Source organism: Pagrus pagrus, assembly GCF_965226575.1.
Source record: "Pagrus pagrus genome assembly, contig: HAP1_SCAFFOLD_29, whole genome shotgun sequence".
NCBI classification, from domain to species: Eukaryota; Metazoa; Chordata; class Actinopteri; order Spariformes; family Sparidae; genus Pagrus; species Pagrus pagrus.
Window position 1 is genome coordinate 1,577 of NW_028175434.1, and position 72,089 is coordinate 73,665.

General features: G+C 42.7%; 1 protein-coding gene and 2 long non-coding RNA genes across 6 annotated transcripts; 2 read left to right on the plus strand and 1 right to left on the minus strand.

Moving 5' to 3' along the window:
- Nucleotides 1–10,044: 10,044 nt before the first annotated feature.
- On the minus strand, nucleotides 10,045–13,838 carry LOC311253660. The gene is made up of 3 exons (XR_014621771.1): nucleotides 13,767–13,838; nucleotides 12,184–12,327; nucleotides 10,045–10,202 (listed from the first exon to the last, which is right to left on the minus strand). It is a non-coding gene; the product is annotated as an uncharacterized lncRNA (long non-coding RNA).
- LOC311253657 (uncharacterized protein) lies at nucleotides 13,025–46,248 on the plus strand. 4 transcript variants are annotated; one of them, XM_084384162.1, is made up of 4 exons: nucleotides 41,690–42,213; nucleotides 43,363–43,508; nucleotides 43,631–44,685; nucleotides 45,048–46,248. In XM_084384162.1, the coding sequence occupies exons 3-4, from the start codon at nucleotides 44,590–44,592 to the stop codon at nucleotides 45,573–45,575; spliced, it is 624 nt and encodes a 207-aa protein (XP_084240288.1). In that variant the 5' UTR covers nucleotides 41,690–42,213; nucleotides 43,363–43,508; nucleotides 43,631–44,589; the 3' UTR covers nucleotides 45,576–46,248. The 4 variants fall into 4 exon arrangements, 3 of the variants coding, with proteins under 3 accessions (XP_084240287.1, XP_084240288.1, XP_084240286.1); XM_084384161.1 differs by lacking the exon at nucleotides 41,690–42,213 and adding an exon at nucleotides 13,025–13,037 and having other exon boundaries at nucleotides 43,363–44,685; XR_014621770.1 differs by having other exon boundaries at nucleotides 43,363–44,742.
- LOC311253661 lies at nucleotides 15,985–21,717 on the plus strand. The gene is made up of 6 exons (XR_014621772.1): nucleotides 15,985–16,177; nucleotides 16,496–16,594; nucleotides 18,332–18,357; nucleotides 18,918–19,595; nucleotides 19,892–19,984; nucleotides 20,759–21,717. It is a non-coding gene; the product is annotated as an uncharacterized lncRNA (long non-coding RNA).
- Nucleotides 46,249–72,089: the final 25,841 nt, after the last annotated feature.

Here is a 72,089-nt window from a genome sequence, read left to right on the forward strand (position 1 = left end):
TTTCAGCCTTCAGCGACTGTACAGTGCTAAAACAGCCTCCTATCGCTCTGAAACGCTCATTTTTGACATAAGCCACTTTTCACCTTTAATGAATGAAATTCCAGGTAAAAACTCCTTTGCCATGAAGAAGATCCAAATTCAACCAGTTCAGGCTAGTAAACCTGTTTGAAAGACCTTTTTTCAGTGAAATGCAGCTTAGTGCAAAAACAGGCTGCTCTCGCTCTGAAACGCTCATTTTTCACATAAGCCACTTTTCAGCCTTAGGCGACTGTACAGTGCAAAAACAGGCTGCTCTCGCTCTGAAACGCTCATTTTTCACATAAGCCACTTTTCAGCGCTAAAACAGCCTCCAATCGCTCTGAAACGCTCATTTTTGACATAAGCCACTTTTCACCTTTAATGAATGAAATTCCAGGTAAAACTCCTTTGCCATGAAGAAGATCCAAATTCAACCAGTTCAGGCTAGTAAACCTGTTTGAAAGACCTTTTTTCAGTGAAATGCAGCTTAGTGCAAAAACAGGCTGCTCTCGCTCTGAAACGCTCATTTTTCACATAAGCCACTTTTCAGCGCTAAAACAGCCTCCAATCGCTCTGAAACGCTCATTTTTGACATAAGCCACTTTTCACCTTTAATGAATGAAATTCCAGGTAAAAACTCCTTTGCCATGAAGAAGATCCAAATTCAACCAGTTCAGGCTAGTAAACCAGTTTGAAAGACATTTTTTCAGTGAAATGCAGCTTAGTGCAAAAACAGGCTGCTCTCGCTCTGAAACGCTCATTTTTCACATAAGCCACTTTTCAGCCTTAGGCGACTGTACAGTGCAAAAACAGGCTGCTCTCGCTCTGAAACGCTCATTTTTCACATAACCCACTTTTCAGCCTTAATGAATGAAATTCCAGGTAAAAACTCCTTTGCCATGAAGAAGATCCAAATTCAACCAATTCAGGCTAGTAAACCTGTTTGAAAGACCTTTTTTCAGTGAAATGCAGCTTAGTGCAAAAACAGGCTGCTCTCGCTCTGAAACGCTCATTTTTCACATAAGCCACTTTTCAGCGCTAAAACAGCCTCCAATCGCTCTGAAACGCTCATTTTTCACATAAGCCACTTTTCAGCCGTAGGCGACTGTACAGTGCAAAAACAGGCTGCTCTCGCTCTGAAACGCTCATTTTTCACATAACCCACTTTTCAGCCTTAATGAATTACATTCCAGGTAAAAACTCATTTGCCATGAAGAAGATCCAAATTCAACCAGTTCAGGCTAGTAAACCTGTTTGAAAGACCTTTTTTCAGTGAAATGCAGCTTAGTGCAAAAACAGGCTGCTCTCGCTCTGAAACGCTCATTTTTCACATAAGCCACTTTTCAGCGCTAAAACAGCCTCCAATCGCTCTGAAACGCTCATTTTTGACATAAGCCACTTTTCACCTTTAATGAATGAAATTCCAGGTAAAAACTCCTTTGCCATGAAGAAGATCCAAATTCAACCAGTTCAGGCTAGTAAACCTGTTTGAAAGACCTTTTTTCAGTGAAATGCAGCTTAGTGCAAAAACAGGCTGCTCTCGCTCTGAAACGCTCATTTTTCACATAACCCACTTTTCACCCTTAATGAATTAAATTCCAGGTAAAAACTCCTTTGCCATGAAGAAGATCCAAATTCAACCAGTTCAGGCTAGTAAACCTGTTTGAAAGACCTTTTTTCAGTGAAATGCAGCTTAGTGCAAAAACAGGCTGCTCTCGCTCTGAAACGCTCATTTTTCACATAACCCACTTTTCAGCGCTAAAACAGCCTCCAATCGCTCTGAAACGCTCATTTTTGACATAAGCCACTTTTCACCTTTAATGAATGAAATTCCAGGTAAAAACTCCTTTGCCATGAAGAAGATCCAAATTCAACCAGTTCAGGCTAGTAAACCTGTTTGAAAGACCTTTTTTCAGTGAAATGCAGCTTAGTGCAAAAACAGGCTGCTCTCGCTCTGAAACGCTCATTTTTCACATAAGCCACTTTTCAGCGCTAAAACAGCCTCCAATCGCTCTGAAACGCTCATTTTTGACATAAGCCACTTTTCACCTTTAATGAATGAAATTCCAGGTAAAAACTCCTTTGCCATGAAGAAGATCCAAATTCAACCAGTTCAGGCTAGTAAACCTGTTTGAAAGACCTTTTTTCAGTGAAATGCAGCTTAGTGCAAAAACAGGCTGCTCTCGCTCTGAAACGCTCATTTTTCACATAACCCACTTTTCAGCGCTAAAACAGCCTCCAATCGCTCTGAAACGCTCATTTTTCACATAAGCCACTTTTCAGCCTTAGGCGACTGTACAGTGCAAAAACAGGCTGCTCTCGCTCTGAAACGCTCATTTTTCACATAACCCACTTTTCAGCCTTAATGAATTACATTCCAGGTAAAAACTCATTTGCCATGAAGAAGATCCAAATTCAACCAGTTCAGGCTAGTAAACCTGTTTGAAAGACCTTTTTTCAGTGAAATGCAGCTTAGTGCAAAAACAGGCTGCTCTCGCTCTGAAACGCTCATTTTTCACATAAGCCACTTTTCAGCGCTAAAACAGCCTCCAATCGCTCTGAAACGCTCATTTTTGACATAAGCCACTTTTCACCTTTAATGAATGAAATTCCAGGTAAAAACTCCTTTGCCATGAAGAAGATCCAAATTCAACCAGTTCAGGCTAGTAAACCTGTTTGAAAGACCTTTTTTCAGTGAAATGCAGCTTAGTGCAAAAACAGGCTGCTCTCGCTCTGAAACGCTCATTTTTCACATAAGCCACTTTTCAGCGCTAAAACAGCCTCCAATCGCTCTGAAACGCTCATTTTTGACATAAGCCACTTTTCACCTTTAATGAATGAAATTCCAGGTAAAAACTCCTTTGCCATGAAGAAGATCCAAATTCAACCAGTTCAGGCTAGTAAACCTGTTTGAAAGACCTTTTTTCAGTGAAATGCAGCTTAGTGCAAAAACAGGCTGCTCTCGCTCTGAAACGCTCATTTTTCACATAAGCCACTTTTCAGCGCTAAAACAGCCTCCAATCGCTCTGAAACGCTCATTTTTGACATAAGCCACTTTTCACCTTTAATGAATGAAATTCCAGGTAAAAACTCCTTTGCCATGAAGAAGATCCAAATTCAACCAGTTCAGGCTAGTAAACCTGTTTGAAAGACCTTTTTTCAGTGAAATGCAGCTTAGTGCAAAAACAGGCTGCTCTCGCTCTGAAACGCTCATTTTTCACATAAGCCACTTTTCAGCGCTAAAACAGCCTCCAATCGCTCTGAAACGCTCATTTTTGACATAAGCCACTTTTCACCTTTAATGAATGAAATTCCAGGTAAAAACTCCTTTGCCATGAAGAAGATCCAAATTCAACCAGTTCAGGCTAGTAAACCTGTTTGAAAGACCTTTTTTCAGTGAAATGCAGCTTAGTGCAAAAACAGGCTGCTCTCGCTCTGAAACGCTCATTTTTCACATAAGCCACTTTTCAGCGCTAAAACAGCCTCCAATCGCTCTGAAACGCTCATTTTTCACATAAGCCACTTTTCACCTTTAATGAATGAAATTCCAGGTAAAAACTCCTTTGCCATGAAGAAGATCCAAATTCAACCAGTTCAGGCTAGTAAACCTGTTTGAAAGACCTTTTTTCAGTGAAATGCAGCTTAGTGCAAAAACAGGCTGCTCTCGCTCTGAAACGCTCATTTTTCACATAAGCCACTTTTCAGCGCTAAAACAGCCTCCAATCGCTCTGAAACGCTCATTTTTGACATAAGCCACTTTTCACCTTTAATGAATGAAATTCCAGGTAAAAACTCCTTTGCCATGAAGAAGATCCAAATTCAACCAGTTCAGGCTAGTAAACCTGTTTGAAAGACCTTTTTTCAGTGAAATGCAGCTTAGTGCAAAAACAGGCTGCTCTCGCTCTGAAACGCTCATTTTTCACATAAGCCACTTTTCAGCGCTAAAACAGCCTCCAATCGCTCTGAAACGCTCATTTTTGACATAAGCCACTTTTCACCTTTAATGAATGAAATTCCAGGTAAAAACTCCTTTGCCATGAAGAAGATCCAAATTCAACCAGTTCAGGCTAGTAAACCTGTTTGAAAGACCTTTTTTCAGTGAAATGCAGCTTAGTGCAAAAACAGGCTGCTCTCGCTCTGAAACGCTCATTTTTCACATAAGCCACTTTTCAGCGCTAAAACAGCCTCCAATCGCTCTGAAACGCTCATTTTTGACATAAGCCACTTTTCACCTTTAATGAATGAAATTCCAGGTAAAAACTCCTTTGCCATGAAGAAGATCCAAATTCAACCAGTTCAGGCTAGTAAACCTGTTTGAAAGACCTTTTTTCAGTGAAATGCAGCTTAGTGCAAAAACAGGCTGCTCTCGCTCTGAAACGCTCATTTTTCACATAAGCCACTTTTCAGCGCTAAAACAGCCTCCAATCGCTCTGAAACGCTCATTTTTCACATAAGCCACTTTTCACCTTTAATGAATGAAATTCCAGGTAAAAACTCCTTTGCCATGAAGAAGATCCAAATTCAACCAGTTCAGGCTAGTAAACCTGTTTGAAAGACCTTTTTTCAGTGAAATGCAGCTTAGTGCAAAAACAGGCTGCTCTCGCTCTGAAACGCTCATTTTTCACATAAGCCACTTTTCAGCGCTAAAACAGCCTCCAATCGCTCTGAAACGCTCATTTTTCACATAAGCCACTTTTCACCTTTAATGAATGAAATTCCAGGTAAAAACTCCTTTGCCATGAAGAAGATCCAAATTCAACCAGTTCCGGCTAGTAAACCTGTTTGAAAGACCTTTTTTCAGTGAAATGCAGCTTAGTGCAAAAACAGGCTGCTCTCGCTCTGAAACGCTCATTTTTCACATAAGCCACTTTTCAGCGCTAAAACAGCCTCCAATCGCTCTGAAACGCTCATTTTTGACATAAGCCACTTTTCACCTTTAATGAATGAAATTCCAGGTAAAAACTCCTTTGCCATGAAGAAGATCCAAATTCAACCAGTTCAGGCTAGTAAACCTGTTTGAAAGACCTTTTTTCAGTGAAATGCAGCTTAGTGCAAAAACAGGCTGCTCTCGCTCTGAAACGCTCATTTTTCACATAAGCCACTTTTCAGCGCTAAAACAGCCTCCAATCGCTCTGAAACGCTCATTTTTGACATAAGCCACTTTTCACCTTTAATGAATGAAATTCCAGGTAAAAACTCCTTTGCCATGAAGAAGATCCAAATTCAACCAGTTCAGGCTAGTAAACCTGTTTGAAAGACCTTTTTTCAGTGAAATGCAGCTTAGTGCAAAAACAGGCTGCTCTCGCTCTGAAACGCTCATTTTTCACATAACCCACTTTTCAGCGCTAAAACAGCCTCCAATCGCTCTGAAACGCTCATTTTTGACATAAGCCACTTTTCACCTTTAATGAATGAAATTCCAGGTAAAAACTCCTTTGCCATGAAGAAGATCCAAATTCAACCAGTTCAGGCTAGTAAACCTGTTTGAAAGACCTTTTTTCAGTGAAATGCAGCTTAGTGCAAAAACAGGCTGCTCTCGCTCTGAAACGCTCATTTTTCACATAAGCCACTTTTCAGCCTTAGGCGACTGTACAGTGCAAAAACAGGCTGCTCTCGCTCTGAAACGCTCATTTTTCACATAAGCCACTTTTCAGCGCTAAAACAGCCTCCAGTCGCTCTGAAACGCTCATTATTGACATAAGCCACTTTTCACCTTTAATGAATGAAATTCCAGGTAAAAACTCCTTTGCCATGAAGAAGATCCAAATTCAACCAGTTCAGGCTAGTAAACCTGTTTGAAAGACCTTTTTTCAGTGAAATGCAGCTTAGTGCAAAAACAGGCTGCTCTCGCTCTGAAACGCTCATTTTTCACATAAGCCACTTTTCAGCGCTAAAACAGCCTCCAATCGCTCTGAAACGCTCATTTTTCACATAACCCACTTTTCAGCCTTAATGAATTAAATTCCAGGTAAAAACTCATTTGCCATGAAGAAGATCAAAATTCAACCAGTTCAGGCTAGTAAACCTGTTTGAAAGACCTTTTTTCAGTGAAATGCAGCTTAGTGCAAAAACAGGCTGCTCTCGCTCTGAAACGCTCATTTTTCACATAAGCCACTTTTCAGCGCTAAAACAGCCTCCAATCGCTCTGAAACGCTCATTTTTCACATAACCCACTTTTCAGCCTTAATGAATTAAATTCCAGGTAAAAACTCATTTGCCATGAAGAAGATCCAAATTCAACCAGTTCAGGCTAGTAAACCTGTTTGAAAGACCTTTTTTCAGTGAAATGCAGCTTAGTGCAAAAACAGGCTGCTCTCGCTCTGAAACGCTCATTTTTCACATAAGCCACTTTTCAGCCTTCGGCGACTGTACAGTGCAAAAACAGGCTGCTCTCGCTCTGAAACGCTCATTTTTCACATAAGCCACTTTTCAGCGCTAAAACATCCTCCAATCGCTCTGAAACGCTCATTTTTGACATAAGCCACTTTTCACCTTTAATGAATGAAATTCCAGGTAAAAACTCCTTTGCCATGAAGAAGATCCAAATTCAACCAGTTCAGGCTAGTAAACCTGTTTGAAAGACCTTTTTTCAGTGAAATGCAGCTTAGTGCAAAAACAGGCTGCTCTCGCTCTGAAACGCTCATTTTTCAAATAAGCCACTTTTCAGCGCTAAAACAGCCTCCAATCGCTCTGAAACGCTCATTTTTCACATAACCCACTTTTCAGCCTTAATGAATTAAATTCCAGGAAAAAACTCATTTGCCATGAAGAAGATCCAAATTCAACCAGTTCAGGCTAGTAAACCTGTTTGAAAGACCTTTTTTCAGTGAAATGCAGCTTAGTGCAAAAACAGGCTGCTCTCGCTCTGAAACGCTCATTTTTCACATAAGCCACTTTTCAGCCTTAGGCGACTGTACAGTGCAAAAACAGGCTGCTCTCGCTCTGAAACGCTCATTTTTCACATAAGCCACTTTTCAGCGCTAAAACAGCCTCCAATCGCTCTGAAACGCTCATTTTTGACATAAGCCACTTTTCACCTTTAATGAATGAAATTCCAGGTAAAAACTCCTTTGCCATGAAGAAGATCCAAATTCAACCAGTTCAGGCTAGTAAACCTGTTTGAAAGACCTTTTTTCAGTGAAATGCAGCTTAGTGCAAAAACAGGCTGCTCTCGCTCTGAAACGCTCATTTTTCACATAAGCCACTTTTCAGCCTTCGGCGACTGTACAGTGCTAAAACAGCCTCCTATCGCTCTGAAACGCTCATTTTTGACATAAGCCACTTTTCACCTTTAATGAATGAAATTCCAGGTAAAAACTCCTTTGCCATGAAGAAGATCCAAATTCAACCAGTTCAGGCTAGTAAACCTGTTTGAAAGACCTTTTTTCAGTGAAATGCAGCTTAGTGCAAAAACAGGCTGCTCTCGCTCTGAAACGCTCATTTTTCACATAAGCCACTTTTCAGCCTTAGGCGACTGTACAGTGCAAAAACAGGCTGCTCTCGCTCTGAAACGCTCATTTTTCACATAACCCACTTTTCAGCCTTAATGAATGAAATTCCAGGTAAAAACTCGTTTGCCATGAAGAAGATCCAAATTCAACCAGTTCAGGCTAGTAAACCTGTTTGAAAGACCTTTTTTCAGTGAAATGCAGCTTAGTGCAAAAACAGGCTGCTCTCGCTCTGAAACGCTCATTTTTCACATAAGCCACTTTTCAGCGCTAAAACAGCCTCCAATCGCTCTGAAACGCTCATTTTTGACATAAGCCACTTTTCACCCTTAATGAATGAAATTCCAGGTAAAAACTCCTTTGCCATGAAGAAGATACAAATTCAACCAGTTCAGGCTAGTAAACCTGTTTGAAAGACCTTTTTTCAGTGAAATGCAGCTTAGGCGACTGTACAGTGCTAAAACAGCCTCCTATCGATCTGAAACGCTCATTTTTCACATAAGCCACTTTTCACCCTTAATGAATGAAATTCCAGGTAAAAACTCCTTTGCCATGAAGAAGATCCAAATTCAACCAGTTCAGGCTAGTAAACCTGTTTGAAAGACCTTTTTTCAGTGAAATGCAGCTTAGGCGACTGTACAGTGCTAAAACAGCCTCCTATTGCTCTGAAACGCTCATTTTTGACATAACCCACTTTTCAGCCTTAATGAATTAAATTCCAGGTAAAAACTCTTTTGCCATGAAGAAGATCCAAATTCAACCAGTTCAGGCTAGTAAACCTGTTTGAAAGACCTTTTTTCAGTGAAATGCAGCTTAGTGCAAAAACAGGCTGCTCTCGCTCTGAAACGCTCATTTTTCACATAAGCCACTTTTCAGCCTTAGGCGACTGTACAGTGCTAAAACAGCCTCCTATCGCTCTGAAACGCTTATTTTTGACATAAGCCACTTTTCACCCTTAATGAATGAAATTCCAGGTAAAAACTCCTTTGCCATGAAGAAGATCCAAATTCAACCAGTTCAGGCTAGAAAACCTGTTTGAAAGACCTTTTTTCAGTGAAATGCAGCTTAGGCGACTGTACAGTGCTAAAACAGGCTCCTCTCGCTCTGAAACGCTCATTTTTGACATAAGCCACTTTTCACCCTTAATGAATTAAATTCCAGGTAAAAACTCCTTTGCCATGAAGAAGATCCAAATTGTCAGGGTTCGATACTTTGAAACGCTGGTTTGGAAAGATGATGGCCCAGTCGGCAAACTTTAGTTTGGTGATTTTCTTTTTATTACACCAACAACCCAAAGACAAAAATACCCACAGGTGGCAAAGCAACAAAAAAAACGCAGGAATATTTACAATATGACAGAGTAAAAAAAATATTTACAAGGAACAGGCAGCAACTGTCATCCACATGCCACTCAGCCGAATCCTTCCTTCAAGTGAGCCGAGCTCTCTTTAAATACCCCCTTGGCCCCTCCCCCGGGCAAACCAATTAACAAAACACAGGGGTTAAGAAACATAAACTGGGAAACAACCCAGATAGCAAAATTCTTTTGGCCCATATCTGGCCCACACCTGACATGTTCATCCGGTCCACATACCGCATGGAATGATGTCACTTGGGAGGTCCGCTCCTGTTTGCCAAAAGTGGGCCACAACCAAGCCATCACAATGCCAGATGTCAACCAAAAACAGGCCAAATAAACCAGCAATCAACCGAATGTGGGCCACTGTACACTTTTATTCTGGCCCAAGTACGGCATGGGAAGATGGCACAAGGGTGGTCCACAGTTGTTTGCCAGAAGTGGGCCACAACCAAACCAACACAGTGCCAAATGTCAGCCGACACGCAATAAACCAGCACTCACCCAAATGTGGGCCACCACTGTACATTTTTATTCTGGCCCACATCCCACATGGAATGATGGCACATGAGTGGTCCACAGCTGTTTGCTAGAAGTGGGCCACAACCAAACCAACACAGTGCCAAATGTCAGCCATGACCAAATAAACCAGCACTCACCCAAATGTGGGCCACCACTGTACATTTTTATTCTGGCCCATATACCACTTGGAATGATGGCACAAATGTGGTCCACAGTTGTTTGCCAGAAGTGGGCCACAACCAAACCAACACAGTGCCAAGTGTCAGCCAAAAATAGACCAAATAAACCAGCACTCACCCAAATTTGGGCCACTATGCATTTTTATTCTGACCCACCTACCACATGGAATGACATGAGTGGTCCACACTTGTTTCTCACATATGACCCACAGCCTAGTCATAATGCTACATATTAACCAAGAGCTGAATACATCAGAACTGGTTTACAGTCTATGATCTTGTCTAGCCTGTACACATTGGAGTCACAACCAAACCATGACAAAGTTCTATGTCAAATATGAACACATCATATAAATAAACCAGAACTGGTCTGAATTTGTGGCTACTGTACATGTCATTATGGTACCTCCAGATACTGTGTTAAATGGTGGCAATGGTCCAGTCTTGTTGGTCTCAGTCAAAGATGAAGATACCTACTGAAGAATTGAAGAAAAAACCAGACACGAGAAACAACTTGTGAACAGTAGAGAACTATTTTATTTTTTTAACATGTGCCACAAACAACAACACAACACAAACAAAACAAACATGAAGATGAACATGAAAATTCTGACTGCGGAACACTGTTGCGGAACACGCTCACTCATGGCCCCACCATTGTCTCCTCTTCATCTGGCCCTTTAAGAAATGCACAAAAGAACATATTTTGTTGACTCAGTAAAGCAGTACTGTGGTTACTGTATATGGTTGCAGTGCAAAACACAAAACCTTATCAGGAGACCAAACAAAAAAGGCCCTGTAAAGTGATATAAAGTTATACAATATTGTGTTCATCAAACACTCTGACAAACTTCACATTTAACCTGAAGTTACAGTAATAAAACATAATGTATATTTGAGTTTGTCTTCATGTTAAAGGGGAATAGTGCACAGCCATTTGATTTTTTGCTATTTTGCTAACCTTTCCTCAGCATTTGTTGGTTCACTGAAGCCAGCCATAATGCAATTAATGGAGCATATCATATACATGTTGCAATGTGTGTATTTGTGTGGTTCTATCCTTTCATAAAAAGATAATGGATACAGGGTGTTTTGGTGTGTCATGATGCTGCCAGCACGAGAGCTGGGATACTGGGTCGGAGGGTCTGATCTTACAAGGTTGGTTTTCAGCCAAGTGACGCTAGGTGGAAGGCAGAGAGCCTCCATTCTCCCTGGAACAAGCCAGCAACATTACTCTGGAGCTGTTTCATTAAAGCATAAGTAAGCGGAATGTTTGTGTTAATATAAGTCTTATATAGTTATATCTTCCGACAGCAATCACTTATATAGAGTGTTTGGTCCGAAACACGGGTCTGTCAGTCACCCTGCTCTGCTGTAAGCCGAGGAGAAAACTTTCCTTGTATCCTACAACCTTTATCCAATGAGGAGAGAGAACGGCATAAAGGGGCGGTCCTCTCTGTGTGTGCAGCCAAGGGATGCACGCGCATGTGTTGACGTAGGGAAGAGGGCGGGGACTGCTAACTCCATCCGCTGACAGGAAGTTAGCCAAAACGACCGGATCGCTTACTTCTGCTTTAAGTAAAAAGTAGGTAAAAATCTTGAATATTTCCTCTTTAATGACTCTCCATGGGGACCCCCAAGATAGCTGTCAGTCTGGTGGTGCGTAATAGGTATCCACAAAACTGGACATTTACTGGACCAGAGGTCTGTGTGCTATGGCACGGTGCTCTGGCGGAACACTGGGGCCATACTCAGATCTAAAAGCCCTCACAAGAGGAGAGAGTTGGGATAAAAGTTGAGGTGAGGTCTCTCTGTCCTGGTTTATTCTTTATATATTATGCCAAGGTAAGTATTATATTCCATTGCAACATGGCTGAGGCTCTCAGTTGGAAGCAACTCCATCCTACATATTAAACCTATCACATATCAAGTCTGAGATGACAATGAGTCAGCTAGCCTCACTCACACAATCGCTGTGTAGTTACATCAGACCTGCCCACATGGTGGAGCTGAAGACCATGAATGCAGCAGTAAAGGGAAAAGTTTGAGGTTAGATAAGACCACATCTTAAGACTCAAAACTTCATCCACTCATGTTAACATTAGAAGTATGTTTTTGTGTTTGATAGGGGGTTCTTTCATTCCAGCTCAATTTAGCAGGGAGATGGCATGTAATATTAATATATTTAAAAATATATTTCAGCTGTTGCTTCATATTCATTAATTTATTTTGTAGATAGAATATTATACTAAAGTCAAATACAGTTTTCATTAAAGATGTGTTTCTAACTGAAATGTGATTTCCCTACTTTTCAGACCCATGTACTGGCTTTTAAGAAAGGCAATGGGTGACAATTCCAGTTACAGTTTACATTACTGTCCCACCACTGCCAAGTGAAATCTTTACATTTACAAGAAAATGGCTATGCTTGCTGCATGGTGGCTGAACAAGCTTCTAATTCCTAAGTGACCATAGCGGAAAAAATGGCAAAAATCACAACACTGCCTTTTTTAATTGTATTTGCTCATTTAGAATTGGGGAGATTTGTTCTGTACTTTGCGCTCGTTTTTTTTTTACATATGCTGACAGCTTCATCTTGATTTCTGCTGTAGAACAGTATCACACATATATTGCAAAATAGGTATTGTAGCTGACTTACGTGCGAGCTGTGTGGCACGCCTTTTCTCCTCTCTCTCTCTCCTCCCACCATCCCTGTCTCCAGCGAGATGAAGCCACCTTTTTATATAAGCCTCCACCTCCTGGTCTGTTGCAGTGGCCGTCAATTGATTGTTTCTGACCGTTCCTAAAAATTGAGAAAACTGTAAAGCTTTGGATAGATTGCACACAATGGTGAGAAATGGCTAACTGCATGACATGCTATATCCTGCCCATAGTTGGGCAGCAATGAATGTAGTTTGAAAACAGTCTAGCCATGACCAGCCAATTACTAAAATTGTAGGAGGAAAACTCTCGCCTTCAGCTGACGAACTGATTGCAGACTGGTGCATCTTAGAGCAGGGGGCAGATAAATAGCTGGAGAAGATGGTGAAGCACATAGTTTTAGATATTTTTATTATGGTGCAGGTTGCTGACATTTCGGCACAGAGTATGTCTTCTTCAAAGCAAACAGAGCAATTTAAGAATGGCAGCTTTAAACTGGTGCCTTATAAAATGTGATTGGGTGTATATGTTGTTGTATTATAAGTATTTTATAACGAGTATTAGACTATCAGCATTTTTAATTAATTGTATTACTTAAAGCTATGGTCTAAGGTCTGAAAGACGATGAGAAGCCGCCATTAGCAGCACCGTGGAGAGCTCCAGAGCTGGAGGGAGACTCGTCGCTCTGGGCGACCCAGCACAGGGTGCTGTATGTGGGGGAGAGGAGTAGGAAGACCGGGGCCTGTAGCTCCGCGGCGCCGTAGTTCGCAGAGCGACCCCGCTCAGGTTGCCGCTGCGGCTAGAAGCGGCTGTGTGTTGGGGAGAGGATCAGGGAGACTCGACGCGGCACCGGTACCAGTAATAACGGCAGCAACACATTCTGTGCTTCTGTACTGTGCTTCTCTGAATCCTAGTGGGGCTTTCAGCGGCATGTGTTTAAACATGTACCCTCTGACTGTTATAATCATATGGATGCTGTTATAATGTGTTGTGATTGAGATCCTGACCCACCAAACAGCCTGGAAAGTGACAAAGTTACGTTTTTCGTACAAAATTACATAATCACCATCAGTAAACAGGACGCTGTCTGACTATTTCACTCGCGGGGAGGGATGCTGTTTTCTGGAGGGAAAGTTCACTGCCACAGAGATTTATTTTTCTTGTCTCACACAGAGTCGTTGAACATGGGTCGGCATGTTCTCTGACCACTTTGCCACCACTTCTCAACTGCCTGCTCTGCATTATAGTCCTCAACCTCAGGGAAATGCAATGATATACGGAGGAGGGAATTGAGCATTTTGTTTGAGAGTGAGCGTTTGACATTTTTTTTTTCACTGTCCCGTAATTGTCCCGGACAAAATATAAGTGTGTCCCAGCAGGAATTTTTATGGTCCCCGCCGGGACATCGTTAATTTCGAGCCCTGCTGCCTGGTCATATTAACCTTGTATAAAAACTGAATGTTAACTAGCTAACATTTTTCGCAGCACTGGCAACCTGACAAAACAATGTGAAGTTCCAACAATAAGAGCTGAATGTTTCCCACAGAAATTCATTCATTTATTTTTCGTTCAGGGACTCACCTCACCGTGACTTCTCTCCTCGATCTCCGGCTCGCGCACTTTTTGCTCCCTTGCTCCCTTTCGTCAATTCGAATATGATGCATTCAAAAGACTCGTAATTTGGAAAACTCCAACTTAAAGCGGAAAAAAACATAACGGAAAGTAGAGTTTGAATAAAGATACGATCCTTACAGACTTAATAGCGTTGACTTAATAAAAAAAAAACAAAAAAAGAAAAACACTGTCACTGTGGGTGATATGTTCAGGTAAATGTAGGTCAATACATTTTCCAATGTCGACCTGCCAGTCATTTTCTATGTGACACAGAGAGCAGGTGGGAGCGGTTTCTGTTCACAAATGAACTGTCACTCTTGGCCTAGGCTATGCTCTTATTGGCACACTCGGTCAAGGAATGTACAGTATGTTGTGAATTTAATGAATTGAATTGAATTTATTTATTTAAAACAGGGACAATGCACAAAAAAACATTAATCTTGTAAGACAAGAAGAGATGCTTTGAGCCAGGTTATAGTTCCGCCTGTAGTCCCTGGGCAGGTAAAGTTAAAGCAGATACAGTATTAAAATCATTGAAATATGAGTGACATGATGACCATAATATTTTAAAAATAGACAGAATACACTAGTAAAAGCAGGGAACAAGAGCACCAAATCATGAAGTGCACAACAGCACATACTCTCTTACTCTTATCACACATTCAAACAGATAACAGTCCAACTATCCTCCTCTAATAACCACATTCATACACATATTAATAACCAGACACGTATACACACATGTAACTCAACAATGTGTGCAAACTCGCTTCCTCAGTAACCAGCGCTTTGACAAGCATGAGAACATGTAGGGATTTGTACATACACTGAAAAAAGGAACATGTTGGATTAACTTAATTCAATGGTGGACATTGGTTGCACACAGATGTTTTGCTTTGGCAGCAACTTAAACAATTGAGTTAAATTAACACAAGTTATTCATGTTCAATAAACCTGTATATTTTGTGTTGATACAGTGTGATTAAAACATGTTTTGATAAAGTAATTTGAGCTCTTGGAACATTTAAATCCTTCACAATTTCATCACTTCATTTCAACACTATTCAATAACTTTTACTCCAATACTATTTGGTAGCGTAAATACTACACGTTATTTTCATTTTACATGTTCGTATTATAGTCTAGCGTCAATTACACAATTTTACAATGGAGGCCTAAAAACAGATTGTTTGTATTGTTCTCTGAAGATGGTTGCCTGTACCACTAGTAACCTTTCAAAATAAAATGTCTAATTTCACTGCAGTGACAGTAGGTAAAGAATTGAACTGACATTACTGTTCTACTGTAATACAAATCAACAGTGAACAAGTAATGTCAGTTTTTCAGTGTTTTACCGACTCAGCCACAGAATGGAAATTAGACCTTTTCTTTTGAAAAGGCTACAGGCAACCATCTTCGAAGAGAACAATACAAACATTATGTTCAAGGTCTCTATTGTCAAGATTAAATTAAATAACAATTGTAACTGTAAACAATTCGATTCAACTATAGAACTGATTTGAAATGCAAAAACGTTAGTTGCCATTGCCATTTCAACAATCATTTATTTTAATGCCTAATACCTTTCTATTAACTCTCTTAATCATTGACATTACCCATTTTTACCCCAATTAAAAACAGAAAATGAACAGTTGCATGTCAAAGCCTTTATTCAAGAGCCATAGGATAAACAGCAATGACTGACCTCATTGTGACATCTTGGTTCAAAACAGAACAGTATCTTAGAAGTATTTAAAATTCCTTACTACAACTGAAACATCCCATGCTGTTGCTGATTGTTCACCTGGAAATTCAACCTCCAAAATGCAGGAGAGCAAGTGTGAGCTTTAATTGTCCTCCTACCTGGAGCTAACCGCCTCACGTGCACAACAACAGTGAGCTCTCCTTACTGGAACAGTTTTGTCTTTAAGCTTTGGGCTTTCCTCGAGAGTTGAGCCACATCCAACTCCATTACCACCTTTTGAATCACTTCAAAAGTATAGCGGAGCTGTGACGGATAGCTCATGTTCAAAGAGTAAAAAAGTCCAAACAGCACTGAAAAAAGTGAAACCACTGTGTCATTCCTTTAAAGTGTATTTTTAAATTGGTCTAATGAAAAATTGTGCGTTCATGTTTAAACCTGATAATTTCAGTTTGCTTCAAAGCAAATGTCACTACCTGTGGACAAAATTAAAAAAAACACTTCTACTCAAATGGTATTTTCACTTCAAACCAAACGTTTTCCTGTCACGTGACCATTTGACGTCACGTCAGACCGCTCTTTTCGACGTTGAAGTCCGCCATTGTTGTTTCCTCGCATCAAGTGCGGACGGCAAGAGTGGACTGTCTGTCCTGTGTGGAAAACTCGTTAAAACAAGGTAAGAATTCAAAACTGTGCTGTTTTAGTGCAACACGCGCTTTCCGTGTACATTTATGGTCAGTGGCAGAGTGAACAACTGACATTATCTTAAAGACTGGCTTTGAATTTTGTGCACTACGCACATGCTAGCTAAACGAGGTCGGTTGCAGAAACATTAGCAACAACTACGTAGTTCTCGTTGCCTGTGTTTAACAAGTGCGAAGTTAATGTTGTTAATATTATTGTGAAGTCGCGTTATGAAAGAATAAGCGTAAATTATTGTGATAAGGCTTGAATGAGGACAACTAGAAATGGGAGCCACTTTTTTTTTTCTCAGGTGGGCTGCAGTCAGGTCCACACTTCGCAGACACACGTAGTGCTGTATCTGCAGCCGAGTGAGAGGCGAAGACCGTGAAACTCCAGTCCGCGGTGTAGGGTAAGTTGTGATAATACTTGAATATGGTAAACTAGAAAAGGGAGTGGGTCTACCCGGCCACGTTTAGCAAGTATGCTACAGGATGGAAGGAAAAAAAAAAAAAAAAAAAAAAATCACGAAAATCACCCTCAATGTCGAAATGTTTTGTCAAACGCCACAAGCGATAAATCTAGGGACTTTAACTGGTGTCCTTGGAGACTTTTGTGGTGTTTGGAGACACTGACTTTAAAGCAGGTATTGCTCTGCAGCAGCTACATCACCAGACAGATTTCAGTGCAGTGCCCCAGAATTGATCTGCAGTGCCCCAGTAAAGATTTGACCAGTAAAAAAATTAACTTCAGAGTTTTAAGTCTACATAGCATAGGCTACGGAATGAGCACATAGCTACTTAATATAATTGCTACTCTATTCACTCCACATACACAATGTGCACATGGCTACTTAATATGGTAATTTATTCACGTGTAGCGACTTCTGAGTCAGAGAGAGAGAGAGAGAGAGAGAGAGGCACGCTGTGAAGCAGCTGCATGAGGTACTAACGTTAGCCGACAACAACTTGCTAAATATATTATTTTGATTTCGATTTGACTAAAACAGTATTACTCCTGATGGATATCAGAAAGTTATTCGCTCAGCAGGGATAAAGCAGCAAGGAGGAATGAGAGAGGTAAGTCCTAGCTAGCTAGGCAACATATCTGTGTCGATGCTAAGTTAGCTGACTGATTCCTTGTATCAAAACAACCGTATTAATTTGCTGTACAGATAATGACTTTTGTTAGATAAGGATGGGAAAACCAAAGTGGTGACAGCTGTCAGTCAGACCCTGGAGGGATTTCCAGTGAGTTTATGAAACAGTTGTAACTGTGGCATAATGTTGGTTCTGGTCAGCTGGTTCTGGTCAGGACCTCAGCATCAATGATAACTTTGAGTAAGCTTGTGTTAGTTGACAGATATGGCCTAGGGATACTATACAGTGGTTATCAAATGGTCTATCTTCAGGAAGACATTTTTTTTTTCTTAATCATCAAGTCGTGACCCAAATTTTTAAAACATTCAAATTTATTTCACAGAAAAATAGCGCAGTAATATGGACTTGTCTTGTTAGTCGGTTTGCCTTTGGCTAAAATACTCTTGTTTTGTCACTAGAAAAATGGCTAAAGCTAAAGCATCTGGTTTTGTTGCCACATTGCCATAAATGGAAATGGAAATAATATCAAAGAACCCAGAGATGTAGGGGTACTTTATTTTTTGTTTTACTTTTGTAAATGTTCAAGATGATTACTTCAATTTGCAGATGATTTGCAGATCGACATATTTGTGTGAGGCAGGATTCTCAAAAATGACTGCACTCAAAACAAAATACTGCAAACGTGCACAAATCGAGGATGATTTGAGGCTATGTTTGTCACACATTGAGCCAAGAATTGAGGATTGCAGGCTCAGGTCTCACATAACACCCCCCCCCTGATTGTTTATGAATGGGACATATTTGAAGCCATGTTTTTCCCCCCAAAAAATAAAATAGTGTGCAGAGTAAATAAATTGTGACCCAGTATCAAAGGATCCACAGAAGAGGAAGGGTTTATAATTACATTCTCTCATCTGTCAGTATAATCCAGTATAGTACAATACCAGAATGCCTAAGGTCTAATAAATTGGAGTCTGTAGTGACAATCATGGACAATACTAACTGTCCCAACAAAAAACTAAATGTGAAATCTTCCATTTCTGTTACAGGTTTGCTCCTGAAAAGATTGCAGTTGGTAAGTCCGTAAATGAACAACTGTGGAAATTATTTTAATGGATGTTTAAGTGACATTAGTGTCATTGACATTTTTTTATTTGTTATATTTCCCTAATTGCAAACAGAAATAACTTCAGTTTCATCAGACAATAACAATAAAAAGGAAAACAATTTAATACAGCTTTAAATAATGTTAAAAAGGGAAGTAAAAATGTTTAAGTTAAAAGATTGATTGCAGCTATTGTGGCAAGAAATAAATCATAGTTTTTTGTGTCTCATACACTATGGCCATGCACTTATGCCAGCTGTTGAATTAGCTATAGTGGTGTCTGCAGATTTTCAGGATGGTGTGATTAATTCATAAGATTTACATTTCAATACTAGTTTTAAAATACTCTGAATTAATATAATGAAATGAATAACTACTAGCTTTTAGGGGTGCTGCTTTCCTTCTTAGGAAGTAACTTGATAAACAACTGCTTTGTTAGATTAAATGCAAATGAACCATCTACCATGTGGCATTTTACTAATTGCATTAAGTGTTAAATGGGTAAGGTGGGTCTTCTTTTTCTTTTCTAGTCTTCCAATGAATGTGGAAATGCAAAGACTGTGGCGCCTGTGTCTCACGAAGATCTGAGCTTCTTAAACATTACAAGCTTGAGCACAGACATTATGGACGCCACCACTCCTACCCATGCATCCATTTAAACTGCCCATGTACCTGCAAAACTTGGAAGGCACTTTTGACCCACTTGTCAAGATCTCATCAGCCATCATCACAAACTGAAACTGACTTGACCACATTTAAATGTCTCTTATGCCACATCAATGAACGTTCAACTTTAACAGACTATTTTCAACATATAGCTCAGCATCTGAAAAACAGTGAAACAGTTGATTGTGTGTTTAAGGGTTGTTCGTACAGAACAAATATTTATGGTTCATTTAGAACTCACAGAAGCAGAAATCATAAGAATTACACAGTAAATGACTTAAAGCCTGAAATACTTGTGAAACAGGGGTCAAGCGGAGGTCTTTCAGTCGAAATCCATGACAGTGTCCAGATTGATATTGAGCCCTCAGACGTAAATAGAGAGGACCTGGATGATTCAAGTTTTGATGTAAATGATTTGGCTACTTCAACCACGATTCCTGGCCTCCTTGGACAAGCACCACAGCAAGCTGATTGAGATCATCAGGAACAAGGGAGGAGCTGTCAGGGAGAAGACCCGGGATGTGCTTAAAGTTCTTGATCAGGTGTATACTTACTGTAATACTGCAAAACTCACCTTACATCACATAAATAGTAACATTGTAAATAGAAGCAATTGTGTTATTGTCTCATATTGTCATCACATTTGATTGTGGAGTTGGATTACATGTTGTAAGAAGCACAATGTGCATCTTGACGTTTGCGCAAATCCATTTGTTTGATTACTGGACAATTACTGTAAGTCTAAGTTCCCATTGATGCATTTTCATGTTTGCATCTTCAGTCAAGTTGCACAGTTCAACAGTATGAATTTTTATTGTTTATGTTTGCACTTACCTAGAGCCTTGATGTAAGCCTAAGGAGAGAGTGTCTGCTGAAGTGCCTCATCCCTTACCTTGGGGAAGATGTACAAAAACTCATCAAGGAGTTTCTGGTAAGAAGTTTTGCATTATTCTATTAAGCTTTAGACAATCCTAACTGAAGTATCAACAAATATTAGTCAAAAAGGTGAGTTATAAGGTCCAAAAGCGCCATCTGCTGGTCAGCAAACAAGTGCTCTCAAAGTGCACATCTGCTCCCAGTAACCCGTTACGCAAATACCGCCATTTTTGACATCGCGCAATGCATTGTGGGTATGCACCGATGCACTCTGGGATTGAAAGTGTCCAAACAACACTGCAGCACCGTGCTCCGCGGCTCTGACAGACGGGCCACGGCCGCAATGGACACAGAAGATAACTTTAGTAATATGACGGTTAGTCATAAATGTAAACGGAATAAAAATAAAACTAGTGAAACTAGTAAATCATCTTGGAGCTCGAGCGTTTATAAGAACCAGGCGCACATTTGCAACAGGCTACTTATTTTTGCACTGACCAGCACCCATTATGCACAGAACAAGGAGGTCACTGCAGGAACACTGGAACAAAACTACTTTTCCCCCCCGACATATCTACTAAGTATGGTACTTCTTTATTCACCTGACACTCAGAGTATCACAAGAACACCCTTCCAAAGGAAAATATCTATAATCACAGGCAGAAACTATGAGTAACTGTCCACTAAAACTTTGCTACAGATGAGAGAAAAAGTCTTTTGGTCTTCTGCTGTATGATTAAATCACTCCCTGCCACACAAAAGGGAGACAAACTTGTGTGCATACATACAGAGTAGCCTTTTATACAATAAATGTCTTGTCTTTTGTCAGGTTGGTGAGAAGGATGACGCCGAAAGAGAGCTCCAACAGTGCACAATGGCTGTGTTTGTCATCAGAGAGGAGGAGGATCCATTGCAGCCACCACGTGACGTAGGCATCATCATAGAAGGTGTGGAGGTGCTTAATGAACTGCCATCAGTTGCACATGGTTGTGCCCTCTTATTTGGCTTCATATATGCTCTAAACTTGAGCTATCCAGGTGAGCTCAAACACACTTTCGATGCACTGCAGAAAATATTCATGGAGATAGAGCCAAAGAAAATGACACGCAGAGTGTGCAGTCTCAGTGTCAAGCTCTAAATATGGGGTTGCTCAAAGAAAGACATTTGGATACAGGATGTTGATCTGTTTTAAGTGCTTGTGTTCAAATACATCCCAGGATAATGTTAGGGGTCCTTATAAATAAGAGAAAAAACAGCTTTGATTCAAAACAGGCTTTAATTTCTGGTATTCTCTGTTAACAGAATTCTTTCTGTTGTAGAAATATTGTGGCACTGATATTAACATTGAAATGTGAATGATGCTAAATTCAGAATGATCAGCAAGAGCACTAGTAATGGCTCCTTTTTTTTTTCTTGAACTGCCGTTGTTCATAATTGCATCCATAGCAACTGTGTGTATCCTTGGTTTATTTTTTTTGTGACTTCCTTGCATTTATAATGGTTCAAAAGAATGATATTCATACCTTTTTGTCAAAGGATAGCAAAGATTTTATTAGATAGACTGTTAAACTCTATCTCTGTTAAGTCTAAACTTAATGGCTGTTCCCTTTCATCTCAAGTTTTAAAGAAGAGTACAACCAGTTATACATGTTAAGATACGCATGTTAATTGATGTTTTACAAGTTTTGTTTTTTATGTGTAAAACGCATACTTTCCTGGCTGCTGATTGTGAGTTTGAGGTGATGCCTATTTCAAAGTCATCAAAAATAAATGGTCTTTTGAAGAGAATTTTCCTGTTTTTAAGTTTTCTCTTAAGTTAATCAGTGCAGTGAATTCTAGTCCTATATTATAGAGAATTACATTTTGTTTATGGTGATATATCAGTTTTTAAAAAGGCAAAAAACATCATTGTATATCTAAGTAAGTAATACTTTGGCTTGTGACTAAAGAAAATATATTGTTTATGGATAATTAAAAAAATACTTTGGACTGAATCAGACATTTAACTTGAGAAAAATTAAAAAAAATGCGTGTAACAGAATTACAGCAATTCAATTAGTTTTATCCAAAGTAAATTTAATAATTGGATGTAATGGTAAATATTAGGTTTTCCCAAATTAAAAAAATAAGTTGTAAAAGAGTAAAAAAAATAGTTTATGGTCTTGTAATGATTAATGTTTTTACTTTGATTGAAAGCAAATTTTTTGCTTTGTCTTAAAATACAAAATTAATTTACATTAAATCAAAATTTACGTGTTCAACCAAATCATAAATTTAATTTGTGAAAAACTAATAAATTTAGGTGTAACAAATTACAGTAATTTTTTTAAGTTGATCCAAAGTCTCACTTTTTTCAGTGAGGAAGGCTGTTGCAAGGGCTACATTATCCAGATCTTGAAGAACCACCACACCCTCGATGATGATGCCAACATCAGAAAAGTCATTGCCTGGCGTCTCTCTGGTGACATATTCCCACTGTCGTTTTCTCAATGGCACTCAGTGCAGTGGCCTCAGTCATGTCCTGGTTAAAGATAAAACATTTCTTGAAGCTTTTTAAAAATAAATAAATAAAATAAAAAAATTGATGCTTTTGAATGCAGCAATTCTAATGCAATAGTTTATTTAAACCCATGTAAGCAGCATAGCAGATTACTACAGCCAAAGATTGCCCTGCCATGCTGCCATTCATGGTCAATTTCTGAGAGAAAAAATAAAATACAGACATAACAAATTCCAGATCAAATGAAGAAGAGCCTTCAAGCTAATGTAAAGACTGAATTCTCGTCCTCATTTCTTCTGGAAGTTGTTTTCATGTTCCTGGATGATTTTTTATTATTAACCTTGATTTACTCCAGGGCTGTATCCCAGTCCCAATTCTGCCCTTGTCAGATGAGGGTCAGTGCAGTGTAAGAAGATGGTGGATTTTTCCTTCTTTCACTAGATTCACAAATTTGAAGTGTTTTCACACTAGTGTAATCCCTAATGTAAGAGAAACAATATTTTTTCACTCTGTGGCAGAGGGGTCAATATAGGTGGTTTTTCACTTTCATAATGGGGGATTATGGAGAAAAAATGGACTGTTTGGACCATTTGTTTTTAATCTCAGCACTGGAATCACTTTGCCAAGGTGATAAAGATGGCAAATGGACCTAAACGGTCCAAGTAGGATCACAGGGTTAACTGAATACGTTTGGAAATGTAGCAAAGCCACAATCTACTCACAAAACACCCACCATGTACTCCTGCACCAAGACGTCGGGATTCTCATTCAGATAGATGCAGAGTCCTTTAATGAGGGACTCCCTTCCGGCATCAATGTCATCCTTAAGAATTATAACAAAGACAATAGAGATATTTGAACTCAAATTTTCAGTAGCACAGAAGAAAGTGATCAAAGACAAAAACTCTGACTTTTTTAAACAGTCAGCATGTGACACCAGTATCTAAAAACCAACAGTAAAACTACCTGTTTGGACCTGACCTTTATGGACTGGACGTTATATAATCTCCGGAGATGATATAAAAAAAGATACATTTCTCATAGTGCAGTGCAGTGACAGTGAATGCATGATAAAAATGACTGGGTCCTTTCAGTGGAATCAGTACTCACAGGTTCTCACATGAACACCATATCTATGACACAACTAGTCAGGGCATCATTTTTTAAATTACCTCCATTGCATCAAAAAGAGCTGGCCATCTCTCTTGTACATTGCTGATCATGGGAGCATCACAAAAAAAACATAAAAGCTGCTGCCAAACTGTGCTCGATTACATCTGGGTGGTCATTTAGAACACCAGTACTGCTACCTGGTTGAGCATCCTCACCAATGTCATCATCAGACGTATTTGAAGCAGATTCTGGGGAAGCGAGGGTGGCTGATACTACAATTCCTGGTTTAAAATCTTTTAGTGAAAAAGACCTGTGTTTTCTGCTCTTGTGGGATTTAAAAGATCCTAAGATGTTTGTTTGAAATTTGCAATCCAAGAACATGCACGTTACAACCTCATTTATCTTCAAATGTGCATTAACGTGAGTCCAGTAATCCCTCTCAGACACAAGATCCTTACAAGGACACAAATGGCAACTAAATGTACATTTCTCTGACTGATGACGACTAGTTTTAATAACATCTATTCAAATGAATTAACAATGCATTCCACGTTCTAAAAGTGCATGGGCAGCTTGCATGCACACATGGAATACGATTGTTATTCCCATAATGTCTATGTCTGACTCGATAGTACTTCAGAATATGGGACCTACTTGGAAAAACTGAAGGGCAGGTCTTGCATTGCCACATTCACTCTGTCACTGGAACACTTCTAGCACCATTCACTGTGGAAGTAAAAACAAAGAAGGATTAAAGGTAGGGTTGGAGATCCTGGAAAAACAGTTTGAGCAGGACACATTTTAAAAATACACAGACAAAAGTCCAAGCCTAAATTAAGGCTTTAGCTAAATTAATTACATTAATCACCTGTCTGACAATATATACAGGTAAAAGATGAACCTATGACAGAGTTGTCGTATAAGATACCACAGATGTATTAATGAGGTGGCCAGTGTCTGTGTATGCATGTGCTGAGGGATTCATTAAAATCTGTAATGCATTAACTACTACTAATTACTACTAATTACGGTAATAATAAGAGCAAATACAACATCCTGGTCTCACCACAAAAACTTGAGCCCATGATCCATCAGCTGACTCCAGGTGATATGCAGACTTGAGTTTGCATTATGAGGCATTATCTAGGCATTATGAAAACTGTATTTTAATAAACATACATTAGATGTACTCTCACCGGCAACTTTATTTAGGTACACTGCATAAACCATTGTAAAATATCAAATAATTAATGTGATTCTTCTCTGATGAGAACAGAGACTAATCATGTTCCATGTTCAAACACTGGGCTGACTGTGCAAAGCCAGCAGCTTGTATCCAAGAAAAAGTTAAGTTGCCATTATGAACATTAGGCAGTGGCAGGCCATGGCTACGTGATTATTGCTACCACTGCTCAGACAGAGCAGACGCACACCAGTTAATGTGTCCTTTTTTGTTTGAATTTCCTCTCCTTCTGCTCATGTTCTCATTACACGGTGTTTGGGGGGAGGGGGGTCGCTAACTTAATGCCGCTGATGACATTAGCTTTGTCATCAGCGGTGTTAGCTAGTGTGTTAGCTAGTTAACACAATGTAACTGAACAGTCAGTTGGCAAACCAATTCAAACAGAAGACTAAGGAGCGCCGCAAAGTTAAGTTGAATGTAACATGGACGGCTCCCGCTCAAAAAACAAATTCAAATAAAACATAGTGATAAAATAGCGCGAGCAAATAAGCTCATGGGACTTTACCGAACTCACTTAGTTCAACGTTAACGTTACGTAGTGACTCTCAAGACATTAAACTACATTTGGCTGAGATTTCGACAATATTTAATCAGAAAATCCAGACTTACCGACCGAATCGTGGCGTGGCGTGGCGGACCGTACGGCGAGCTCTTGGACGTGACTGTAAAGTGCGCAAGACGAAATCGCGTGCGGTATCGCGATAATTAACATCGCTACTTTATTGACTCACTTCATCCCAACATGATCTGAACAAATTAATGTACCCTCTCTGCATATTATGTAGTTTCTACACTATATAGTTACGTTTAACTTTAAAACATGAGGCAATTGTGTTCAATACACCCAAGATGCTGACATAAATCCAAGAGTTGGCCAGTCTCCTTTTTTCAGTGTAGAATAAGTTCTGGAAGGACATTCCATTGGCCACACATGAAAATGCATATACTCAAATCAGAGAAAACACAGAATTGTTGGTCAATATATATATATTTTTATAAATTAACTTTCATCAACAAACAACAAATTCATCACAGTCAGCATATTATTTATACTGACAGATAATATTGCACTAAGAGAAGAACAAGTTAAACTTGACTATGCCTACTGTATGTAATTCCTGCTGGTATCAGACGGATAACAACTCTCAGAATTCACCATCCGCTTGTTGTGTTAACTTTTTTCTCTCAGATTTTTATGAACGGTTTTGTTTCTCTTTGTATCATGGGTGCAACATCCGGGCTTGCCATGGGGATGTGTTGTTCATGATAGACATTAGCTTGGATAAAATTCTCACCTCCATAGTGGAGAACACAATTAAGGCAGTTCAGGCCTAAAAGTCTTCAGTCCTCTAACTGCTTCAAGCTCCAGCAAAGAAGCTGGACGGGGGCTCCATTAGTGGCGAGCTTCTTCCAGAATGAGTGAAGGATCAATATTGCAGGTCGTTCATGCTGCAACATTGCCAATCATGCCCATCATGGAACATTTCCACCGAAAAAGGAATATCTACTTGCACTTTGCACTTTGGATTCCTTGTTTTTTCCCCTGTCCGAGACTTAGGCTCGTTGACTCTTTTGTTGCTACTTTATTTCTGTTGGACTTTGATTACCTGTTTATTTACCTCTTTCTAAAATAATAAACTGTTCCATTTGAGTCTGCATTTGGGTCCTGTTATCCCCTATACCCTGAATAGTGGACAGCGGTTCAATGAGAGAAGCAAACTAACTTAACTTAACTTGTCTTGTCTTTTCTTGTCCTGGCACATTTGTACTTCACAAAGTATGGACCCCACAATGTTACTGAACCATATGTGGGCCACTTTAGGCTCACATCCAGATTAGTCGATGCTAACTTGCCGTCTTTCGGCCAAAAATGGCCCAAATGTGTTTCAACAAAGGTGGGCCACCTGTGTGGAACCACATGTGGGCCACTTTAGGCTCACATCCAGATTAGTCGATGCTAACTTGTCGTCTTTCAGCCAAAACTGGCCCAAATGTGTTTCAATAAAGGTGGGCCACGTGTGTGGAGCCATAAGTGGGCCACTTTAGGCTCACATCCAGATTAGTCGATGCTTACTTACCGTCTTTCGGCCAAAACTGGCCCAATTGTGTTTGAGCAAAGGTGGGCCACATGCGTTTTCTCATAAGTGGGCCACATAGGCTCACATCCAGATTAGTCGATGCTAATTTGCTGTCTTTCGGCCAAAACTGGCCCAATTGTGTTTCAGCAAAGGTGGGCCACTTGCGTTTTGTCATATGTGGGCCACTTTAGGCTCACATCCAGATTAGTCGATGCTAATTTGCCGTCTTTCGGCCAAAACTGGCCCAAATGTGTTTCAACAAAGGTGGGCCACGTGTGCTAAACCATATGTGGGCCACTTTAGGCTCACATCCAGATTAGTCGATGCTAATTTGCCGTCTTTCGGCCAAAACTGGCCCAAATGTGTTTCAACAAAGGTGGGCCACTTGCGTTTTGTCATATGTGGGCCACTTTAGGCTCACATCCAGATTAGTCGATGCTAATTTGCCGTCTTTCGGCCAAAACTGGCCCAAATGTGTTTCAACAAAGGTGGGCCACGTGTGCTAAACCATATGTGGGCCACTTTAGGCTCACATCTAGATTAGTCGATGCTAATTTGCCGTCTTTCGGCCAAAACTGGCCCAAATGTGTTTCAACAAAGGTGGGCCACTTGTGTTTTCTCATATGTGGGCCACTTTAGGCTCACATCCAGATTAGTCGATGCTAATTTGCCGTCTTTCGGCCAAAACTGGCCCAAATGTGTTTCAACAAAGGTGGGCCACGTGTGCTAAACCACATGTGGGCCACTTTAGGCTCACATCCAGATTAGTCGATGCTTACTTGCCGTCTTTCGGCCAAAACTGGCCCAATTGTGTTTCAGCAAAGGTGGGCCACTTGTATTTTCTCATATGTTGGCCACTTTAGGCTCACATCCAGATTATTCGATGCTAATTTGCCGTCTTTTGCCCAAAACTGGCCCAAATGTGTTTCAGCAAAGGTGGGCCACGTGTGCTGAACCATATGTGGCCCAGCCTTGGTTCACTTAAGGAATAACCATTCCCTACTCTGCCACGTATTTGCCAAAGATGGGCCATATCTGTTTTGTGATATAAGGGCCGAATGTAGCATTTACCACATGGGCCAGTTTAGGCTCACATCTGTTTTGTGCGGGCCAGAAGAATGCCTACAGTGCCGGATTGTTGCCTGAAGTGGCCCACATCCGTATGCTATCTGGGAAAGCACAAAACTAACAGAACCCCTTTAAATCTAACCCCAGTACTGTGGCACTAATAACCCCTCATATAGCTGTGCCACTTTTCCCACAGAACACATACATTAACAATATTTCAAAACAATTAACACACATAGTTTAGTCCATGGTCACCTGACCCATGGAAGCGCGCCACAGTGCGCTACTTATGACGTGGCCCGGAACTGCCTCGGTTCGGCCCGTGAACCCGAGACAGACCTCTGCAGCAACAGCAGGTGAGCGTGTGTGTAGGTGTGTGTGTGTGTGTGTGTGTGTACGTGTCGCGTAGGCGCCGAGTGTGCACCCTCGACGACCCACGGAGGGGAGAACAGAGTTCAGGGTAAAAAGTTTATGTCACTGCTGGACCGCGAGATGCGGCCGGCGGGGAAACAGGTGATAAGGAGCTTGGCTCCGCCGGAACAATGAGGGCGCAGCGCGCCCCACCGGCACTCTCTGACAGAGAGAGCGCGCCGGTCAGGAAATGACGGGCGTTCAACAGCGCTCCGCCACATTATCCCCCTCCTCCCCGAGGTTGACGATGTGCGGCAACCTGGAGAGATAGTCTGCCACAACATTGGTCTTGCCCGCTCGGTGTCGGATCTGGAACTGGAACGGCTGGAGAGAGAGGTACCAGCGGGTGAGACGACTGTTGTGGTCTTTCATGGAGTTAATCCAGGTCAGAGCCCTGTGATCAGTCTCTAAGTCAATCTCTCTCCCCAGCAGGTAGTACCTCAAACTCTCCAGGGCCCATTTGATGGCCAGGCCCTCCTTCTCCACAGTGGAGTACCTGGTCTCCCGTGGCAGCAGCTTCCGGCTCAGGTACAGCACCGGTCGCTCGTCACCAGGCTCACCTTGGGCCAGGACTGCCCCCAGTCCCACCGCTGAGGCATCGGTCTGAACCAGGAACCGCTGGCTGAAGTCAGGGCTCCTCAGAACTGGCGAAGAGCACAAACAGGCCTTGAGAGCTTGGAACGCCGCCTCGCAGTCCTCGTTCCAGATGACCGGGTTCCTCTGGTCCTTCGCCGTCAGTGCTGTCAGAGGTGCTGCGAGGGTGGCGAACTGTGGGACGAACCTCCTGTACCAGCCGGCCAAGCCCAAGAAGGACCTCACCTCCTTCTTCGTGCGAGGGCGTGGGCAGCTACGGATGGCCTCGACCTTGTCCACCTGTGGTCGGACCTCCCCTCGTCCAAGCCGGTACCCCAAGTACTTCGCCTCCTCCCAGGCCCATTGACACTTGGCTGGATTCAGCGTCAGGCCTGCCTGCTGGATCTGGCCCAGGACTCGCTCCAGATCATGCAGGTGCTGCTCCCAGGTGGCACTGAAGATGACCACGTCATCGAGGTAGGTAGCACTGCAGTCCTCACACCTCCGCAGGACACGGTCCATCAGCCTCTGGAAAGTTGCTGGTGCTCCATGTAGGCCGAAGGGCATCACCGTGAACTGGAAGAGGCCAGCAGGTGTCTGGAACGCTGTGCAGGGACGACTGGACGCTTCCAGGGGTACCTGCCAGTACCCTTTACAGAGGTCCAGGGTGGTGATGAACCTAGCCCGACCAATCCTCTCCAGCAGGTCGTCGATCCGGGGCATCGGGTAGGCGTCGAACTCTGACATGGCGTTGACCTTCCTGAAGTCCATGCAGATGCGCAGGGAACCGTCCTTCTTCCCCACAATGACCACCGGGCTACACCACTCAGACTGCGACGGCTCGATCACCCCCAAGCGCTGCATCTCCTCCACCTCCTTCTGAAGTTTGGCCACCAGGTGCTGGGGCACCCGGTAGGCCCTCTGACGAACCGGCCCCTTGTCTTTCAGCCGGACCACATGCTCCACGAGGTCAGTCTTCCCCGGGTTGGCCGCGAAGAGCTTGGCGACCCGCTGGAACACCTGGCACAGCTGGCTGGACTGGGCGGCAGAGAGGTGCCCGAGAGCAGGCTCCGCAGACTGGCTCAGGTCGGCGAGGGTAGACTCCTCCTCCCCCGCGCTGTCCACCGCCGTCACCAGCAGAGACGCCACGGGAACCCGAGCCTCCCTCCACTCCTTCAGCAGGTTGACGTGGTAAACCTGCTTTGCCCTTTTCTTGTCCGGGTGGTGGATCTCGTAGGTCACCGGGCCCATCTTCCTGAGGACGGTGTACGGGCCCTGCCATTTGGCCAGCAGCTTGCTGTTGGAGGATGGCAGGAGGAGTAGGACCTTCTGGCCAGGCTGGAACTCTCTGTGCCTGGCCTGTCAGTCGTACCACGCCTTCTGGGTCTGCTTGGCCTCACGAAGGTTGACCTCGGCCTCGTCTCGGTACCTTGCCAACCGGTCCCTCATCTCCAGCACGAACTGGACCACACCACGGTCACTGGTGCCGGTTGCGGGAGACTCCCAGGTCTTCCGCAGCAGATCCAATGGCCCCTGTACCTCCCAGCCATACAGAAGCTCAAACGGGGAAAACCCTGTGGACGCTTGGGGAACCTCCCGGTAGGCGAAAAGCAGGTAGGGCAGCCACTGGTCCCAGTCTCTCCCAGTGTCGGCCACAAACTTCTGCAGCATCTTCTTCAGGGTCTGAATGAAGCGCTCGACCAGGCCGTCCGTCTGAGGGTGGTACGGGGTGGTCTTGATCGCCGAAATCCCCAGTGCCGGTGGAAGAGCTGCAGGAGTCTGGAGGTGAAGTTGGTCCCCTGGTCTGTGATGATCTCGTCCGGTACACCAACCCTGGAAAACAACTGAACAAGACAACGCAGAACAGCAGGAGCAGTGACCGTGCGCAGGGGGAAAGCCTCTGGGAACCGTGTGGCGTAGTCACAGAGCACCAGGATGTACTGGTGCCCCCCACTGCTCTTCACCAATGGGCCCACAATGTCCATGGCCACACGCCTAAACGGAGTGGAGATCATGGGCAGGGGTTGTAGGTAGGCTCGGTCGGACTGGCAGACATAGCAAGTTTTCTGACAGGTGGGACAGGTTTTGCAGAAGGTTTGCACATCAACATACATGGAAGGCCAATAGAACCTGGGGGATATGCGCAAATAGGTTTTGTTGCGGCCAAGATGACCTGCCCAAGGCAAGGTGTGTGCCAGGTGCATTATCATCGGCCGGCATGACACAGGAACCACAAGGCGTTTGACCCCCTCCGCCACTGCATACAAAACATCACTGTCAACAACAAAACATTCTTTCTCCCCTTTTGACATATCCAGCCCCCCAACCACCTTGGCGAACAAGGACTTCAGAGTCCCATCCTCCCTTTGCAGGGCCCCAATGTCCTCTGGCACCTCCCACATGCCCTTTGCCAGTCCCTTTGCACAGTCCGGCTCCCGGGACTTCAGCCCCTTTTCAAACCGCCGCTGGCGGCGAGACTTCCTGGGCCCCTTCATGGGCCCCTCAAACAAACTGCTGTCCAGGGTTGAAAAGAGTTCTGGATCGGGCCCCTTTTTCGGCCCTGGGTCGGCTGTCACCCCCGCCCTGGCCTGGGTGCGGGTGATCACATAACCGGACAAACCCTTCCCCAGGTCACTGTCTTTGGGGCCGGCCTCCAGCAGCACGTCCAGCAGCACAGGTAAGTCCCACCCCAGGATAGCAGCAACAGGTAACCTTTCCACCACCCCGACCGTCAGCAGGTAAGGTTGCTCATCCACCACCACCGTCACCTCAGCTGTGGGGTAGGAATGGCTGTCCCCGTGCACACACAAAATGTCTTCCTGTCTGCTATAATCCACCACGCCCGTTGGCACCAACTCCCTTCGGACCAGCGTCAGGAAGCTCCCCGAGTCAACCAGAGCAGTCACAGACTCACCATTAATGGTAACGTCCTTAAAACGCTGTTGCCCTCCCCCAGCACTTGCAACCTCAGCCCGAGGAGTGTAGCATGCCCCGCTAAGCTTAGCTTTTCTGATGGGGCACAACGAAGCCTTGTGCCCTGCTTGCTGGCAGTAGAAACAGATGAACTCCTTACCGGGGCTGCGCTGGCGAGGTGTGGGCCGGGATTCTCCAGGCGGATGCTGGCTGGCTCTGGCTGCTGGTCTGGGCTGCGACGAAACCTGGCGACTGGGACCACCGTGATAAGCAGGCGGGCCTCCCCTCCGTGCGTTGAGGTACTGCAGCGCTAGCTTGCCTGCAGCTAACCCATCCGTTGGCTTGTGCTCCTTCACCCAGGTGCGGATGTCTGTTGGGAAGACTCGCAGCAGCTGCTCCAAGATGACCTGCTCACCGATCTGCTCCTTGGTATGCTGCTCTGGCCGAATCCATCGACGGTAGAGACCCTTTAAGCGGTGGTAAGTTTCTGTTGGGTTCTCTCCCGGTGGAACTGCCATGGCCCGGAACTGCTGGCGATACGTCTCCGGTGAGACGTCAAACTTGGTCAGGAGTGCCGCCTTCAGGTCCGGGTATGAATGAGCCCTCTCCTCGTCCATAGCGGTGTACGCCTCTAGCGCCTTCCCAGTGAGTAGCGGCACCAGGCGACACGCCCACTCACCATCTGGCCAACCACACGTTCTGGCAATCCGCTCGAAGCGAAGCAGGTAATTTCCAAGACTCCCCAGCCAGGTACTGGGGAATCTTGGGGTCACCAAAGGGTCTGCTCTCCGGCCTCGGAGGTTCTGTCCCACTGCTCACCCCAAACCTTGCCGCCCTTAAGGGTGAACTGCGGCGCGGTGCAGCAGGTGTAGGTAAGTCCATTCTAAGGCTCATCAGCGACCTCTCAGATGGTGATAGGGACCCAGGTGCAGGGACAGGTGCTACCGGCCTCGGCCCTGCCACTGCCTGATCCAGTTGCGGGGCTGGCCACGAAGCCTGGAGTCCCCTGAGCTCTGCCAGGAACCCCTCCTCTCTTCTCTGCTGTCCCTCCAGGAAGGTCCTCATGACCGCCACCAGCTCCTCTCCTGGACTTGGAGCTCCAGGGCCGGCCTGCCGGACTGGGGCCGCCGCACCCCCTTCGTCCTCCTCGGCTGTAGACCAGGCTCCCTCCTCGCCATCTTTGTCCTGCACTGGTTCCTCCTTTTGTGAGCGCAACCCAGTACCCGTCTTCCTGTGTACCGGATGCGCCCTCGTCGACTGGCCATCCCACTTCTGACACCAAATGTCGGGGTTCGATACTTTGAAACGCTGGTTTGGAAAGATGATGGCCCAGTCGGCAAACTTTAGTTTGGTGATTTTCTTTTTATTACACCAAAAACCCAAAGACAAAAATACCCACAGGTGGCAAAGCAACAAAAAAAACGCAGGAATATTTACAATATGACAGAGTAAAAAAAATATTTACAAGGAACAGGCAGCAACTGTTATCCACATGCCACTCAGCCGAATCCTTCCTTCAAGTGAGCCGAGCTCTCTTTAAAAAACCCCTTGGCCCCTCCCCCGGGCAAACCAATTAACAAAACACGGGTTAAGAAACATAAACTGGGAAACAAAGCACAAAACTAACAGAACCCCTTTAAATATAACCCCAGTACTGTGGCACTAATAACCCCTCATATGGCTGTGCCACTTTTCCCACAGAACACATACATTAACAATATTTCAAAACAATTAACACACATAGTTTAGTCCATGGTCGCCTGACCCATGGAAGCACGCCACAGTGCGCTACTTATGACGTGGCCCGGAACTGCCTCGGTTCGGCCCGTGAACCCGAGACAGACCTCCGCAGCAACAGCAGGTGAGCATGTGTGTAGGTGTGTGTGTGTGTGTGTGTGTACGTGTCGCGTAGGCGCCGAGTGTGCACCCTCGACAACCCACGGAGGGGAGAACAGAGTTCAGGGTAAAAAGTTTATGTCACTGCTGGACCGCGACATGCGGCCGGCGGGGAAACAGGTGATAAGGAGCTTGGCTCTGCCGGAACAATGAGGCGCCCCACCGGCACTCTCTGAGAGAGAGAGCGCGCCGGTCAGGAAATGACGGGCGTTCAACAGCGCTCCGCCACACAAATTCAACCAGTTCAGGCTAGAAAACCTGTTTGAAAGACCTTTTTTCAGTGAAATGCAGCTTAGGCGACTGTACAGTGCAAAAACAGGCTCCTCTTGCTCTGAAACGCTCATTTTTCACATAAGCCACTTTTCACCCTTAATGAATTAAATTCCAGGTAAAAACTCCTTTGCCATGAAGAAGATCCAAATTCAACCAGTTCAGGATAGAAAACCTGTTTGAAAGACCTTTTTTCAGTGAAATGCAGCTTAGGCTACTGTACAGCGCAAAAACAGGCTCCTCTCGCTCTGAAACGTCTATTTTTGACTTAAGCCAGTTTTCACCCTTAATGAATTAAATTCCAGGTAAAAACTCCTTTGCCATGAAGAAGATCCAAATTCAACCAGTTCAGGCTAGAAAACCTGTTTGAAAGACCTTTTTTCAGTGAAATGCAGCTTAGTGCAAAAACAGGCTCCTCTCGCTCTGAAACGCTCATTTTTGACATAAGCCACTTTTCAGTCTTAATGAATTAAATTCCAGGTAAAAACTCCTTTGCCATGAAGAAGATCCAAATTCAACCAGTTCAGGCTAGAAAACCTGTTTGAAAGACCTTTTTTCAGTGAAATGCAGCTTAGGCTACTGTACAGTGCAGAAACAGGCTCCTCTCGCTCTGAAATGCTCATTTTTGACATAAGCCAGTTTTCACCCTTAATGAATTAAATTCCAGGTAAAAACTCCTTTGCCATGAAGAAGATCCAAATTCAACCAGTTCAGGCTAGAAAACTTGTTTGAAAGACCTTTTTTCAGTGAAATGCAGCTTAGGCTACTGTACAGTGCAGAAACAGGCTCCTCTCGCTCTGAAATGCTCATTTTTGACATAAGCCAGTTTTCACCCTTAATGAATTAAATTCCAGGTAAAAACTCCTTTGCCATGAAGAAGATCCAAATTCAACCAGTTCAGGCTAGAAAACCTGTTTGAAAGACCTTTTTTAAGTGAAATGCAGTTTAGTGCAAAAACAGGCTCCTCTCGCTCTGAAACGCTCATTTTTCACATAAGCCACTTTTCAGCCTTAGGCGACTGTACAGTGCAAAAACAGGCTCCTCTCGCTCTGAAACGCTCATTTTTCACATAAGCCACTTTTCAGCCTTAATGAATGAAATTCCAGGTAAAAACTCCTTTGCCATGAAGAAGATCCAAATTCAACCAGTTCAGGCTAGAAAACCTGTTTGAAAGACCGTTTTTCAGTGAAATGCAGCTTAGTGCAAAAACAGGCTCCTCTCGCTCTGAAACGCTCATTTTTGACATAAGCCACTTTTCAGTCTTAATGAATTTAATTCCAGGTAAAAACTCCTTTGCCATGAAGAAGATCCAAATTCAACCAGTTCAGGCTAGAAAACTTGTTTGAAAGACCTTTTTTCAGTGAAATGCAGCTTAGGCTACTGTACAGTGCAGAAACAGGCTCCTCTCGCTCTGAAATGCTCATTTTTGACATAAGTCAGTTTTCACCCTTAATCTATTAAATTCCAGGTAAAAACTCCTTTGCCATGAAGAAGATCCAAATTCAACCTGTTCAGGCTAGAAAACTTCTTTGAAAGACCTTTTTTCAGTGAAATGCAGCTTAGACAAAAATAGGCTCCTCTCGCTCTGAAAGGCTCATTTTTGACATAAGCCAGTTTTCACCCTTAATGAATTAAATTCCAGGTAAAAACACGTTTGCCATGAAGAAGATCCAAATTCAACCAGTTCAGGATAGAAAACTTGTTTGAAAGACCTTTTTTCAGTGAAATGCAGCTTAGGCTACTGTACAGTGCAGAAACAGGCTCCTCTCGCTCTGAAATGCTCATTTTTGACATAAGCCAGTTTTCACCCTTAATGAATTAAATTCCAGGTAAAAACTTGTTTGCTATGAAGACAAGGGCGCAATTTCCACTGGGGACAGGGGGGACATGTCCGCCCCACTTTTCAAAATCATGTTTTTGTCCCCCCCACTTTTTACACTTTGAAAACTAACAGTAGGCACAGGCTGTAATTGCAAAACAACAAGAAACCCTGCGTAAACTGACCGCTCGGAAGCCCCCCTCACACTACGTGCTCAATCAAAGACACAGACAGGACGCGGCACAGCAGCAAAAAGATGAAAAGGAGCCGACAGCTCAACTTAAAGTCCTTATTTGGAACGGGACTAAAAAGGAAGAAAGAAAATGTGGGTTGATTAGTCATTACTGGTATTTCTAACTTTACTCTATACAGTATTGTAGCTAACGTTAGCTAACTAATATGTTAAACCAGGCGCTTAGCCATCTCTGTTTAAAACGTGTATGCAGCGCACTGATCACACAAGGAAGAGAGGAGGTGAAAAGAGACAACAACACCGTTACCTGTTGTATACTGGCCTCAGGCTGTACGATCGCTAAAACGCTGACGACCAGTGAGTAACGAGTTTGAAAGTAGCCTCTAACTTAATCAATCAATCAATCAATCACATTTTATTTGTATAGCACTTTACAATAGCCAGACGGTACCCAAAGTGCTTTACATCAAAACAATAAAATAATGCATAAAAGCAATACATAAAAAACACAGGAAAGTGCTACAGTGCTGCAAGAAAACACAAGAAAGTACTACTAGTGCTGCAGGGTGTTAAAGGCCCTCCAAAAGTGCATTAAGTAAAAAACAGGCAAAATAAGTACACCTAAGAGCAGGACTACCCTAGTCAGAGTTAAATGCCAATCTAAAAAAGTGTGTCTTCAGCTTCGATTTAAAAAGGCTGAGGTCAGTAGTGGTGCGAATGTCAGGGGGCAGTCTGTTCCACAGCCTGGGAGCTGTGACAGCAAAAGAACGATCGCCCCACTGTTTAAGTCTTGACCTTGGTACCTCTAACAGGAGCTGGCCGGAAGAACGGAGGGCCCTGCCATGATCGCGGACAGTTAAAATCTCTGACAGGTAGGAGGGAGCCAGGCCATTAATGGAGTAAAAAACAAACAATAAAAGTTTAAAATCAATTCTAAAACGAACTGGAAGCCAGTGGAGTGACGACAGCACAGGGGTAATGTGTTCACACCTGGACGTGCCTGTTAAAAATCGGGCAGCAGCGTTCTGAACAAGTTGGAGACGCGAGATTAAAGACTGGCTTCATGAACGCAGCTCAAACCAACCCGGTGCCTCAGCAGGATGACCAAGCCTTGATAAATACACCGGATCCGCGCATCCTCATGCATTTCAGCCGGGTCGCTACCGGAGCTAAATTAAAAAAATAAATAAAAATAAAAATAAAAGCGCTCCTTGCGGTGGAGCTGAGAACAGCGGAGTTTCCTCTACTACAGCTGAACAGCTGACATGTGGTCAAGACGTACAGACCTGTCACAGTCTCACGGTGCATTTCATAATTATAAACTTCAACCTCAGAGCTCTCTGTCCTCAGACTGTCCTCACCTGTCCTGAACATCACACAGGGACAACATGGAGCCATGGAGCTGCTTGTGTGATTGGTTACTGAGTTGAGTTGATTTGTGTCTGACTGTCAGTCTGTGACCAACACTGTCTATGGTGCTGAAAGCTCAAGCAGGTTGATGTCTGGCTGAGTCAGTAGCTACCATGTCTTTGGTACAACACAAACATTAAATGGACACAGACAGTCTACAATTAACATGGTAGCTACATGGCTTAGACATGGTAGCCACTGACTCAGACAGTGACCTGTGTGTGTGTGTGTGTCAGAGGGGGTGATCTGTGGCATTGTCTTCTGCAGAAATATTTAGTGTGACTAGCATGTTTAAATAATGGAATAAATGCAATGTTTAAATAACTATCACAAGGGCCCATCGAGAATGCTCCTCCCTCTCTGTGCTGAGACCCACGCTCCGCCACTGGCAGTATGGCTAATGACAAAATAGTAGGCTAGGGTTAAATAGAAATGGCATGATTTAAGCTCTACGCAGGCAGAAATCGAGCGCACTGTGGTGTAGTGAAGAATGAAAACCAACTTGTAAGCTCAAGGGACTTTACTCAACATCTTCAGCAGGAAGTACAGCTTCATAACAACAGCTCCTTCTTCTTCTCTTCACCTACATACATAGTCCTGTCTTATTCAGTGGTGCCATCTAGTGACACTCCAACGTAACAGCGTTACAGAACACAACACGCGCTATGCGTACACAAATTTGCCGTTCCTACTTGTGTCCCCCCCACTTCTGAAACTAAAGTTTCGCCCATGGTTAAGTATATTTCTCCAGGAAAGTTTCTTCTGCCTCTCAAGTTTATAATTACAGTTTATAATTCAAGAGAAGGTCCGAACAGTCTGATGACATTATTTTGCATATGAATTAGCCATGTGCTTCTGTTCCTTCGCAGACCATGTCAATAACACCCGAAGACATAGTGTAGTCGGATTCTCTGAGCACCGCAGACAGTTCAGTCCTTTTGAATTCTCATTCACATCTTTCTTTGACCTCATGACGCTTTCCAACAAGGTCAAGGTGTGGTTTGGTAAACACTAGGAGGTCATTTTTGACTATGCGCGTTCCTCCCAAAACGGCGCTGACGTCCCCTGCAGAGTTTAATCTTGACATTTTCAATACGTCTTTGTATAAAATCACAATCGAGTAAGTCGACATTAAAAAAAAAAGCGTTGAGCATGGAAATGTAATTTGTTACATACTGGTTGAAATAAAATCCATGGTGACTACAGCTGTGGCTAGTGGTTGTGGCTAACCTTGCATGCCACCATATGCACAAAGGATTGTGCCATGAGAACAGCTCATGGCAGTCTATCACAGATGTTAATCATTAAAATCTGAATCACTTTCACTGTTTGTTTCAATCTCGTAATTTATGTATTTTGTAACTTTACAATCGACCTAATACGGCTTGGCTTTATTCGCGGACTTCATGCTACGAGGATACAATAGACGATAGTAATTAAGGTTTCAAACATTTAGTAAATGGGGTAATTTGAATGTCGACAAGATAACATGCAAAAATTAATTTTAAAAAAATAGTATCGCAAACATACCTCCAGTCCTCAGTCAACTTCTCTGCACGATCCGCTTCTCCGATTGCATTCACAGGCAGTGGGAAACTTCACTACTGTTATGGCCTCAAATTGAAAGGAAACTTTTATCAAATGTTTCAATGTAAAAATACTACAGATTGAGGTAATTACTCCCATATTAAATAATTACTTCAAATATAGTTTTAAGCAGAGTGAATACTACGAAAACTGCCTATTAAAAATGAAATAATCTTAATATTCTCAGTCATGCAAGCCATGGGATGGTTTTGATTAGTAAAAATGAGTTAAAATATTTTTTTATCTTCAAATAATTTCAAATCATAAAGGGATTAAGAAGTTAAACATGTATTAATAATCATTATTTATTCAGTTCCAGGAAATCAGTAATTCCTGCCTGCCTTGAACGCAGCAGTGTTTTTGGAGGGAGTTTGGAGGTGCAGGTGCATTGAAAGCTCCCCTCCCCCACCCTGACTTGCACCTGACCTGACTGTGAACTTTCAGAGGAGCATGTAGTATGGCACTTATTCAATCTGAGATACAGAGCAGCACAAGTCTGAACTTTTTAAATGCTGTTTATCTTTAATAGGGATTTTCACATATTTTATACCAGATATGTATATTTAAATTACTATTGAAAATAAAATAAAAAATACAATTAGAATTTTTCTTTTCTATTAAATTTTGTAACTTGTAAGAAATGACTTATAATGGAAGGCTGAATATTGAGACAATATTTAGGAAAGACTGATATTTTAGCTCTGGCAGCTCATTGTAGTGACACTGAAGGTCAGTTTCTAAGCCTGTTGAGTGGCATCCTATGGTGGCATCCCCTCCCCCACCCTGAGTCCTCTCTTAACAGCCTTAGCTTTGAAGTCTGTCTTCTCCCTCTCACTAGAGAGATTTCTGATGCTGCTCGGGAAATTGCCTCCATACAGAATTGGGGGAGCATACGTCAGTCCGACCACCCAAAAGTCCGACTACCCATTAATCCGAGTTACTTTACAGTGTTAGGGTTAGGCTAAGGCAAATGTAATCAAATAATGCCCTATTTGCATATTTAAATATATATTCATGGAAACCTCCAATACAAAGGATGTTCTTATTCATGTCAGTGATCAACCTGTGAAGTTTCATGGATATATCTCTTAGTTTAAATTTTTGCCCTATTCACCTCAATTATACTGGGGCTAATATTGTGGTGGCCATATTGGATTTCCAGCAAAAAATTAACTTGCTTGTCCATATAGGTTGTAATCCTACTGGGTCATAGATATTTTTCTGGTGGCCAACCTTTTATAACATTGCAAATGCAGCACCCCGGGTGGATCATCTTATTTGTCCTCCAACATGTCAATCATTCTGAGGAAATGCTCACGTCACGCTGTCATGCATGCTCTTTCCTGGCTCGTTTCCACTAGCTGCACGTGCACTTTGATTATTTATGTGTCCCATGAAATGTCTGCGAGGACTTTTACCCCAGTTGGTGTGACAGTGGAGCATTACCGGCGGCCCGGTGGATGGTGCAGCGGGGGCTCCACCGGCCGGGACCGCACAGTAAAGCCGGGGGCATGGAGGGGGTGAAAGGGGAGGCTATACAGTAGGATATACAGTAACATGTTTTAATAAAAGTATTTTAAACATGCACAGAACAGTAACACTCTTGCATAAAAGGTATGCCCCAGTGGTCAGCATAATCCGACTCGAAGCAGACTGGTGCATTTGTGTGCAGATTAAGAGGAATAACAGAGTTTGTCATCCTGAATGTGTACAGAGTGTTTTGAATAGGAAAGCTAAGTAGCTTTAGAAAGCTCTAATCATTATGGGACAAAAATATTTTTGTATGACACTTACAAGTGAGCAACATAAAAATCTGGCTAAATCCCTTCAATCCTGTTTTTTCACCTTTAATACCCCCTGTCTCTTTGGCTGCCATGCAGCCCCCTTTCACCTTAGAGACCCCAAAATTTGCATGGAGGTTGTCTTGGGGCCCCTACACAAGAATACGAAAGCAAAATATAAGTCATTTAGAAAAAAGGTCCTTTTCAAAAACCCAAGGGTGTTACACCCTCTGACATACTGACAAATTTATAGCATTTTTTTTATAGAGGTCGTGGAAGTCTGAGCTTTTGATATGTTGTTCTGTAGCCCCAGATGAGTAGATAAGCATTGGTTTGGCTTTGATTAAACATCTACTTTTTGGTAGGCGGGCCTTCAAACTTTCACATTTTTAAACCAAATGAGGCTCACCATTCCAACAAACTGAATGACTTGAAACTTGTTATCTATTCCAAAAGCTCACAACTGCTGGCCACTAGGAAAACGAAGAACGCTCCAATTATGGGACCAAAATGTTCTTGTATTACAATTTTAGCTGAGCAACATACTCAAATCGTATTCATTTAGAATAAAGTTTTGATATTTTTGTTAAACAGTTTTACATGTCTTTTTTGGCCTTAAATGGCCCCCTTTGACCCTAGAGACCCTAAATTTTGCACGGTGGTTGACCCCCCAATACAAGTGTGCCTAAGGATTTTTCATATTGCAGGTTATACTGGTTTACAAAATAAATGTAATGTGTGAAAAATACCATTTGAAAAGTTGAGTGAGGATTTGAAATGTTTTTTCAAGACACAAGAGCACAAATTTAACCGAAAAAGTGAGCACAGCGCCTAAAAACTCTCTCTGTCTCTCTCTTTTTTTTTTCCCAACATCGCGTCATATTACGTCACAAGAGGGAGTTGTATGCTAGCAGCTGCCATAGCTTAGTGTGGGAGCAGATGGCTATTTGTCAGAGCGGTCGTCTTATCGTGAGTCAGTGTGTTTACAGCAGGTTTGGATTGCGTTATCATGGACATGGTAAATTATTCAGTTTGTGGTGGTTTCACAAACTCCAGCCTGTCACGACATCGAGTCCACCGGTCCACCAGAAAAAAAACGGTGCTATCTTCCGTGCCTGGGTGCGTGTTGTGCAGCTGAAGAGACGGGGCTTGACCTCTGCGTCAGCTACGAAAAACTCGGTTGTGTGTCGCTCAGTTTAAACCAGAGGGTTATCACTCCAGCGATCTGATGGAGTTCAACTGGGATTCCGAAGCAAGAACTGTGCGACCCCCCGCCCCCCTCTCCCCTCCAACCCCCGGTGCGGTGCGGTGCCTTCGGTGCCGACAGCCTCATCCGGACCGCTGTCTGTCAGCAGCTGCTGGTGCTGCCGCCCCGGCAGGAGACAGTAACGGATCAGACAGAGACTCAGCTGAACGTGAACAGCCACTTGTAAGTCTTGTTTTATAACATTTGCGTGAGCTAGAGTGGGTGACATCATCGCTAGAGTGGAGAGCAGCTGCAAAAACTTGAGAAAAAACTCTTCATCTTGATTTGGGTCCCACAGCTTTTACTTCACATAGACAATATATACATAGAAATGTAGGAAATCTTGTTGGCTTTCAGGTGATGTTCTTATTTCAGATGTAGGACTTAAACTTTTGGCTGTAGAAGCCCTCGAGCGACAAGCACTCCAGCAACTCCCCCATAAGCTGCAGTGTTAACTTTGAGCCTAAATTTCTGGAGTGGAGCAGACGGTACCGGTTTTGTCTCTCGCTCTGGCTCCCTCATTTTTGACTTTACAGAAATAAAAAAGACATCACATGGTTCAGCAATGTCTCCTGTTACTCACTGTATACATATTTTGGCCATAACCATTACACTTTTTTCTAAACCTGCAGGAGTTTGGGAGGTGTTTTCCCATTCATTCTTATGGGGACATTTTCAACTTTGGTTCTGCTATTGCTCCAGCATATGCAGCTACAGAAACTGTTTGGCTGTCAAACTGTTCAGCTTTTTAAGCTCTTTCAGCCTATTATTTTTCAGCTTTTCAGCCTTTTCATCCTTTTCAAATATTCAGCTTCATGTTCAGCTAGAGAAACCATCCAATTATCAAAATGTTCAGCTTTTTAAGCTCTTTGAACCTATTACTTTTCCGCCTTTGACTTTTCAGCTTTTGAAAAAAGACAGCTTTTTCTGCAAATTCTTGACCATTCATTCTCATAGTTGTATGCATTTTTTATGCATTAGGCAAGTGTTTTCCAGCACATTCAGCAGATTTCCGAAATCAATTCAGCCGTCAGCATTCACGCTGTATTTTCGCAGGAAATACAATTTTTCGAGTTATATATGCTATCTATATGCATACAGGCGGTACAACTCCAACACTATCTGACCTCCATTTTTAACACACTTGAACACATTCTGTGACAGAGCTGTTGTATGGGATTGCAGGTTGGACAAGGGTATATGTAGTAAACCAACCATTGAATGTATTAAGTTACATATTTGTATAAAGATTGACCTCTTATTATCCTAGCTTTCCAGGCACAGCCCAAGATGTGTCATGGTGCAAATTAATAGGTAATTTTCTTTTTTCAGGGCTACTGACAAGTTCATTGTGTGCCAAAGCCAGCTTATGTCTCTATTTACTAACTGCTCAGCCTGTTGTGGAGAAACTGAAGTAAGTAACTCCAACGGAAAGAAACATTGAGACGCAGGAGGGAACTTGTGCAAAAATAAAGCAGGTAAGGGTCTTCTTGTGATTTCTGATGAAAAAGTATCATAACTTGTATTTCAGTTTGTATATCTTGTGTTATTTATGTACTGTAATCTTCTGCCTTTCACATATGTCTTTCATGTCTGTCAGCATTTTTGGCTCCTCATGGATTCTCTGAGAGTGCGAGAGTGCAGCACTGTCCTGTCCTCGTCTGCTGCGGCTCCCCTTTCCAGATCCCTCCAGAAGATCAACAAGGAGGAAGCTGTTGGCATATTCACTGCCAGCATTCATGATTTGATACAGGACATTGATAACTCTGAGGCTTTTCATACTCATAACACTGTTTTTTTTTTTTTTAAATGGGTCAGATGGTATATTTCTTTTGATTATTAATGGATAATAACCGTTTTTTACAATCTGGACCTTATTTCTAGCATAAAATACGATCATTTACTCACCCAGATAACTTTGGTGTCATTACAAGTCGTTCCAACGAAATTAGATCCAGCTGAGAGCCGCGTATATCTGTATAATGCAAGTACACAGGGCAGTGCAATGTAGCCTCTAAATAACACATTATCTGCCGCAAAATTCGTTAATTTCACCAATATTTTGTTATGATACGCTACTGCTATTCCCCTCTGAGTCCGGGGTTAGCTGTTGGTCTGTAGGTTGACCTACTAACCTCTGATCTGGATGATGTCATCTCCGACTGCGGCGCGCCTTGTTGCTATCGCTAATGCTACGGTTCGTTTCTGCGTGTGTCCGACTTGTCTGAACAAAATGAGCAGCTGGACGAAGTTCAGCTTCCTCTCCGCAACCTAGACTTACTAAAGCTCTGGCTAGTTGCACTAAAAATGGACCCGAATGCCGAAGCGGAATGATTATTATCAGAATGAGCCGGGCAGCGGTCGGAGATGATATCGTCCAGGTCAGAGGTCAGTAGGTCAACCTACAGACCCCGGGTGTTGATAACCGCTAACCCCCGGACTCAGAGGGGAATAGCACTAGCGTATCATAACAAAATATTGGTGAATGAAAGAGTTTCGCGGCAATTTTTTATTACTTACTAGTATTACTGTTTTTTTTAAAGAGAGTAATTATTGATAATGGCATTGACATACTGTCATCATATTCTCACACTTTTGATCTGTCTCCCTTCAGGGACCAAAGCTCCTCTCAACAGCAGCAGCAAGAAGCACCAGGTACCACAAGATCAAGGAGAGCCTTATGAACAAGAGTAGCAGAGGCTGTCAAAAGAGGTATCTGCATTCACTACTGACCAATGATGTAGGCATACTCAAGTGTTGGAACCAAGTGATAAAGTCACAATCTCTTTTTCAGTAATTCAGTAATGGATGGTAGTCATTTGTTTTACTCACCCATTACTTGTCCATTATACTCACACAAGGATACAGTAATAAGTCTGCATGAATAATAAAATGCATACTTTGGAACTGTGAGACAGTAGATACAGTAGATCATGGCCACATTCATGCCAACACCAGTAGAATTTTTTTTTTTACAATTGTGTGTTACTGACTATACATTTTTATCATTTTAACAGATCTGTGAAACAATCCTGGGCCATGCCAAAGACAGGTTCTCCTTCACCAGCTACCTTGTGAGTGCCGTGCTGCTAGAGGCAGAGCTGTTTGACCGGCATCTGAAAACATTCCCTGAAGAGGCTCTGAATACCACCATGAGGGCATACCCCATGCTACACAAGGAGAGGCTCAGGACTGAGCTTTCTCTCATCTACGAAAGTCCAGACTTCAGGGGCTCCTGCAGTGCACTGGCTCTGTACCAGGTTCTACAGAGCTACAACCTCCAGGAAACCTTCTCTGAGACTGTGGCGCTGTTGAACATCCTCATAATCACTCCAATGACAACAGCTGAAGCTGAGAGGTGTTTCTCCACCTTAAAGAGGTTCAAGACATTCCTGAGAAATACAATGGGACAGGAACGTCTGAATGCATTGGGCCTGCTTTCCATGGAGAGGGAACTTGTCAGGAACATGCCTGATTTCAATGAGAGGGTGATTGATCGCTTTGCTTGCTTGAAAGAGAGGCGAGCTAAATTCCAATACAAGTGATGAGTGAGTGTGTTCTTAAATGGTGAGTTGTGTTATGTTGTACTCTCCAAATGTTGAATTGTAAATAGTTGTATTGATTGCATATTGCCAGCCAAATATAAACTGAATATGTTCTGGAAAATTTTGATTAATTACAGTTTTGATGATAGTGTAATTTGATTTGATTATCGCTATGGCATCCATGATGGCTATAAATTGTAGACTGTGCTAAATGTGATTTCATGGGCAAACTATTAGATGACAATGTATCTGTTAATGTGTGTTTTATTGTGGAACCAAATTTATTGTATTTGAGACATTTAAATAGCCTAGCTATACAAAAAATACTGAATAGTATGAATATTTTATGTCTGGTGTTGCCATCTAGTGGTTGAACAGGAACACCAAATTAATCAATGAAATGTGACACTGTAAAGCTGGCTATCTGACTTTTATTTATTATTATTTTACCCATTGAATGGGTCACCTTAGCCATCATTGCAACTTTTGCCTAGTGGTGGTGAAACCGAAGCTTTCTGAAGCACTGAACCACTTTGACAAAGTTGCCTGGAAAATGATGCACTGCTTCGAAGCATTCGATACAGTCAAAATAGTGACATCTGCTGGCTGTTGAGGGGAAGAATTGACGTCATGACTTTCATGAGTCAGTTTTTAATAAAATGTATGTTCTCTCACCAAACTTGTGTCATAATGTTACTGTAGTCAATCTAAATATTCTATATATTCTGTCATTGGTAAGTATCAGTACTCCGACATGTATTAGATAATCAATACTAGTTTTTTTATTGCATGATACATGGTAGTAATCTGTACGATGTTGTGATGTAAGCATATCCGTAGCTAATGCGTATACAGTAAGCTAAGCCACCAGTCTCTGACCAACTCTGCACTGACTGTCCTGACACCACAGCTCAATTTCTCTCTCCTCTGGCCATCAATTCTCCTCCTGGTTTTCTCTGCTCTCTAATGTGCATAATGGACTCCTAGTTATACGGTTGTGGTCTGTCGTATTTGTAATTATACACATGTAAAGTTCCCTCGGGGTCAGAACCAGCACCACAATCCATTGTTTTCCTATTGTTCAAACCGACCGCTCTCCCTCTGCCTACGTCACTTCCGTTAAGGGTTTTTCGATGCGGAAGTAAAATTTTCTCCCAAAAACGGAAGTCTTATTTATAAATTTATATTTATAAATATAATTTTAAGAAAAACTTGTTCCTACATTATATTTCTAAGCATTGGTTTAAGGGGGGGGGTCTAACCTGCAATATGCTCTTTAAGTCTTTTAGAATGTGAAAATTTATAAAAATAAAGGGGTTTATTTGAAGACCTCACATGCACCAGGATGACCTTTCAAGTTTCTGAAGGTTGTATGGGCTGGGGACTTTACAAACTGCAGAGGCCATGTCAGGATTTCAGCCTTCTCGGACAAAGCTTTGATCATTTATTAAAGAAAAGGGACTGTCCTGCCTTTTTAAAATTCAAATGTGTTGGGGCGGTGTTTAGTTCAGTTGGTAGAGCACCCGCCCCATGTGTAGAGCAGGCGGCCCTGGTTCGAATCCCACATTCAGCGGCCCTATCCTGCCTGTCATTCCCCCTCTCTGCCTCCCATTTCCTGTCACTCTCTGAACTGTCCTATCAATTAAAGGCATAAAAGCCCCAAAAATATACTTAAAAAAAAAACAATTCAAATGTGTAAAACCTTTTTTTAGGGTCTAATAAACTCACACACAATTGGCCCATGTATCGCGTACCATCACATAAACGGTATCATCATTGCCAGACTTGGCCCACATCTGGTTAACATACTATTTGCCTTGTCAGAAATAGACAAGAAGTGCCGGCTTGATGCCAGATCTGGCCCAGACCTGTCTGCTACGTATCTGGGCCACATACAACTAACCACAAATGGCCCACATTTGGCATGCCATTACATAAACGGTGCCATCATTGCCAGACCTGGCCCACACCTGGCTAACATACTATTTACCAGGTCAGAAATAGGCCAGAAGTGCCGGCTTGATGCCAGATCTGGCCCAGACCTGTCTGCTACTGTACAGACCTGGGCCACATACACCTAACCACAATTGGCCCACATTTGGCATGCCATTTCATAAACGGTGCCATCACTGCCAGACCTGGCCCACATCTGGCTAACATACTATTGCCATGCCAGATGTAGGCCAGAGGTGCCGGCTTGATGCCGGATCTGGCCCTGACCCGCTTGCTATGTGGGGCTGGCATTTCTAACAAGAAAACGGCTTGAAAACAATCTCACTGCACACACCTCTGCTGTGTGTGTGACTGCGGGCACAGCGGGGTTGGTTGCACCATGAGACATGAGAGGGGGGGATTCAATTACATTTTATAAAGATTAAAACACTTTGTTTTATGCTCTAGTCGACTGCCTATACCCCCTATGCCAAGAGCCGGCCCTGCAACCTCCTCTAGGACAAGTATCCAACATTTTAAACTGCCTCATTAAAACAGGTAACACACAACTGAACACCTGCTAGGCTTGCTAGCACAATGTTTCCTTCTGGAAGCGTGGCAAAGCACATAAAAAATAGGGACCCGCCATTTCTGCTATTTTTTTCGACACGCACCCAAAATACAACTAAATGTTAGTATATTAACAATATATGAACATTCAAAACTTACAGCAAGTCCAGTGAGGCTGACTGTTGCCACGTAGGTCCAACTTTCTGCAGTCCTCCGTGCTGCCTGTCTTCGGTGCTCCCCCCCTTTTATTGCATTTTAGCATGTACAAGGCCTATTATTAAATTCCACCTATTTGAAATAATAGAAATAAGAAGACTTTACCATTCTTATATGTAGGCCTTAATTCTATTAACTTGTACTTAAGTTGTGTTTTTAATTTATGCTTACTTAATAAAGAAATATTTCAATTTAATCAAACATTATTAGTATAAATTACTCAAAAAGAAAGAACATGTTACACAAACTTGACATAATTAAGTTAGTAGAACTTTTTTAAAACTTTGAGTATGCAGTACTTAATCTATTTAATTAATTTGAACGTTCGGGTTTACAGTGTAGCATAAGCTGTATTTGACTGAAAAAAGGTCTTTCACTGAAGTTTCCTTGCCTGAACTGGTTGAATGTGGATCTATTTCATGACAAACAAGGTTTTACCTGATCTTTAATTCATTGAGGGTGAAAACTGGCTTATGTCAATTTTTAGCATTTCAGAACAATAGTAGCCAGTCCAGGCTAGGAAACTTGCTTGAGAAACCTTTTTGCAGTCAAATACAGCTTATGCTACTGTACAGTGCACAGAGCACACAGTACAAATACACATAACAAAGTAGAAATATACAGAAAACTGTAGAAATACACAGTGGAAATACACAGCACACAGTATAAATATACAGTAGAATTACACATCACAGCAGAATAACTCCTCACAATAGAAATACTCAGTCGAAATACAGAGCAGACAATAGAAATGCACAGTAGAAATACTTATCACAGTAGAAATACACTGTAGAAATACAGAGCACACAGTAGAAATGCACAGTAGAAATACACATCACACAGTGGAAGTACACAGCACACAGTCGAAATACACTTTAGAAATACAGAGCAGACAATAAAAATACACAGCAGACATAAACATCACAGTAGAAATACACATCACAATATAAAAACACAGTGGAAATACAGAGCAGACACTAGAAATACACAGTAGAAATACACATCACAGTAGAAATACACATCACAGTAGAAATACACAGCACACAGTGCAAATACACTAGAAATACCACACAGTCAAAATACACAGTAGAAATACACAGTAGAAATACACAGCACAGAGTCGAAATACACTTTAGAAATGAAGAGCAGACAATAGAAATACGCAGTAGAAATACACATCACAATAGAAATGCACAGTAGAAATACACAGCACACAGTCAAAATACACAGTAGAAATACACAGCACACAGTGCAAATACACTAGAAATACATAGCACACAGTTGAAATACACAGTAGAAATACAGAGCAGACAAGAGAAATACACAGTAGAAATACACAGCACACAGTAGAAATACACATCACAGTAGTAATGCAGAGCAGACAATAGAAATACACAGTGGAAATACACGTCACAGTAGAAATACACAGTAGAAATACACAGCACACAGTACAAATACACTAGAAATACATAAGACACAGTCGAAATATACAGTGGAAATACACATCACAATAGAAATACACAGTAGAAATACACAGCAGACAATAGAAATACACAGTGGAAATACACATCACAGTAGAAATACACATCACAATAGAAATACACAGTAGAAATACACATCACAGTAGAAATACACATCACAATAGAAATACACAGTAGAAATACACATCACTGTAGAAACACAGAAGAAATACACAGCACACACTGCAAATACACAAGAAATACATAGCACACAGTCAAAATACACAGTAGAAAAAAGGAGGAGACAATAGACATACACAGAGAAATAGAAATCACAATAGAAATACACAGTAGAAATACACAGCACACAGTGCAAATACACTACAAATACATAGCACACAGTCAAAATACACAGTAGAAATACAGAGCAGACAAGAGAAATACACAGTAGAAATACACAGCACACAGTAGAAATACACAGTAGAAATACACAGCACACAGTAGAAATACACTAGAAATACATAGCAGACAGTAGAAATACATTGTAGAAATACACATCATAAAGTCCAAATACACTGTAGAAATACACATCACAGTGGAAATACACAGTAGAAATATAGATCACAGTAGAAATACACATCACAGTAGAAATACACAGCACACAGTACAAATACTATAGAAATACATACAGTAGGTACTACTTCAAAGTGGCCATTTCACTCGCGGGGAGCGAGATTCACGCAACGCGTGAAATGTCAGTGACAACTGTAGCCACTAGGTGGAAGCATAGTACTGAATTGCAGCTGAAACGATTTTGGGACAATTCCACATTTGACCACAATGTAGCTGCAATGGAGAGTGGCGCTGTTTTAGGCTACAGGTAGAGTGAATGGAGAGGGGGACTGCTAAACCGTATCATATTGATTCAGACTGATTGTTTCACAGCGGTGGGACACCTCAGTTATCTGGGTGACCTTGGATAATCACTTGTGCTTTCTTTGTTTTACAGTAGAGCTAAACTACATTAGTCGTTTTTTAAGGAACATTTGTTTACTGGTAAAATTGCCGACCTGAATTATTGTCCCAGTCCGCCCCCGTGAGCATATATCACGGCCTGACTGGATGTTGCTTAAATATAAGAATAGCCAATAAAAATATCTGATACCCTAAAGACATCTGAGGTTGTGATTTCACTTGCTCGCTCGCTGCAGCCATGGCTAATAAGCGGAGGCAGAAACAATTACGCACAGCCTACAGAATTTTCTACGTCCATACAAGCATTTAAGAAATTATTCTTATCAGTTCCATAATTCAGAGAGGATTTTTACTCAACGAAAAAATTTATAAAGATCATCTTTTAGGTTGAAGACACGACAGCAGCACCTATGTCCAGACGCTGGTGTGTGTTATGACTGACGTATAGCTCCCCTGGTAGAGCAGCTCCCTCAGAAAGCAGAATCTGGCCCTATTGTGAGTTCGAATCTCAGTTTAGGCTGTAACTTTAGTTAATGTGTTTTCTTTTCTCATCATCATCATCATCATTATGATCACATATAGCTCCAAGTTTGAGCAAATAAATGAGCAAATGAGCATTAATTCTCTGCCGGGCCGCGGCACCAGCTTTCCTGCTTGTGTACATAAAATACATTAAATTCTGACACCACAACTGTAGCGTACCGAATATCAATAGATGATAACCAGAAAAAAAACGTTCTATTGATCTGATTCACCGGCTTCATGGACGTCGGAACTATTTTCTGAGAGGGGGGGCGGGGGAAGCACGCACTTTTATCAATGATTAAGGATTTGATTTTAAGTTATTTTATAATGGCGTGCAGTTATAAGAGAACTAGATGGATGAACACGGCATCTTTATTGTTAAGAAAATGAAACTCCAGGAAGCTCCCCACTGCGTAAAAACGCAGCGCAGCCAGGAGCTGCACCTCCGGGCTGAGGGCAAAATTGCAGCGGGTTGCTCTCTGGATGTGTGGAGACAGAGTGATCAGCCGTTGGATCTCCGCACGGGGCAGCCGGTACTTTGCCTGGACAGCCCGGTCTGACAGCACGTCCAGTGGGGAGAAGTGCTGACGCACGTATGCATTTATGTAAACCGTCTGGCTTCGCGCACGGCGACGCTGTTGGTTCGCAGCGAGAATGTGCTGTATTGTAGCCATCGTTTCTCACACGCGCGGACTTTGGCAACGCATTTATATACTGTAGAGTAGCAGGTGAAGCCTCTCTGGATGAGGTTCAGTTGAGTTTAATTACATCTGTTTCCTTGATATCTGTGAAATGCCACAGGGTTGTTGTATTTTTATGTGTAGCAGCCTACTATAAACTCATATGCAGATATGTGTGGAAAACTTAAACGTGTAATTCAATAACAAGGTTTTTTCTTCTTCTTCTATTAGCCTATGTTTCTTGCGCCAGTGGTCCGCAGCTATGAGCGCATTTCAACATTGAGCATTGTTTTATTATTTCGAAAAGTGGAGGATGTAAATTTCCCTGACGCGGCTTGATCACTGAGCATTTGGCTGTAAGAAGGCTGTTAAGAGTGGGTCAGCTCGATCTTACATTTCCTTCTTAGTGAAAGATCTTCTTAAGCTAAGAGCGACTCTGGAAAACACATCCTTCTTTCACAGCGTTCTTAAGAGCGCTCCTAAGAAGATCTTAGCACTTAAGAGCTCCTTAACGAATCTGAGAAACGCGGCCATTGGCAGGGCCAGACACAGCTTAATGAGCTTCTCCACCTCCGAATGCAGGATGGACACATCCTGGATGGTGCTTACTTCTCGTCCCCTACACACATTCCTCAGTATGGGGGAATGCAAATGTTAAGGCATCTGGAACAAGTTGCTTAACTGGAAAGACCACATCCATCCCCCACACTTTTGAAAAGCTTGCTACGCCAGCGCCCCCACCCCCACCCCCGCGCGCTGAGGACAGCAAAGAGGTCTGCAACAAATACATTGATCACTTGGCCAAGGGATCTCCTCCTGCAGGGAGACGGCTTCAGGGACTCAGTCCGCTTTAAATAACCTTCTGTATATCCGACTACTGTGAAGCTGCTGATTATGTATTTTAATAAAGCTAGAGAAAACTGTCTGACATGACGTGGCGTCGTTCTTCTTTCTATAAGCCTGTTGTAGAAAATAGAAGGAATAGAAAGCACAAATATTTGTGTTAAATTCTGACACCACAACTGAAATAAAGAAAGCCGGTCATAGACGTCGGAACTCACGCACCCCATCAGCCACCCTACCCACGGGAAGATACGAGAAGTAAGCACCATCCAGGATGTGCATATGGACCTGGTGCGCTCCGAGGCGGAGCGGCGTTTTGATCAGGAAGGACTCCGCATAGCTGCAGGGCGAGAGCAGGCAGTTCTTGAGGCGGCTCAGGGGAAACGAGTGGATGTGGGTTCCTCGGAACTGACCCCCTTTCCACGAGAGAGGTGGAGAAGCTCATTAAGCTGTGCCTGGCCCTGCCAATATCTGTCGCGGCATCCGAGCACTCTTTCTCAGCCTTGCGCAGGCTGAAAACCTGGCTGCACACCATGACGCAGGAGAGACCAACACATTTGACCGTTATGAACGTTCACAGTGACCTTATGGATGAAAGCGATGTCTCGACCCTGCTTAAAATCTTCATCAGTGGGTCAACTGAGAGAAGGTCCACTTTTGGATATGCATGAAAGCCCTGAGTCAGGAGCGCAGACTTTTCTTTTTTTCATTCAAGGGTACAAATAATGCCGTTATGTTCCTTAAATGGCTTGATTTAGTGATCAAAGTTTCATTTTCTTAACAATAAAGATGCCGTGTTCATCCATCTAGTTCTCTTATAACTGCACGCCATTATAAAATAACTTCAAATCAAATCCTTAATCATTGATAAAAGTGCGTGCTTCCCCCGCCCCCCCTCTCAGAAAATAGTTCCGACGTCCATGAAGCCGGTGAATCAGATCAATAGAACGTTTTTTTTCTGGTTATCATCTATTGATATTCGGTACGCTACAGTTGTGGTGTCAGAATCTATGTACACAAGCAGGAAAGCTGGTGCCGCGGCCGGTGGAGAATTAATGCTCATTTGCTCATTTATTTGCGCAAACTTGGAGCCATATGTGATCATAATGATGATGAGAAAAGAAAACACATTAACTTAAGTTACAGCCTACACAGAGATTCGAACTTGTATCAGCGGGTGATTCTGCTTACTGAGGGAGCTGCTCTACCAGGGGAGCTATACGTCAGTCACAATGTTTTCATGTGCCTTATCTTTCACCGACCCGCTGCCCCAGCTGACACACCAGCGTCTGGACATACGTGCTGCTGTCGTGTCTTCAACCTAAAAGCTGATCTTTATACACTTTTTCGTTGAGTAAAAATCCTCTCTGAATTATGGAACTGATAAGAATCATTTCTTAAATGCTTATATGGACGTTGAAACTTCTGTAGGCTGTGCGTAATTTAAAAGGCTTCATAGTGAAAAAAAATCATTCATCTCATCCGCCATCAACATCATCAACAACTCACTAAGTTTGTCCTTGCTAGAGGGACCCTGTAGCGACAGGCTGAAGGAAGGAGTTGGAATGAGGTGTGGAGTGGGTGAGGTATTATTAGCTACATTCTTGTATTTAAGCAACAATGAACAGAAACATAAATCAGGCAACTCTGTCCATTCCCGTTCATGGTCACTGCTCCCTGCTGCTGCATGTTGTCGTCCTCCTGCTCACAGATGCCACCTGGTGGTTGTTTGGGCACATTGCCGCTTCTCATGAAAACACAATTTATCCGCCACTAAAAAGGTGTGTGATTCTCGCGTGATTCACGCGAGAATCACGCGTGAACTCGGCCACAACGAAGTAGTACCTACTGTAGCACACAGTCAATATACACAGTAGAAATACAGAGCAGACAAGAGAAATACACAGTAGAAATACAGAGCCAACAATAGAAATAAACAGTAGAAATACATATCACAATAGAAATACACAGTAGAAATACACAGCACAGAGTTGAAATACACTTTAGAAATACAGAGCAGACAATAGAAATACACAGTAGAAATACACATCACAGTAGTAATACAGAGCAGACAATAGAAATACACAGTGGAAATACACGTCACAGTGGAAATACACGTCACAGTAGAAATACACATCACAATAGAAATACACAGTAGAAATGCACAGTAGAAATACACAGCACACAGTACAAATACACTAGAAATACATAAGACACAGTCGAAATATACAGTGGAAATACACATCACAATAGAAATACACAGTAGAAATACACAGCAGACAATAGAAATACACAGTGGAAATACACATCACAGTAGAAATACACATCACAATAGAAATACACAGTAGAAATACACATCACAATAGAAATACACAGTAGAAATACACATCACTGTAGAAACACACAGAAGAAATACACAGCACACACTGCAAATACACAAGAAATACATAGCACACAGTCAAAATACACAGTAGAAAAAAGGAGGAGACAATAGACATACACAGAGAAATAGAAATCACAGTAGAAATACACATCACAATAGAAATACACAGTAGAAATACACAGCACACAGTGCAAATACACTAGAAATACATAGCACACAGTCAAAATACACAGTAGAAATACAGAGCAGACAAGAGAAATACACAGTAGAAATACACAGCACACAGTAGAAATACACAGTAGAAATACACAGCACACAGTAGTAATACAGAGCAGACAATAGAAATACACAGTGGAAATACACGTCACAGTAGAAATACACATCACAATAGAAATACACAGTAGAAATGCACATCACAATAGAAATACACAGTAGAAATACACATCACAGTAGTAATACAGAGCAGACAATAGAAATACACAGTGGAAATACACGTCACAGTAGAAATACACATCACAATAGAAATACACAGTAGAAATGCACATCACAATAGAAATACACAGTAGAAACACACAGCACACAGTAGTAATACAGAGCAGACAATAGAAATACACAGTGGAAATACACGTCACAGTAGAAATACACATCACAATAGAAATACACAGTAGAAATGCACATCACAATAGAAATACACAGTAGAAATACACATCACAGTAGTAATACAGAGCAGACAATAGAAATACACAGTGGAAATACACGTCACAGTGGAAATACACATCACAATAGAAATACACAGTAGAAATGCACATCACAATAGAAATACACAGTAGAAACACACAGCACACAGTACAAATACACTAGAAATACATAGGACACAGTCGAAATATACAGTAGAAATACACATCACAATAGAAATACACAGTAGAAATACACAGCAGACAGTAGAAATACAGAGCAGACAATAGAAATACACAGTGGAAATACACATCACAGTAGAAGTACACATCACAATAGAAATACACAATAGAAATACACAGTAGAAATACACATCACAGTAGAAATACACATCACAATAGAAATACACAGTAGAAATACACATCACTGTAGAAACACACAGAAGAAATACACAGCACGCAGCGCAAATACACAAGAAATACATAGCACACAGTCAAAATACACAGTAGAAAAAAGGAGGACACAATAGATATACACAGAGGTATACAAATCACAGTAGAAATAGACAGTAGAAATACACATCACAATAGAAATACACAGTAGAAACACACAGCACACAGTACAAATACACTACAAATACATAGGACACAGTCGAAATATACAGTAGAAATACACATCACAATAGACATACACAGTAGAAATACACAGCAGACAGTAGAAATACACAGCAGACAATAGAAATACACAGTGGAAATACACATCACAGTAGAAATACACATCACAATAGAAATACACAATAGAAATACACAGTAGAAATACACATCACAGTAGAAATACACATCACAATAGAAATACACAGTAGAAATACACATCACTGTAGAAACACAGAAGAAATACACAGCACACAGTGCAAATACACAAGAAATACATAGCACACTGTCAAAATACACAGTAGAAAAAAGGAGGAGACAATAGATATACACAGAGAAATACAAATCACAGTAGAAATACACAGTAGAAATACACATCACAATAGAAATACACAGTAGAAATACACAGCAAACAGTAGAAATACACTAGAAATACATAGCACACAGTCGAAATACACAGTAGAAATACGCATCACAGTAGAAATACACAGTAGAAATACACAGCACACAGTACAAATGCACTAGAAATACACAGCACAGTCGAAATACACAGAGCAGACAAGAGAAATACACAGTAGAAATACAGAGCCAACAATAGAAATAAACAGTAGAAATACACAGTAGAAATACACAGCACAGAGTTGAAATACACTTTAGAAATACAGAGCAGATAATAGAAATACACAGTAGAAATACACATCACAGTAGTAATACAGAGCAGACAATAGAAATACACAGTGGAAATACACGTCACAGTAGAAATACACATCACAATAGAAATACACAGTAGAAATACACAGCACACAGTACAAATACACTAGAAATACATAGGACACAGTCGAAATATACAGTAGAAATACACATCACAATAGAAATACACAGTAGAAAAAAGGAGGAGACAATAGACATACACAGAGAAATACAAATCACAGTAGAAATACATAGTAGAAATACACATCACAATAGAAATACACAGTAGAAATACACAGCAAACAGTAGAAATACACTAGAAATACATATCACACAGTCGAAATACACAGTAGAAATACGCATCACAGTAGAAATACACAGTAGAAATACACAGCACACAGTACAAATGCACTAGAAATACACAGCACAGTCGAAATACACAGTAGAAATACAGAGCAGACAAGAGAAATACACAGTAGAAATACAGAGCCAACAATAGAAATAAACAGTAGAAATACACAGCACAGAGTTGAAATACACTTTAGAAATACAGAGCAGATAATAGAAATACACAGTAGAAATACACATCACAGTAGTAATACAGAGCAGACAATAGAAATACACAGTGGAAATACATGTCACAGTAGAAATACACATCACAATAGAAATACACAGTAGAAATGCACATCACAATAGAAATACACAGTAGAAATACACAGCACACAGTAGAAATACACTAGAAATACATAGGACACAGTCGAAATATACAGTAGAAATACACATTACAATAGAAATACACAGTAGAAATACACAGCAGACAGTAGAAATACACAGCAGACAATAGAAATACACAGTGGAAATACACATCACAGTAGAAATACACATCACAATAGAAATACAAAGTAGAAATACACATCACAGTAGAAATACACATCACAATAGAAATACACAGTAGAAATACACATCACAATAGAAATACACAGTAGAAATACACATCACTGTAGAAACACACAGAAGAAATACACAGCACACAGTGCAAATACACAAGAAATACATAGCACACAGTCAAAATACACAGTAGAAAAAAGGAGGAGACAATAGACATACACAGAGAAATACAACTCACAGTAGAAATACACAGTAGAAATACACATCACAATAGAAATACACAGTAGAAATACATAGCAAACAGTAGAAATACACTAGAAATACATAGCACACAGTCGAAATACACAGTAGAAATACGCATCACAGTAGAAATACACAGTAGAAATACACAGCACACAGTACAAATGCACTAGAAATACACAGCACAGTCGAAATACACAGTAGAAATACAGAGCAGACAAGAGAAATACACATCACAATAGAAATACAGGGTAGATATACACCGCACACAGTACAAATACACTAGAAATACATAGCACAGTCAAAATACACAGTAGAATTACATATCACAATGGAAATACACATCACAGTAGAAATACACAGTAGAAATACACAGCACACAGTGCAAATACGCTAGAAATACATGGCACACAGTTGAAATGCACAGTAGAAATACACAGTATTTAATAACAACCAAATTGTGATAAGACAGAGGCCCATTACTTTTTCTCAGTGGGAGAAGAAAGGCATTCACACCTTAGGGGATGTTTATAATGATACTGGTCTTCGCTCATTTCAGGATCTGAAAGACTGTTATGACCTGCCAGGCTCATCTTTCTTTTTTTATCTTCAGCTTAGGGCGGCACTTAAGGCCTATGGAGTCCCGTGGGGTTAGCCACTGAAACAACACCCCTTTCACAAACTTGTTACGAGCAGAGGAACCTCCCGGGGCTTTGTCTCTACTTTTTATACTTTTCTACTGAAGTCCTCTTACAAGGACCTGCTCTTAGACAAACAGTGGAGAAGTGATTTTGATTGGGACACGGTTTGGTCTGACATTTTGTTGACTTCACGTAATCCAAATCACCAACAAATCCACCTGAATTATGCTCATAGAACTTACCTAACCCCACGAAGATTGCACTTAATGGGTCTGGTGGCTGACTCCCGGTGCACCCTGTGTTCCCTCGGGGCTCCTGGTACATTTCTTCACATGTTCTGGCAATGCCCTCCTGTCGCTAGTTTTTGGAGCCGTGTATCTTCTCACTTATCAAATATTTTTTCTTTGACAATTCCGGTGTCAATAACTACTTTACTCCTGAATGATTTATCTCAGTTTTCAACATCTGGACAGCAGAAAAGACTTATTTTTGCTGGCCTTACTGCAGCTAAGAAATTAGTAGCTATGAGGTAGAAACACCCCGATAAGCTGTCAGTGAACAATTGGATCCTCACATTTCTTGATATTATTTACCTGGAGTTGTCCACTGCTCGTGTGATTGGAGTCAAGGAATCCGAGATTGAGCTGTGGGTCTCAGTGGCAGGGAAACTAAAGGAGCGGATCTAGCCACCTAATTTGCTAGTAGCTTTTGGTTCTGGGGGGCCCAGGGGTGGTGGTGGTGGTGGGCGGGTGGGGTGGTTATTTTATATGTTGTTTTTTTTTTTTTTTTTTACTATTGTGGTTTTCTCATTCTTATGTCTGTCATCATGTTTTGTATTTGTTATTAAAATGCACTGCCTTTTTCAAAGTTTGGAAAATAAAATAAAAATTTCATCACAAGAAAAAAGAAATGCACAGTAGAAATACACAGCACACAGTCAAAATACACAGTAGAAATACACATCACAGTAGAAATACACAGTAGAAATACACAGCACACAGTGCAAATACACTAGAAATACATAGCACAAAGTCGAAATACACATTAGAAATACAGAGCAGACAAGAGAAATACACAGTAGAAATACACAGCACACAGTAGAAATACACAGTAGAAATACACAGCACACAGTAGAAATACACTAGAAATACATAGCAGACAGTAGAAATACATTGTAGAAATACACATCACAATGTCCAAATATACTGTAGAAATACACAGTAGAAATACACATCACAGTAGAAATACACAGTAGAAATATAGATCACAGTAGAAATACACATCACAGTAGAAATACACAGCACACAGTACAAATACTATAGAAATACATAGCACACAGTCAAAATACACAGTAGAAATACAGAGCCAACAATAGAAATAAACAGTAGAAATACACAGCACAGAGTTGAAATACACTTTAGAAATACAGAGCAGACAATAGAAATACACAGTAGAAATACACATCACAGTATAAATACAGAGCAGACAGTAGAAATACACAGTAGAAATACACATCACAATGGAAATACACATCACAGTCGAAATACACTTTAGAAATACACAGCACACAGTGCACATAGACTAGAAATACATAGCACACAGTTGAAGTACACAGTAGAAATACACAGCACAGAGTCCAAATACACTTAAGAAATACAGAGCAGACAATAGAAATACACAGTAGAAATAGACATCACAGTACAAATACACATCACAATAGAAATACACAGTAGAAATACACATTACAGTAGAAATACACATCACAATAGAAATACACAGTAGAAATACACAGCACACAGTACAAATACAGATCAGACAATAGAAATACACAGTAGAAATACACAGCACACAGTGCAAATACACACTAGAAATACACAGCACACAGTGCAAATACACTAGAAATACATAGCACACAGTTGAAATACACAGTAGAAATACACATCACAGTAGAAATACACATCACAATAGAAATACACAGTAGAAATACACAACACACAGTACAAATACACTAGAAATACATAGCACACAGTCTAAATACACAGTAGAAATACAGAGCAGACAAGAGAAACACACAGTAGAAATACACATCACAGTAGAAATACACAGTAGAAATACACAGCACACAATGCAAATACACAGTAGAAATACACAGCACACAGTGCAAATACACTAGAAATACATAGCACACAGTTGAAATACACAGTAGAAATACACACCACAGTAGAAGTACACATCACAATAGAAATACACAGTAGAAATACACATCACAGTAGAAATACACATCACAATAGAAATACACGGTACAAATACACAACACACAGTACAAATACACTAGAAATACATAGCACACAGTCTAAATACACAGTAGAAATACACATCACAATAGAATTACACAGTAGAAGTACACAGCACACAGTAGAAATACACAGCGCAGAGTCAAAATACACTTTAGAAATACAGAGCAGACAATAGAAATACACAGTAGAAATACACATCACAGTAGAAATACACTTCAGAAATATAGAGCAGACAATAGAAATACACAGTAGAAATACAAAGCCTCGTTTGCTATAAAGAAGATCCAAATTCAACCACTTCAGGCTAGAAAACTTAAGTGAAAGACCTTTTTTCAGTCAAATACAGCTTATGCAAATCAAAAATCAAATCAAATAAAATTTTATTTGTATAGCCCAAATTCACAAATCACAGTTTGCCTCAGAGGGCTTTACAATCTGCACAGAGACGACACCCTCTGTCCTTCGACCCTCGATTCGAGTGAGGAAAAACTTGCCCCCCCAAAAAAGGACCTTTTAACAGGCAAAAAAAATGCGGAAGAAACCTCAGGGAGAGCCACAGAGGAGGGATCCCTCTCCCAGGACGGACAGACGTGCAATAGATGTCGCATGTACAGAGCAGATCAACGAGATCACAATGTATTCAATTATAAGCGATGGTTGACAGGAGTGAAAGTACATAAAGATGTATTACAGCAATAATAATGAAATGCACATGGAAATGTGATTACTAGTGATAACAGTAGTAGTGATTAATGGTAAGGATGGTATGTAGTAATGCATTACAATAATAGTAGTGGAACGTATGTAACAGAGATGTGACTAATATTAGCGACAGTAGTGGTGGGTGTCAGGCAGGGTCATGGCAGTAGGCGCATCCACGATCAGGCAGGGCCATAGCAGTAGGCGCATCCACGATCAGGCAGGGCCATAGCAGTGGGCGCATCCAGTGGGCGCATCTATGCTACTGTAAGTGCAAAAAAAGCGACTTTCTCGGTCTGACACGCTGAAAATTGACATGAGCCAGTTTTCACCCTTAATGAATTAAATTCCAGGTAAAGCCTCGTTTGCCATAAAGAAGATCCAAATTCAACCACTTCAGGCTAGAAAAGAAGTGAAAGACCTTTTTTCAGTCAAATACAGCTTATGCTGTTGCCCAGCAGCCAGCAGCCAGTCAGCCCAGCACAGGTGCTGGCAATGATGACGACGAGCAGCCCAGCTGTTCCACATCATCATCTACTCTGCCTGAGTATTAGAGGAGGCTGAGAGGGGGCGCCCGTTGCTTGAACGTCGACTATTGTGGTCAGGTTAGCCGGCTGTGTACTAGCAGCACTCGTAAATCTTCGAATAGACTGTATTGTATATCTTTGCTAATCCTGTTCTCCTCTTTGTTTGTTCCAGGCTCCCTCCGTTAAAACCAGTGTCTCCTCGCTCCGTCCATGCCTTCCAGGCCCCTCACCTTCACCCTCACCTAACCACCACGTGGACCCTCCACCCTCTCTCCTCTCCCTGGATACCCAATCTCTCCCTCCTCTGCTCCACTCCCACGTAAAGTTGTTTAATAAAGTTGTTAAACTTGAAGCACGGTTCTGTGTCTTTGTCTCTGGGGTACCTGGCACATTTGGCTACTGTAACTTTAGAGCCTAACAGAACGTTCAAGTCACCATGAGCCAAGCCGGGTCCCCAGGGGCAGGGAACCAGACTCCTGCAGATTTAGGAGGTTTGATTGCCAAACAGGCCCGTGACCTTGCCGAGCTGCAGCAGGAGTTGAAGAAGGCCTTTCTCACTGTGCAAAGTCAGATAGCAGTGCTTGAAAGTGCCTCCCGTTCCACAGTAGGAACTGTGGCGTCCCTTTCCACCCAAGTGAGCGCCATCTCCGGAGCGTTGGCCGACATTCAGAAATCCCTGGATACCCTTACAGCCCGAACACCGGTCAGCGGACTTCCAGCTCCCATCGCCAACACCAGTCCCAGCCCTCCCATTGCAGCGGCGGGTTCAGCGGCCTCCCCAGCCCAGTCGCACCCCCAAACTGAGCCCAACTTGGTCAGCCCTAGGCCGTTCGACGGAGACTTCATCCACTGTCGGGGTTTCCTCGCTCAATGTGAGTTACTTTTCACTCATCAGCCGTCTAGATATTCTTCCGATGGGTCTAGGATTGCCTTGGTCATGTCTCTTCTGATTGATGAGGCTCTCAGTTGGGCTATAGCTGCAGTTGAAGGCAACCTTTCTCTTGCTACTGACTACGCACAGTTTAAGAGGGAGTTTCAGGCAGTGTTCGATCACCCTGTAGACGGGAAGGACGCCGGCAGTCGTTTGCTGGTAATCCGTCAGGGGTCTCGCTCTGTGGCTCAGTATACCCTGGAGTTCCGAATCCTGGCAGCGGAGAGCCGATGGGACACCAATGCCCTTCTCAGTGTTTATCGCAAGGGGCTGAGTGATGCCATCAAGGATCTCGTTGTCCGTGACTGCCCTGAAACCCTCAACGACTTAATATCCCTGGCCCTCCTAATGGACTCCCGGCTTCAGGAACGTCGCGCAGACAGAGCCCATTGAGGCTCTCCTCGCCAACCCTCCCACCACCCAGCTACGGAGGTTCCAACTCTGTTCTCTGCTAGCCGAGCTGAGCCCCCTCCTTCACCTCTGCGTTCCCCAGCTCCTTTGGCTGATCACGACTCACACCAGAGGAGAGAGAACAGAGACTGAACAACAGGCTGTGTCTCTACTGTGGTGAGTCAGGTCATTTCATTCGCTCTTGCCCCACTCGCCCAAAAGATCCTGCTCGCTGGTAGGGGCTATACTGGTGAGCAAGACTATTTTCCACCAGCCCAAGAAGAATCCCAACCGCCTCTTCCCTGCTACGCTGGCCTGGGGCACAGAGACACTTTCTGTCAGCGCCCTCATTGATTCTGGTGCGGATGAGTGCCTCATGGACGTTTCCTTTGCCCGCCAAGCAGGTGTCCCCTTGGTTCCCTTGGACCACTCGTTGCTCCCCCAGGCCATAGACGGACGTCCATTAGGCGCTATCTCCTATTCTACCAGGCCCCTCATGCTCACCCTTTCAGGTAATCACACCGAGTCAATCTGTTTCTTTGTTCTACATGCCTTGGTGTTGGGTCGACCTTGGTTGGAGAAGCATGAGCCCGATATCTCCTGGGCCTCCGGCCGGATCCTGGGATAGAGCACTACCTGCCATGCAACCTGCCTGCGTTCCGCACTGTCCCCGCCCTGTGGTTCCCAAGCGGTGCCCTCTCCCCCAGACCTCACAGGTGTTCCCCCCGAGTATCATGATCTTGCCCCAGTGTTTAGTTAGGACAGGGCTATGTCGCTTCCCCCTCACCGGCCGTATGATTGTGCCATCAATCTCCTACCTGGGACCCCCTTCCTGAAGGGACGGCTTTACAACATCTCTCTTCCAGAGAAGGAAGCAATGCGCAACTACATTGCGGAATCCCTGCATTCAGGCATCATCAGACCCTCGTCTTCCCCCCTTGCAGCAGGCTTTTTCTTTGTGGCTAAAAAGGATGGCGGCCTGAGACCATGTATTGATTACCGTGGGCTAAACAAACTCACTTTGAAGAATAAATATCCTCTTCCCCTTATCAGCTCCACCCTCGAGCCACTTACTCATGCCAAAGTTTTCAAGAAGCTTGACCTCCGAAACGCCTACCACTTAGTCCGGATCAGGGAGGGCGACGAATGGAAAACGGCCTTCAACACCCATCTTGGCCACTTCGAGTATGCCGTTTGGCCTGTCCAATGCCCCGGCCGTTTTCCAAGCCCTTGTGAACGACGTGCTGAGAGACATGCTTAACATCTTTGCGGTGGTGTACCTGGACGACATCCTCGTCTTCTCCAAGTCTTTGGAGGAACACCACCAGCATATCCGCCTGGTTCTTCAGCGGCTGTTGGAGAATTGCCTGTACGTCAAGGCTGAAAAATGTGTGTTCCACTCTGACTCTGTTACGTACCTGGGCAATGTACTGGAGAATGGACAGACCCGGGTGGATCCTGCCAAGGTCAAGGCAGTAGAGGAATGGCCACGTCCCAACGACCGAACTCAGCTAAGGCGTTTCCTGGGGTTTGCTGGCTTCGTCTGCAGGTTCATCAAGGGTTTCAGTCAACTAGCAGCCCCTCTCAATTCCCTCACTTCCCCTTTCACTCCTTTCTCCTGGACAGCGGAGGCGGAGGCAGCTTTCTGTAAGCTTAAGAGCCTGTTCGTTTCAGCTCCTGTGCTGGTCTACCCCAACCCAACAAGGCAGTTTGTCGTCGAAGTAGATGCCTCGGATACGGGCATCGGGGCAGTTCTCTCTCAACGGTCTGAGGGGGACCAGAGAGTGCATCCTTGTGCCTACAACCCCGCTGAGTGGAACTACGACGTGGGTAATAAGGAGCTACTGGCGGTCCATGATGCACTGAAAGAGTGGAGACACTGGTTGGAGGGAGCGAAGCTGCCATTCATAGTGTGGTCAGACCACAAGAATCTGACCTACTTAAGGACAGCAAAGAGGCTTAACTCCAGATAGGCCCGCTGGGCCCTATTTTTCAGCCGGTTTGATTTTGCCCTTAGTTACCGCCCGGGTTCCAAGAACATCAGGGCTGATGCTCTCTCCCGTCAGGTCACTGGGGAACTACCTGAGGTCCAAGAGGTGCCGAACACCATCCTTTCCCCCACCCGAGTCGTGGGTGTAGTCACCTGGCCTATCGACTCCATGGTAAGGCGGGCCCAGCGAACCCAGCCTGATCCGGGCAATGGACCCCGAAACAGACTGTTCGTTCCCACCTCTGTCTGCCCACAAGTGTTGGAGTGGGGTCACTCCAGTCACATTGCCTGCCACCCAGGGGAACGCCGAACAGCAGAATTCATCAGCCGCAGATTCTGGTGGCCCTCCCTCAACAAGGATGTTAAGGAGTTTGTAGCTGCCTGCACCGTCTGCGCCCGGAGCAAGGCTTCCCATCGTCCTCCAGCGGGCCTGCTTTAACCACTCCCCGTCCCCACTCGGCCATGGTCCCACATAGGTATGGACTTTGTTACAGGGCTCTCGGTATCCCAGGGCAATAATACCATCCTGACTGTGGTTGACCGGTTCTCTAAGGCTGTCCACTTTATTCCACTCCCCAAGCTTCCTTCCGCTGTAGAGACTGCAGACCTCCTCACCCTCCATGTTGTTCGCCTGCATGGAATTCCCTCAGACATTGTGTCTGACCGTGGTCCCCAATTCGTCTCAAAGGTGTGGCAAGCCTTCTGTAAGGGAATCGGGGCCACAGTCAGCCTCTCCTCTGGCCACCATCCACAGACCAATGGGCAAACAGAGCGTGCCAACCAGACACTTGAGACGGCCCTTCGCTGTGTCACCACCAGCAACCCTTTGACCTGGTCCAGATACCTGCCCTGGGTGGAGTACTCTCTCAATGCCATGGAGAGCGCAGCAACTGGTATGTCCCCTTTCCAATGCTCACTGGGTTACCAACCCCCTCTGTTTCCCCAACAGGAGCTGGAGGTGGCAGTCCCATCCACCAGGGTCCACCTCCGCCGGTGTAGACGGGTCTGGAAGGCGGCCCGGGCTGCGCTTCTTCGTACCACCGCACAAGCCCAGCGTGGGGCCAACCAGTGGAGGGTATGCGCTCCTGTCTACCAACCTGGCCAGAAGGTTTGGCTGTTGGCCCGGGATCTGCGCCTCCAGACCTCTCAGACCTCAACCCGCAAGCTGAATCCCCGGTATGTTGGCCCCTACTCTGTGGAACGCGTCATTAGCCCTTTGGCAGTACGTCTGATTCTCCCTCCTGCTCTCAAGGTTCACCCAGTTTTCCACGTCTCTCAGCTTAAACCTGTGGCCACAAGCGCCTTGTCTCCTGTTTCAGCTCCTCCGCCTCCCGAGTCCTGGCTGATGGTGACCCTGTGTGGACAGTTCACAAGCTGCTCGCCGTCCGTCGCCGTGGTCGGGGATTCCAGTACTTAGTGGACTGGGAAGGCTATGGTCCCAAAGAACGATGCTGGGTGCACTCGTCTTACCTCGCTGACCCCTCCTTGTTGGATGCTTTCTACAGGGACAACCCAGGTGCCCCTGAGCGGTCATCCGGTGCCTCCCCTCAGGGGGGGGGGTACTGTTGGGGCTGCCCAGCAGCCAGCAGCCAGTCAGCCCAGCTCAGGTGCTGGCAATGATGACGACGAGCAGCCCAGCTGCTCCACATCGTCATCTACTCTGCCTGAGTATTAGAGGAGGCTGAGAGGGGGCGCCCGTTGCTTGAACGTCGACTATTGTGGTCAGGTTAGCTGGCTGTGTACTAGCAGCACTCGTAAATCTTCGAATAGACTGTATTGTATATCTTTGCTAATCCTGTTCTCCTCTTTGTTTGTTCCAGGCTCCCTCCGTTAAAACCAGTGTCTCCTCGCTCCATCCACACCTTCCAGGCCCCTCACCTAACCACCACGTGGACCCTCCACCCTCTCTCCTCTCCCTGGATACCCAGTCTCTCCCTCCTCGGCCCAGCTCCACTCCCACGTAAAGTTGTTTAATAAAGTTGTTAAACTTGAAGCACGGTTCTGTGTCTTTGTCTCTGGGGTACCTGGCACATTTGGCTACTGTAACTTTAGAGCCTAACATGTGCTACTGTAAGTGCAAAAAAAGGGCTCTTCTCGGTCTGACACGCTGAAAATTGACATGAGCAAGTTTTCACCCTTAATGGATTAAATTCCAGGTAAAGCCTCGTTTGCCATAAAGAGGATCCAAATTCAACCACTTCAGGCTAGAAAACTTAAGTGAAAGACCTTTTTTCAGTCAAATACAGCTTATGCTACTGTAAGTGCAATAAAAGGGACTTTCTCGGTCTGACACGCTGAAAATTGACATGAGCCAGTTTTCACCCTTAATAAATTAAATTCCAGGTAAAAACTGCTTTGCCATGAAGAAGATCCAAATTCAACCAGTTCAGGCTAGAAAACCTGTTTGAAAGACCTTTTTTCAGTGAAATGCAGCTTAGGAGACTGTACAGTGCAGAAACAGGCTCCTCTCGCTCTGACACGCTGATTTTTGACATAAGCCACTTTTCACCCTTAATGAATTAAATTCCAGGTAAAAACTCCCTTGCCATGAAGAAGATCCAAATTCAACCAGGTCAGGCTAGAAAACCTGTTTGAAAGACCCTTTTTCAGTGAAATGCAGCTTAGTGCAAAAACAGGCTGCTCTCGCTCTGAAACGCTCATTTTTCACATAAGCCACTTTTCAGCCTTAGGCGACTGTACAGTGCTAAAACAGCCTCCTATCGCTCTGAAACGCTCATTTTTCACATAAGCCACTTTTCACCCTTAATGAATGAAATTCCAGGTAAAAACTCCTTTGCCATGAAGAAGATCCAAATTCAACCAGTTCAGGCTAGTAAACCTGTTTGAAAGACCTTTTTTCAGTGAAATGCAGCTTAGTGCAAAAACAGGCTGCTCTCGCTCTGAAACGCTCATTTTTCACATAAGCCACTTTTCACCCTTAATGAATGAAATTCCAGGTAAAAACTCCTTTGCCATGAAGAAGATACAAATTCAACCAGTTCAGGCTAGTAAACCTGTTTGAAAGACCTTTTTTCAGTGAAATGCAGCTTAGTGCAAAAACAGGCTGCTCTCGCTCTGAAACGCTCATTTTTCACATAAGCCACTTTTCAGCCTTAGGCTAAAACAGCCTCCTATCGCTCTGAAACGCTCATTTTTGACATAAGCCACTTTTCAGCCTTAGGCGACTGTACAGTGCTAAAACAGCCTCCTATCGCTCTGAAACGCTCATTTTTGACATAACCCACTTTTCAGCCTTAATGAATGAAATTCCAGGTAAAAACTCCTTTGCCATGAAGAAGATCCAAATTCAACCAGTTCAGGCTAGTAAACCTGTTTGAAAGACCTTTTTTCAGTGAAATGCAGCTTAGTGCAAAAACAGGCTGCTCTCGCTCTGAAACGCTCATTTTTCACATAAGCCACTTTTCAGCCTTAGGCGACTGTACAGTGCTAAAACAGCCTCCAATCGCTCTGAAACGCTCATTTTTGACATAAGCCACTTTTCACCTTTAATGAATGAAATTCCAGGTAAAAACTCCTTTGCCATGAAGAAGATCCAAATTCAACCAGTTCAGGCTAGTAAACCTGTTTGAAAGACCTTTTTTCAGTGAAATGCAGCTTAGTGCAAAAACAGGCTGCTCTCGCTCTGAAACGCTCATTTTTCACATAAGCCACTTTTCAGCGCTAAAACAGCCTCCAATCGCTCTGAAACGCTCATTTTTGACATAAGCCACTTTTCACCTTTAATGAATGAAATTCCAGGTAAAAACTCCTTTGCCATGAAGAAGATCCAAATTCAACCAGTTCAGGCTAGTAAACCTGTTTGAAAGACCTTTTTTCAGTGAAATGCAGCTTAGTGCAAAAACAGGCTGCTCTCGCTCTGAAACGCTCATTTTTCACATAAGCCACTTTTCAGCCTTATAGGCGACTGTACAGTGCAAAAACAGGCTGCTCTCGCTCTGAAACGCTCATTTTTCACATAACCCACTTTTCGCCCTTAATGAATTAAATTCCAGGTAAAAACTCCTTTGCCATGAAGAAGATCCAAATTCAACCAGTTCAGGCTAAGTAAACCTGTTTGAAAGACCTTTTTTCAGTGAAATGCAGCTTAGTGCAAAAACAGGCTGCTCTCGCTCTGAAACGCTCATTTTTCACATAAGCCACTTTTCAGCCTTAGGCGACTGTACAGTGCTAAAACAGCCTCCAATCGCTCTGAAACGCTCATTTTTGACATAAGCCACTTTTCACCTTTAATGAATGAAATTCCAGGTAAAAACTCCTTTGCCATGAAGAAGATCCAAATTCAACCAGTTCAGGCTAGTAAACCTGTTTGAAAGACCTTTTTTCAGTGAAATGCAGCTTAGTGCAAAAACAGGCTGCTCTCGCTCTGAAACGCTCATTTTTCACATAAGCCACTTTTCAGCGCTAAAACAGCCTCCAATCGCTCTGAAACGCTCATTTTTGACATAAGCCACTTTTCACCTTTAATGAATGAAATTCCAGATAAAAACTCCTTTGCCATGAAGAAGATCCAAATTCAACCAGTTCAGGCTAGTAAACCTGTTTGAAAGACCTTTTTTCAGTGAAATGCAGCTTAGTGCAAAAACAGGCTGCTCTCGCTCTGAAACGCTCATTTTTCACAAAAGCCACTTTTCAGCCTTATAGGCGACTGTACAGTGCAAAAACAGCCTCCTCTCGCTCTGAAACGCTCATTTTTCACATAAGCCACTTTTCAGCCTTAGGCGACTGTACAGTGCTAAAACAGCCTCCTATCGCTCTGAAACGCTCATTTTTGACATAAGCCACTTTTCACCTTTAATGAATGAAATTCCAGGTAAAAACTCCTTTGCCATGAAGAAGATCCAAATTCAACCAGTTCAGGCTAGTAAACCTGTTTGAAAGACCTTTTTTCAGTGAAATGCAGCTTAGTGCAAAAACAGGCTGCTCTCTCTCTGAAACGCTCATTTTTCACAAAAGCCACTTTTCAGCCTTATAGGCGACTGTACAGTGCAAAAACAGCCTCCTCTCGCTCTGAAACGCTCATTTTTCACATAAGCCACTTTTCAGCCTTAGGCGACTGTACAGTGCTAAAACAGCCTCCTATCGCTCTGAAACGCTCATTTTTGACATAACCCACTTTTCACCCTTAATGAATGAAATTCCAGGTAAAAACTCCTTTGCCGTGAAGAAGATCCAAATTCAACCAGTTCAGGCTAGTAAACCTGTTTGAAAGACCTTTTTTCAGTGAAATGCAGCTTAGTGCAAAAACAGGCTGCTCTCGCTCTGAAACGCTCATTTTTCACATAAGCCACTTTTCAGCCTTAGGCGACTGGACAGTGCTAAAACAGCCTCCTATCGCTCTGAAAAGCTCATTTTTGACATAACCCACTTTTCAGCCTTAATGAATTAAATTCCAGGTAAAAACTCATTTGCCATGAAGAAGATCCAAATTCAACCAGTTCAGGCTAGTAAACCTGTTTGAAAGACCTTTTTTCAGTGAAATGCAGCTTAGTGCAAAAACAGGCTGCTCTCGCTCTGAAACGCTCATTTTTCACATAAGCCACTTTTCAGCGCTAAAACAGCCTCCAATCGCTCTGAAACGCTCATTTTTGACATAAGCCACTTTTCACCTTTAATGAATGAAATTCCAGGTAAAAACTCCTTTGCCATGAAGAAGATCCAAATTCAACCAGTTCAGGCTAGTAAACCTGTTTGAAAGACCTTTTTTCAGTGAAATGCAGCTTAGTGCAAAAACAGGCTGCTCTCGCTCTGAAACGCTCATTTTTCACATAAGCCACTTTTCAGCCTTAGGCGACTGGACAGTGCTAAAACAGCCTCCTATCGCTCTGAAACGCTCATTTTTGACATAACCCACTTTTCAGCCTTAATGAATTAAATTCCAGGTAAAAACTCATTTGCCATGAAGAAGATCCAAATTCAACCAGTTCAGGCTAGTAAACCTGTTTGAAAGACCTTTTTTCAGTGAAATGCAGCTTAGTGCAAAAACAGGCTGCTCTCGCTCTGAAACGCTCATTTTTCACATAAGCCACTTTTCAGCGCTAAAACAGCCTCCAATCGCTCTGAAACGCTCATTTTTGACATAAGCCACTTTTCACCTTTAATGAATGAAATTCCAGGTAAAAACTCCTTTGCCATGAATAAGATCCAAATTCAACCAGTTCAGGCTAGTAAACCTGTTTGAAAGACCTTTTTTCAGTGAAATGCAGCTTAGTGCAAAAACAGGCTGCTCTCGCTCTGAAACGCTCATTTTTCACATAAGCCACTTTTCAGCCTTAGGCGACTGTACAGTGCTAA

What these genes read in the sequence shown, in the direction of transcription:
- LOC311253657 (XM_084384161.1), top strand. Translation starts at nt 44,590, where the DNA reads ATGGCATTGACATACTGTCATCATATTCTCACACTTTTGATCTGTCTC. An exon ending in GCAGCAGCAAGAAGCACCAG is followed by an intron (nt 44,686 to 45,047) that starts GTACCACAAGAT and finishes TCATTTTAACAG; the next exon opens with ATCTGTGAAACAATCCTGGG.